This window comes from Telopea speciosissima, chromosome 7 (assembly GCF_018873765.1).
Source record: "Telopea speciosissima isolate NSW1024214 ecotype Mountain lineage chromosome 7, Tspe_v1, whole genome shotgun sequence".
NCBI lineage: Eukaryota > Viridiplantae > Streptophyta > Magnoliopsida > Proteales > Proteaceae > Telopea > Telopea speciosissima.
Window position 1 is genome coordinate 34,582,159 of NC_057922.1, and position 70,030 is coordinate 34,652,188.

Consider the following 70,030-nt stretch of genomic DNA (forward strand, 5'->3'; position numbering starts at 1 on the left):
AAAAGCAAAGTGGATGAGTGTTCTCTATGGGAGGAGTGTGGCCCCTGCATGTGCAGGACCAATGAGAGGGCACGCTGGAACATCATGGGGGCGGGGTGGTCATTTTGCCCCCACTGTGTTTAGGCATGAGTGGTACACTCCCCCACAGAAAACTGTTCTCCAATTATTTTTATTTAAACTCTTCAAATTCAGGAGGCCCAAACCTGGCCTGTTCAACAGATGGGCCATTGTCAAATGGGCTGGGTCCGTCGCCTAGCTGTGACTCTCTTTGTATGATTGATCCACTTGCTTATTAGATATGGGCCCAACTGTTCATCTTGATGCTTTAAATAGAAAAAACAAAAGGGGAAAAAAAACCAAGTATCAATAGTATTCAATCCATTGGTCGGATATCCAAGCCCAGACCAGTTACAAAATCCAATTAAAAATGTGTTGTGATTCCCTGCTCATCCAAAAAATAAGCAAAGTGGCACAGGACAAGGTTTGAGAGTGTTGAGAGTTGAGACGACCTTACCAAAAAAAAAAAAAAAGGTGTTGAGATGAAGCTAAACCTACTCAGTTGCTACCAGATTTAAATCTCCTCCAATTCCCTAGTGGTGCAGTACGGTGCAATTTGGGTAGAGAGTCAACACCTGGCATTTTCGCTACATCCAATGGTCTGAGCTCATTGACCCAGTTTTTTTATTTTCTTCTCAACCTCAACACTGTTGGATGTCGCATCAGCCAGGTGTCAACCTCTCCACTTCAAACTGCACTTTGTAAGGGAAAAAGGGAGGATATTATTCCACTCCTAGAACTGGGGGTAGTAATTTAGGTCTTATATATTGCAGGCCAGGGTTCACCAAAATAGTGGAATTACCCATGGAACCTGTGTTTTTTTTTTCCTTTCCAGTGTAACTCTTTTAAAATGAGACTTAGTTTCCCTCCACTCAGGGTGAAGAGAGAACCTATTCATCCACACCAATGACTCTTTCTTTGAACTGGAAAAGGGTATTTCAGACAATGAACAATAAGGGGTGGGAGTCACTTATTAAAAAATGGGAATTGGATAAGCCAAATTGACTAATTCAAACAGGAATTGGTTGATATTCAATCGGTCTATCCGTATCAAATATCTAGGGTTAAGGCAAATTATGACCGAAGATTCCAACCAATCCTATCTAGTCCATAAAGGAGTCAACTGCCCCTGTTAGAAAAACAACGCCCAGAAATGGGGATTTTGCAAAAGAAAATGAAAGTAAAGAGAAGAACAAACACACAACATCAATGATTTTACGTGGTTCACCCCAAGTAGGTAGGCTACATCCACGACTAACGATAGGAAATGGTTTCACTACTTTTGAAGCAAAAGTTACAAACCCTTAGATCTCTCTCACCCCCTCACAAAGAGATAAGAACACTTTATAAGAGAACCCTAACCCAGGAAAAGTACTAAAATGCCCCTAGAAGCCCAAAAGACCCATCCGGTCTGGTTCGGACCAGAACCCAACATATGTCGATATACATATCATTTCGAAGGTCTCGACAAGCTTTACAGGGGTCAATGCTTAAGGCACTGATGTATGCACTTTTAGGCCATTCTGACGCGTTTCAAAGGCAAAATGGCCTGCATAAGATTCGCCACAATACTTTCTGGACTGAGATCAGGCTTCACCAATAACAGACTCTATTTAGTTCCCCTTCTCCTTTTGGTTTTTTTATTTTTTATTTTTTTTTGGTCTTTTGTTTAAACTCTGATGAGAATTCTTAACCAAAAATTAAAAAACAAAAAAAAACCCGATGAGAATTGATAAATCAGAATCCAATCATAACGTCACATCACCAATTATGAAGAGAAAATATATTCTCTTCACATAGGGGATTGGAAAATTTCATCTTAAATTAAGGGCAGAGGTTTTCTGATTGGGAGCATAGCCCTGTGCCAACACAGGAACAATTGTGAGCGAGTGCGGAAACATCAACAGGGGTGGGATTTTTATCTTTCATGGGGGTGGGATGATCATTTCGCTGTATTATATGTCTAAATGTAGAAACCACGCTCCTAGACAGAGTCATTTTTCCCTAAATTAAATTTACTTGAAAAGTCTAAAGGACATGCTTTTCAAGTTCTCAACCTTGGTTTCAAGAGCAGTAAGTAAGATAATCAATAAACCAAGAACATGAATGTATTTTTATCTACTCCATTTCTTGCCTGCTCAATTTCCCCAAGTCCTTATAATAGAGGGGGGTGGACCCCACCCAGGTAGTGTGTTCGGGTAGGGGTAGGATGGTCATTTTTGCCTCCCTCTATTAGAGGAACTTGGGGAAATGGAGCAGATAAAGCTGAACAGGAATAGTCATGAGTGAAGAATCCATTCCTAAGGATTTTTTATGGTGTTTCAGGAACACCCAAACAACTGGTTGTAACTAAAAAGGAAGCCAAGGGAAAGAAAGTGAAATTGGTTTTAAGGAGAGAATGAAAATTTTTATAGTCATTACCCAACATGACCGTAATGTCTACTTAAATTTCTTATTATATTTAGTAATTATACTTTTTAGATGTAACTTCAATTTTTATTCTATTTTTAGATGAAAAATAAATAAAGTTTAATAATCAAATTTGAAATGATTTGGAGGTAGTGACACAATAATGTTAATTACGTAATAATGACAGTTTTTTTTTTTTTTGAGCTTGATTTAATTTCCCTGCACTTCCTTTTATTTCCCTTAGAGTATATTTACATTATTGAAGAATCATAGAAGGAAATTGACCTTGGACATCAATCCACCGAGTATATTTGCTTGCACAAAGGCCATGCGACCTGACAATCTTCTTTTTTCCTATAAAGTATTAGAGAAAAGGTTCTCTGAGCTGCCAGGGGTAAGGTACGCTAAAACCTTTGTGTCTATATCTTTCCTCCTCACATGAAATTATTTTGCTACCCTCCTATGTACGATTGTTTTATTGCATCGGTGCGCTTCCTTCTACTGCTTGCTCTGAGAATCCTCTTCCAAAATATTATTATGGAAATTAACTACCTTTAGCTGTAGAGATGCAATCACGTTCTAAACTCTCATTAATGCATATATGGTAAGTTGAAAAAATGAAAATCAAATCATTAATCCCAATTGATCAAAGGTTTAATTTACTAGCTTTCCAAGGATAAGTCTGTAGAATCTAAATAGGGGTTTTAACATAATCCCTAATGGTGTCCCATTCAAGAACTCGAATACGAATCAAAACAATTAACGGTGAATGGAAGCGTATCTTGCACCATAGTATATTGAAGAAGATTCGAAGCAGTTGCCAACGGATTTCTGCTCCCTGATCCTGGATCTTCCACAACACTTTAAGCCTCTTTGTTTGCTCTCTAACTTTAGTGGTAAGTGGAGAAGAACGAATGAGTGCTGTGGAGACCCAGAATTAAGTATATATAATAATACTGTCCTGACCCTAAACCCTAAACCACCATGGGTTGGGCCAGCATATCCCTAAACTTGAGAGTGAACCAAACCGGTTTGTGTAACTTCATTCCCACCAACTGATCAACCCAAATAAATAATTTAGCCCATATCTTACAATCTCCCACTTGGGCTACATTAATTATGAGGATGTCTTTCAATTGGTGTGGCCATGGAACCTCATTACTAAAACCACTCTTACTTTGATCTTGTTGAAAAATCCACTCATGTCGAACAACAGCAGAAAATACGCCTCAACATACGACATACAATTTTTTTCATTACAAACATAAATGACTTTATCAACGTGAATCATGTGAGATATTAACATGAAAATAGTGACATGCACTGTATTTTGACAAATGTCATTCCATGTAGGTCCTTAACTTTGATATTAACCTATACTTTGGCAACCGCCTACAATCTGGGGTTAATATCTAACTGTGATAAAACCGTCTATAAACTGTGATAAATACTGCTTATGAACTGTGGCAAATACTGCCTATAAACTGTTGCAAAATTGCCTATAAACTGTGGCAAATTAAACCATAAGCACCAACAAACAAATATATAATGGAATTACTTTGCATAAAATAAATGCAGATGTCAAATAATGAATACAACCAACATCCATCAAACTATGCTCAAATAAACGAGCTAACATATCAACCATAAAAGAATATCCAACAAGAAGTAAAACTCCCACTAACCAAGCATATCGAATGACTCAGTAATACCCATGTTCGAGACATGGCCTTTGAACACTCCCACTGGCAAGGCCTTAATAAGAGGATCTACCAACATGCTGTCAGTCTTCAAGTGCTCAACTAAAATTTGTTTTTCACTAATTTTCTCCCTCACCAGAAGATACTTGATCTCAATATGCTTGGAACTGCTAGACTTTTTGTTATTCTTTGAGTAAAAAATAGCAGAACTGTTATCATAATATATCATCAAAGGTCTTGATATGGAATCCATGATCTTCAACTCAGAGATGAAACTCCTCAACCACACAGCTTGTTTGGTAGCCTCATAAAGCGCTACAAACTCCGCCTGCATAGTGGATGAAGTTAAAATAGTTTGTTTTGCGCTCCTCCAAGAAATGACACCCCCTGCCCACATAAAAATGTAACCTGAAGTAGACTTTAGATCATCAGTACATCCACCATAGTTTGAATCTGAATACCCCACTACCTCAAGTTGATCACACCTGTGGTATACAAGCATAGAGTCTTTGGTCCTTTGCAAATACTGCATGACCTTCTTGGCAGCCGTCCAATGAGCCAAGCCGGCATTAGATTGGAATCTACCCAACACACCTACAACAAATGCTATGTCGGGATGAATACAAACTTGTGCATACATCAAACTCCCTACTGCTGAAGCATAGGATATGTTTGTCATGGAACATTTTTCAACTTCATTTTTGGGACATTGTCCCTTATTCAATTAGTCACCTTTGCTGTTAGGTAAATCTCCAGCTGAACACTTGGACATATTGAACCTGTTGAGAACTCGATCAATGTATGCTTTCTGAGATAATCCCAAAAGTCCTCGCTTTCTGTCACAAACAATATCAATGCCAAGGACAAATTTACTTTCACCCATGTCCTTCATCTCAAATTTCTCAGACAGACAAACACTTCGTTTTGAGACATATCACTGCTAGCTAGGAAAATATCATCAACATAGAGCACCAAAATATGAATCTTCTCCCACTGACCTTCTGATAAATACAGTGATCCATGGCATTCTCAGCAAAATCCAAAGATGTAACAACATCATCGAACTTTAGGTACCACTACTGCCTTGAAGCCTGCTTCAAACCATATATCGACTTCTTGAGCTTACAAACCATGTTCTCTTTCCCTTTACATTCAAAACCTTCTGGTTGAAGCATATAGACATCCTCATCCAAATTTCCATTTAGGAAAGCTATTTTAACGTCCATCTGATGTAGCTCCAAGTTATAATATACCACAAGTGCCATGATAATCCTAAAGGAATCTTTTGATGACACTAGTGAAAAGGTCTCCTTGAAATCAACTCCTTCCTTCTGTGTAAACCCTTTTGCCACCAGCCTTGCCTTGTAGCGATCAACATTGACCTTAGAATCTTTCTTGGTTTTGTAAACCCATTTGCAGCCTATGGTTTTATAGCCCTTTGGTATTTTAATTAACTCCCAGACACCATTGTTACTCATGGATAACAATTCATCCTCTATAGCTTCTATCCACTTAGAAGAATTCTTACTGCTAATGGCTTGCTTAAAACTAACTGGATCCTCTTCTTCTCCTATGTCAAAATCACATTCATTCAGATACAAAATATAGTCTGAAGGAATGGCTGGCCTTCGAGCCCTAACCGATCTTGTAGGTCTTTCTGTTGGTAATGCTGCCTCAACCTCAATTGCAGGTACATCTGGCAAAACTGTGTCAACAATCACATCATCACCATTAGCCTCAACAACAGGCTTTGGTAAATTATCTCCAGTCATCAAGGGTAGCTTAGTAGAACGAACTGTCTCAACTGGAATCTCAACCCTCTCTTCCTCAAACATAAGATTGCGTGTCTCAGAAGTTTCAACATCATCTTCAATGAATTTAGCAACATTAGTCTCAACTAGTCTAGTGCCTGAGTGAGGACAATAAAATCTGAAGCCTTTTGACCTCTCAGGGTATCCCACAAAATAACAACTGACAGTTTTAAGATCAAACACCTTTTCGTTTGGGTTGTATAATTTTGCTTCCGCCCTACAACCCCAAACATGTAAGTGTCTAAGGCTGGGCTTCCTGCCAGTCCAAAGCTCATAAGGGGTTTTGAAAACCGATTTGCTTGATACCCGATTAAGAATAAGTGGCAGTCTTAAGCGCCTCACCCCATAAAGATTCTTGTAGACCACTATTACTTATCATATTCTGTACCATATCTTTCAAGGTACGATTTCTCCTTTCTACAACACCATTTTGTTGTGGTGTCCCAGGCATAGAATATTGATGAGATATTCCATGCTCATATAGATATTTGGCAAATGGTCCTAGGTATTGATCTGTATCACCATGCTTCCCATAGTAGTACTCACCACCTCTATCAGACCTGACAACCTTAATTTTCTTAGAAAAAAAATTCTCCACTTCAGCTTTAAAGATTATGAAAACATCTAGAGCATTTGATTTTTCAGAAATAATATACACATACCCATAACTAGAAAAATCATCAATAAAGGTAATAAAGTATCGATGACCTCCAAGGGTAGGTGTAGGGAAAGGCCCACAAATGTCTATGTGAATGAGCTCCAACAATTCCTTACTTCGAACTGCCTTCTTTTTCTTAGACTTAATCATTTTTTCCTTTATGCAATCCACACATACATGCATGTCATGTGAATCAAGTTTAGTCAAGAAGCCATCCTTCACAAGTCTATCTATCCTCTCCTTGGAGATATACCCCAATAGTTTATGCCACAAGGTGTAAGATTTTTCATTAATAATAGGACGCTTGGTGCCGACATTCATCACCCACGAAGACTCATGATTCAATTTATAAAGACCATCAACTAAGCATCCATTACCAATAATACTAGAGCCATGAGATAATGTAAAGCCATCTTTATTGAAATTAAAAGAACAACCATCTCTAGTAAGAGTAGAAACCGAAATCAAATTTCTCCTCAAGGAGGGAACATAAACTGTATTGTTCAAATCAATAAAAAAGTCTGAACTCAAATAAATCCTAACTACTCTAATGGCTTCAACTTCTACTCGCTCTCCATTGCCAACGAACACGTGCACCTCATCCTTGCTTGGCACCCTCTTGCTTATTAGCCCCTGCAAAGAATGAGTGACATGTATTGAGGATGCAGAATCAATCCACCAAGAATTCATAGGGGCATCAATAGCAAAAGATTTAAAACAAACAAGTGACAAATCAATACCAGAATTCTTCTTCTTCTGTAACCATCCCTTATAAATGAAACAGTCCTTCTTGTAATGTCCCTTCTTGTGACACCAAAAACACTCTATATTGCATGTGTCCTTCTTATCTGTGGAACCCTGAGCATTCTGAGATGCCTTGAACTATTAAGTGCCCCTTGTCTTGCCATAAGGATTGAACCTTCCTCTCTTGGTAAACTTCTTGTCCCTCCTAATTGGTCCACCGCTAGATCCCCTATGAAAAGTTGCATTTGCACTCTCAACTTTGTTCTGTTTTAGCTTTCTCTCCTCTTAGGTATAAATAGAGATAAGCTCATCCAAGCTCCACTTGTCCCTCAGTGCAGTATAAGTAGATTGGAGAACCTTGTATGGACCAGGAAGGGTATGCAGTGCAATATGCACAACAAGATCATCACTTATTTTGATGTCAAGATCCCCCAGCTTGGCAGCAATAGTAGCTAAGCCCAAGATGTATTCCCTAACACTGTCTCCATCATAATGAGGATTCATCAGTTTACTCATCAAGTCACTTGATTCAGCTTTTGTGTTAAGTTCAAACCTACCCTTTATAGCATTCAGGAACTCTACAGCAATATCTTTGACTTCTACATTCCCACGTATAGTTTCAGGAGCTGCCTTTTTCACAATTAAAATGCACTTTCTGTTTGCATTATCCCATTTCTCAAACTTGGCATTTTTCTCAGTGGTATTACTATCAGTGAGAGGGCTAGGTTTAGGCTCCCTGAGTGCCAAGTCTAAGTCTAGGAGACCCAAATGCAGTTTCAAATCTTTCACCCATTTCTAATAGTTATCCTCAGTGAGAATTGGGATAGAGGACAAATAACTGGAAGGAATAGCCATCCTACAAGGACAATAATCAACACAGTGCATGCTAGTTTAAAACATGAATCAAAATTCAAAACAAGCAATAACAGCAATGTGTTTTTTTTTTATTTTATTTTATTGACTGTGAAGACAACGCCAACTTTTGAAAATTCAATTACCTTTGGGCAAAAGAACCGCTAAGTCATGTCCCTTCTTTTACAGGTCTTAAACACTACAAATTTGATGACATCATCTTTGGGAAAATGCCATCTTTACTGTGAAAAGAACACTAACTTTTGAAAATTCAATTACCTTTGGACAATAGAATCCCTAAGCCAGTGTCTCTTTTTATACATGTGCATATGCCTATACTTGATGACATTACCTTTGAAAAAATGACATCTTTACTGTTAGGGAAAGACACAATCGAATCAAATGTACCACTTTGGTGGATTCCACTCAATCCTATCATGTTTTTTCCCTATTGGAGATTTGTGTATACATGTGCATGTATGAGAACATACAATTCAATGTGTTTCTTAGATATTTGAAATCAAATGCGGCATAATATTGCACATTTACAAGATTAGAACATTTAACAATTTTTCCAGAACAGGTCAGAGCAAAAACAGAAACAAAAACCATACTAGAATAGTCTCAAAACAGTTCTGGAACACATATTCTGTTCTAAAACAGAAATCTGTCTTGAAATAGAAAAACAAGAACAGTAATATGTTTCATAACAGAAACAGAACCAGAGACAGAAACAGAAACAGAAACAGAAACAGCAATATGTTTCAAAACAGAAACAGTTCTAAATGTTTCATAACAGAAACAGAAATAGCAGAATCTGAAATAATAAATAAATCAAACCAAACCCCCCCCCTTTGGGTTTTTTTTTTTTTTTTTTAAAACATCGGTCATCACCGGAGTTCCTCCCACGGGCGACCAAATTCTAGTGGATCTCCGACCAGGTTACCGGCGGCCCGATGGGTCACTTTTTCGGGTCAGTTAGCGGGTTCTCGGGTCGATCCGAGTACGAACCGGATCGGGTAGGATTTGAACCGGTTTGACCCACCCGTTTTGGTTTCCTTTGGGTTTGGTTTGACCCGATTCAACTAAACCCTTTATATAACCGTTTGACCCATTTTAATGTATTTACTTTAAACATTTACTTTTTATCTTCTTTTTTTTATTTTTTTTTATTGGTTAGTGGATTAGGAAAGATGAGGGAAACACTAACCAGGGAAGATGAGGGAATATTTCCCTCATCTTTCCCAATTCACGCAAAACACATCCCCAATTCACGTAAACACAACAGAACCGTTGTACTGAAATTCAAAATCTTCTAGGTTTTGCTGCAAGGAAGTAGCCGCGAACTGCGGCCATAGTAACGTGATGGCGGTCGAAAATCCCAGCCAAGAGAGGTGATTCGCCGACGACCAACCACAAGGTCGAGTCCGGATAAAATCCGGCAAAAACCCTTGCAAGAACCATCTTTGGTTTTGGGTTTTTATTTTATTTATTTTTTTATTTTTATTAAAACAACATACAGCAGTGGCAACGGCAGCGACAACGGTGCCTGGACAGCAAACACCAACACAGCGGAAAGCTTCACGTGGGTGTGCACTTACACCCGATTGCCCAGAATTTTTTAATAATAAAACTCAAATCAATTTAATAAACATATTTTAATCGATTCCAGCTCTGAATGGGTTGCTCTGATGCCAAATGTAGAATTTAAATAGGGGTTTTAACATAATCCCTAATGGTGTCCCATTCAAGAACTCGAATACGAATCAAAATAATTAACGGTGAATGGAAGCGTACCTTGCACTGTGGTATATTGAAGAAGATTTGATGCAGTTGCCAACGGATTTCTGCTCCCTGATCCTGGATCTTCCACCGCACTTCAAGCCTCTTTGTTTGCTCTCTAACTTTTGTGGTAAGTGGAGAAGAACGAATGAGTGCTGTGGAGACCTAGAACTAAGTATATATAATAATACTGTCCTGACTCTAAACTCTAAACCATCATGAGTTGGGCCAGCATATCCCTAAACTTGAGAATGAACCGAACTAATCTGTGTAACTTAATTCCCACCAACTGATCAATCCAAATAATTAATTTAACCCATATCTTACAAAGTCATGAAGGGCATCGCAATCTAAGATTTTTATTTTTGCAGGGTGGGAAAGGATTCAAGTTCAGAGAATATATGGGTCCTACTTTTTGATAGTGTTAGCATTATTCTTCTTCATATCCCGATGACTCATTTCCTCTGCAAGGTGATTCCCAAAATCAAAATCCCAACTACTTTGGGTCGATACTATTCATTCTTTGATTCATTCCAACGGATAGGGTTTGATTATCACTAGGGTGATGGGGAGGAATGATATCCTTTTGCATTTCTGTGAGGGTTGTAAAAGAGTTGAATAAATGAATCGAGAGCTATCAAAACCTGCACTCCCTATAGACTCGAAAGGGTTCTAGGTTGTATGTAAAGAGACAATATACACACCAGCATCCCGATAAAGATTTGACAATGACAAACTTTATATAGTGTTAGCATTATTCCTTTTCATATTACCTCTTCCTTAAAATAATTTGCATTCTTTAAAAAGCAAGTCTACCAAATTGTTTGTGAAATAGCCCTTAAAAGCTTAACACCTATGTTTAACTGTTAGATTATGAGCTACATAAACTATATGTCTACCCATCTTAATACAACCATATTTCGAAGTTTTTTTTTTTTTAAAAAAAATTCAATATTGAAAAGAAGACTAAATTTCATCTTCATTTTCAAATTGGTTTCTATACCAAATTGGTATTCAATAAAGGGTTAGACTCTTTAAGAATTAGGAATCTTGCTGCAATTTTAATGGTAAAGGTTCTAGATTTAAATAGAGGTATAAATAGTTAATCCTCATGAGGTGTCACACTTGGCGGTAGTAAATTGTAAAAGATGATATTACCTCTTCTTTTTTTAATGCAACTTTAGAGTAATAAATGAATGGTCATGAATACACTCTAAAAAATAGGATGAAACACTTAAAAAAATCAAGGGCAAAAAAACGCTACTAGGTCACGTAGCCCTTGTGCTTGGACATAGGGGCACAGAATGACCGTACCATCCCCATGGAAGGGTAGAAATCCCGGCCCCCGTGATGTGTGCACGCGTGCTCCCATCAGCCTTTGCGTTAGCAAAGGAGCCATACGACCAGGTTGCTCTCTACTTGCCTATAAATCAGTAAAAGGAAATTATTTTGAGAAAAAAGATGACTTGGCTTTGTGACCATTAGACTTAGGGATGTAAATGAATAGCCGAAATCCGTTTCTATATCTGTATCTGTTTAGCACTATCTGAATCCATCCAAAAGTTAAAAGGATACGGATACGGATAGGCTATAGTTATCCGAAAAGCTATATTTACATATAAACGGATAAAATATCCAATCCGTATCCGTTTAGCACTATCCGAATCCATCCAAAAACTAACCGGATGCGGATGTGGATATAGCACTATCCGAGCCGAATCTGATCCATTTACATCCCTAATTAGACTACTATCTCTTGAATTGTTGTTTGAATGCTTTGAGAATTATTTAAAGGGAACGCCCCTCCCTTGGTCATTTCAACCAACCTTTTGCCTTGTTGTATGTGCGACCTACCCCAATCCGGTAGGAGTCCGGATCATCTCCTATGTCAAGGAGAATAGTTACTCTCCATGATGATCGTATATATAACATTTTGCTTTATTTGAAATAATAATTTATTTTTGAAAAAGAGAATGCTACCTGAGCGCGTGTGATGCATTATCCCTGCACCTACATACAGGGATGCACAGAATGACCACTGTACCCCCATGGAAAAGCAGAATTTCTCGGAGGCGTGACAGTTATTTTGTGTGTCCTTGAATCTGGGTGCAAGGGCAACACACTACATGCGCCAAGGTAGCATTCTTTATTTCTGTAATTTTTTTTATTTTTTTAATGGTCTAAACACAAGAAAAAAAACTCTCTCCCTCTTGGGCTCCCCCTCTCCTTTTTGTGGCCCTGGTTCTAGCTCCGGCTCTGACCTTATCTCCTACTAAGGGTGTCAATTGGTTCGGTTCGATTTAAGAAACAAAATATAGAAATCAAAACCGAATCGAACCAGGAATTGGAATACATTTTCAAAATCTTAACCAAATCAACTCGGTTTGATTTGGTTTCGATTTTGTATTCAACTTCTTAATGGGTTTTAATTTGATTTTATATTTTGTTTAGATTCTATTTTAAATGTTTGTGCCAACTTTTTTACATCTTCACTTTAAAAAATCCTTATTTGTTAGGATCATAGTCCACCAAACTTTTCCCAAACACTATGATGGAAAAGTAATTCGGTTCGAATTAACGGTTTTAGGCATGAAATCGAAACCGAAACTAAACGTAGAAAAGATTCCAGCTTTGAAAACCAAAACCAAATCGATTTACTTCGATTCGATTTACTTCGATTTTAAACGGCCATTTTCGGTTTCGATTCTAAATTAACACCCTTATCTCCAACTCCCCTTCTCCCTCTATGTCAATTCTTCCGGACCAACCCAAAACCGGTTCAGCCCAATCGATTGACACCACTATAAGGGATAATACTATCTCAATACCAATTTTGATGAACCAATTGTGCTGCCACCATGGTTTAAGTATGTTTAGGAATACAATTTCAATTCAAACTCTTATGAATTTTGAATGTTAATCGTTAAAATTCAAAATCTTTTGAATTCAATGTAAGTCTAGATCAAACCTCTTATCCCTTCCTTTAGGTAGGAGAATTTCTATGTACTTCAAACTCTTTCTCTTGTTGAGTTTGAAATTGGAACAACTCAATTATAAATACAGTCAAATTCAATCTTTACATGGTATCCGACGACCACCTGATCTCCAAGTGAAATATGTCTCCGTCTTCCACTGCATCTCTTTCCCACTTTCCTATTCCTAATTTCGGTACCAATATCGATCTCAGTCGACTCGATATTAATTCAATACCAATATAAATAAGTCCGGATCAATAAGTATTGGACCATTTTGCCCCCCATTTTCTTTAAAAAAAAATTGATTTTTGATGATTTTACCCTTTGGCCGTACCATTACACGGATACAATATCAGCTTCTGTCCGTTATCGATTACTTAACCCATGGCTACCATGGATCTTTATCACCTATGGGTTCCTTACCCGGTACAGGTTCCTTACCTGGTACAATTCTTGTGGTTATCTGACAAGGGGGCGAAATGACCATTCAACCCTTGATCAAACACTTTATCCGGGTGGAGTCCACTTCCCTCTTATTAGAAACATTAGGGAAATTATATCGGTCAGGAAATCGTAGGAAATATTTTTCCTGGCTACCACAGTCCACAGGGCAACTAAAGCTTGCCCATTGTGATAGGTTCAATGCACAAGGCTTAAGGTATCGGACTTCCCCAATCGGAAACCAGTCGGGAATCCACCAGAGTAGCGCCTGAACCCTAAAATTCTTGCCGAGGAATCGGTGGTATGAATCAGATGGAATTGAGAATAGTATCAGCCGATACCGATTCCGATTCGAATCAGCCGGGGAACAGCATATCATATGAACAGCCGGCGGACCCAAATAGGTGGGGGATGACATGGAGAATCATTGGCCTCTCTAAAAGCTATTCCTTTCTGTAGATTGCAATCTTTGTTGATAAAAAAATGTGGAGATGAAAAGAGTGTGAAAAGGTGTGAAAGAAACCAACCATTACTTGAGAATCTCAAACTTTTCTTATATATTCTATGAACTTTCTTTACGTTCTTCTTTCTTTCTTTCTTTCTTTCTTTCTTTCTTTCTTTCTTACATAGATACGTATTCGGTCTTCTATGGTGTCTATCTATCACTCTATCCATCTATCCATCACAAGCAACAATATTATTATTCGCTCCTCGCATATCCCATCCAACCAATTGTCTTCTTTTGGACGATTAAAACCCCACAAGAAGATGATTGGTCCAGGATGATAAGTCTATGCATCAGACGGTCATAATCAAACCTTATAAAAAAAACTGAATCTTTTTTTATCCTGCCAAATGTGGGACCCACAGAATCTGAGATTATATGAGCGTCGGGGTATGTTAAAACCATTTACAATCATATATTTCCCAATTCCCACCATGCATCTGATGGTCATAATCAAAACTGAATCTTTTCCTTTTTTTTGGAGGTGGGACTCACAGAATCTGAGATTAAGAACCTTATTTGTTTCAATTTATAAGCATTGATTATCTCTATTATCCATCTGATGGGCATAATAACCCTCATCAAAACTATACATTTTTTGGACATGAGATTGCTACTTGGTCGCATGGTCTCTACACTAGCATCTTGTCCAATGGGAGAGCACACCTTGGTATCCACCTAGAGGGCAATGGCATCATTTCAATATACCATGTAAGAGGGCGTAGATGACACCACCAAGTAAGGATCGTTTTCCCATATATTGTTTTTTAACTTAACATGGGACCCATAAAATCTACGATTAGAGGATCCTATAATTTTCAATCAATTGGTCGATGTTTAACATCTGTTCTTTTTGTTTTCAGAAATACCCCTTTTGTCTACTCTAAATGGCAATAGATGATATAAGTGTTGAACAATGTCTGTACGTCCAGTATAACCAATCACAGAATCTTCTATCTTTGTTATCAACCACCTGATCGGATGAGTATAAAAAATTCCAATCCAACGGTTCGTGAGGAGGGGATTACCAGCCTGCCTGTCCACCCGAGAACCAAAACCAAAAAAACAAAGAAGGTATAATTAATCTTGCAAGTTGGGCTGTTGGGGTTCCACACTTCCACTGAGTTCAGAAAAAGCAAGTCCCCCCTTCCTAGGAAAAGAAAGAAGAAAAAATGTCAGGGGCATTGTGGGCATCCATCAAAGTACATTTTCTTTTTGAAATAGTCTTTGGTTGAAGAAGAGAAGGTAGTGAAGTAGTAGTCCAGTCCACCTTCTTCCCTGTCCCTATAAATTGAGCTCTCCAGCTTCCTCTGATCAACTCAAGCTCCAATACAAATCCAAGAATCTCTCTACCATTGGATCGCAATTCAAACTTTGAATTCGATCCACTAGGTTTGCAGAGAAGCATTTCTCTATACCCTCAAAAGCTTAGAGACAATCAAAGTTGGAGAAATCAAAGAAGTATTAGAAATTAAGGAGCTTCTTTGTTGAGTCAAGATGGAGAAGGTGATGAGATTGGCTTCAGAGAAAGGAGTGGTGATGTTTAGTAAGAGCAGTTGTTGCATGTGTTATGCTGTTAAGATTCTATTCCATGAACTTGGGGTGAGTCCTATGGTTCATGAGCTCGATCAAGACCCCGAAGGAAGGGAAATGGAGAGGGCACTCATGAGGATGGGTTGTAGCACGCCTATACCAGTTGTGTTCATTGCTGGTGAGTTGGTGGGATCAACAAATGAAGTTATGTCACGTCACCTCAGTGGCACTCTTGTTCCATTGATCAAACCATATCAAGCTATGTCTTAAATGTTACGTTGCTCTGATACCATATTAGAATTATACGTTTGCGCTCTCACGTTAGAGTACTATTTTATGCGTAAAACCCTTTCTAGTACCAAGTAGTAGTAGTAGTAGTAGTTGTGTGTTCTTCATATATAGATAGCTCTTTAATAGCTTGCTAGCTATGTATGCATGTATCCTAATATCTTTCTTCTTATGGAATGGATTTGTCCTGAATTAATTATTATATATTTGATAAGGTCCATAAATTCTTTCCCTCCCCGCTGCACCCCTCACCTGAAGAATAAGAATAAAAGAAAAAATAATAATAAAGACAAAGAGAGAGCTCCACAACAACATCATCTGCCTATTCCTTTAGTCAAATCAAGCTGAAAGAGATATCCGAAGAGAATACAAACCCTAACACAAAACCCACTTGCAACAAAATTGCAATGCAGATGAAAGAAGGTAAACCCAAAAACCAAATGAGCTTGTACATGCCCTGGCCTGGGGAAGTTGCAGATCAAATGAGAGCCCATGAACCTGGCCGGTGTGGAGCTTGACCCCGCCGGCGATAACTTTGTGGAAGTTGATGGGGTGGTCTTTGAAGGGGAGCATCAGTATGTATAGAAACCTAATTCCATGCTTCATGAATAAAACACAAAAAGGGTATCAACATAAGCTTCAAGATCTACTAATAATTAATAGTATCACACTCCATGCAAATGTATAAAGCTTAATTTGGCATATGAACCGAAAGATGAAAAGATGAAGTTTAGGATTTGGGACCGCAGAGGGGTATATGTCCTAGACACACATATGGTTGTAAATTAAAGGGGTATATTTTGGTGGTCTCCATTTCAATATCAACTTTCAAATATGATGATTCTCTCCTGTCCCAGAATGGGAATGAGTTGAGTACATATCTTGCTTGGCCCAAGCTGTTTTCAACTTTACAGGCCAAGGGACTTGGGGCATTTGGCTAAGTGTCTCATGATAATTAAGAGTATCAATAACTCCACTGTTTGGTGGGTCTAATCCAATAAGATCAGATAAAGTTTTGGATTAAGCAATAAGATCAGATAAACTATTTGATTAATTAAGTTTCTTCAATGTGGAGGGGGAAGAATCCTGTCTTCACTTGTGATGTGATTTTGTAATTGAACTCTTATGGCATCATTAATTTTCATCGATCCTTTATTTCATACGTAAAAATACCTTTATTCATACTAATCAAAGGCTTCAGATTCCCGTAGTGAAGAGATTCTCTCATCACTATGGGGTGAAGAGAAAAATGCATCTTAAATTTTATGTCATCGATCTAAATCAACCAATAAACTTAACCTAATGGTTTAATTTAATCATATATTTTCTAGGATTAATTTTCCTTCACCCACTTCCACTTCAGTAATGATGATGTGACATTATAATTGGACTCTAGGTTCATCATTAACTCTCCCTTATTGTTTATGATCCAAAATACCCCTCATCAATCCGATTAAAGGATCAGAAGGGGTGGATAAAGATATTAAATAAATCCTATTTTCTATGTCATATCCTTTTCTTAGTGGCCAAGAAAGTGGCAAACTTTCGGTAGAACTCTAGAGAATAAAGCATGAATCATGTGGTTATATATTATGCCTGATAATATTTAGGAAATGATTTAAATTAGTCACTTGTCCAATTTCAAAACGAAATTCATTTTTCAATTATATATCTTCAAATCTATTGACATTAATTTTTGTATTTTCATCAGTCATCTATTTATTTTAATTATATATATATTTTGTAATAGTTTAGTTTTTTTTTTTATTTAATTTTTAAAATTTTTTATTTATCACTTGACCAATTATTTCTTTTTTTTAATAAACATGCAAGCATGGGACCTTGGGGCCCACTAATTCACAAAATTTCAATCCTCTCCAACTTGTCATGTTACAAATTTTATGGAAGAAGAACTTCTTGAGTGGACTATCCAAGAAAATCTTCCCATTAATTAATTTAGGGTCTTATGTTATGGGACTCTGATACGAGGATACTTACAAAACATAAAATGGCATCAAATATTGCATAGAGTTCGTCTCCAGGGAGTCCAGTGCCTAGGGGGAATCCAACCACTGGACTGTGCAGCACACATCCCGATACGCAAATATCTACCTTGTGGCACCTCGAATGGAGCCTACATTTTGTCGATAGGTTTACTCTTATTTCCTTGCTTAATGTCATGTTTCAGCCTCAAATTGGTCAGATGGTGAAATAAACTACTAAAAAATGCAGGACTACGAAGAGGGTTAATAGGACTATGAGGTACATGCATGTTATACAGTCCTTGAATTGGCTTGTATCCAACATGACTTCCACTCTCCCGCCCCTTCAATTCCTTTCTTTGTGAAACCATCTCATTGGTGTATTTCGTGTAAAAGTCTTTCCAAAAAAAGCAAGCCTACTAATTTTTAGTGACATCAATTGATTATTTGATGAGCTATATGCTGTTTATCTCAATCACATGGATCACCAAATATGTGTTTTCCCCTTGATTTCTCAATAGTTCTTGTTGAGTTTATTTGGTAGATTTTTCAAACTTTTGTTAATGCTCAAATTTTGTTGAGATGTTTGACATGATCATCTATTAGTTTTAGAAGTATCAACTAATTTACTTCTCCCACAAAAAGATATAAAGATTTGAAATTGATTGTCAATTAACTTTAGTACCTTTGGGTAACTTTGATTCCACCATTGAAAATGCCAAGGTAAAAGTTCCAACATTATTATGAGCCATATGTAGATGAACCTAAAACTAAACATGTTGTTCATTTCCATCCAACCATCAATTTGACCAAAGTGCCCTTAACATGCCTTGAAAAGGCTATAACTCTACCAATCCTCTCTCCCCCCCCCCCCCCTCCCCTTCCAAAAAAAAAAAAAAAACGCTGGAACATGTAGAGAAGCCTCTTTCATTGCTATGCTCTCACAATTAAAGAGCTAGCTAGCTACAAGAATCAAATGAACAAAATAAGAAAAGGCTTCCAGCTCAGTGGTATTCGAGAATTTTCAATGAGATATTAAAGAATATGAAACAAAGAAATATGAAGGAATCTTAACAAGAAGCCCTTCTGATAAAATTTCTGGCCAATCTTTTAAAAAGGGGGGAGGGGGGTTGCATATTCTGCCCCTTTCTTCAGTTTTTTCTTCTCTTTTTTTTTTTTTATTTTTTTTTTATTTTTTTTTTTATAATAATTTTTCAATTCTTTGGTCGAGAACTCATGCAAAAAGGCCAAAACAATTAAATATAGTATATGTTCTCACAATTAAAGAGCTGAAAGAATCAAATGAACAAAATAAGAAAAAGTTTTCAATTAAAACAGTTGCATTTGGAATCTTTTTATCATGCTTCCCTCTTTTAGTCACATCTAAAATCCATCACATGTCCACCATGTATGCATTTTAGGGGTGAAACAGCGCCGGGTTGGTCCAAGTTTTTAAAACTCTAGCTCAATCCAAGTCCAACCAGGCTCTAGGTTAGGCTGAGATATCTCAACCCAGGCCCAACCCTATCGGCTACCAAGTGCGCTAGACACTTGTTCACAAAATAATAGAATATGATGGAATTAGTTTCAGATTTGGGCTTGCTTTGGAACCTAGTTGGTCAGCAACTCCAAAAAAAATCAAAATTTTTAAGTCATTTGAGACAACTAAAACATGAAATATAGGGTTAACGATGAATAAACCACAAGTCAAATTTGGAGTCTCATCTCAACCAAAGTTTTTTTATGCACGCACCCCAACCAAATATGCAAGTCGGTATTTGACTCGATTCACTTGGGTAGAGTCATAAGAATCACAAAGTTCTTGATTGAGTCTTACGTACACACTAGAGTCAACATGTTAACTTGACTTTTGGTGCTAATAATTCGCAAATCTAGATCGGCTAATTGTTTTATGATAGCACCCGTTCTCATAGAGATTTCTCAATTTTGAAATGTCTGAAGTAGCAGCCTTGGTAGTTAAAAAAAATAGGATGCTATATTTTCAGGATTGGATTAATATTCGAATGAATCTCATAATCGAAAGAAAGTAGGGTTTTTAGCTATGAACCTAGCAAAAGAAATATTGAGATAGGTTCCTATAGGATCTTTCCCCTGCAAAATCAGACATGAAGGTTTCCTCTCATTCGGCTCAAGTAGTTACACCAAATAAAGATAAAGAAAGCCATTCTCGCTTTCAAATTTTGTTCTAGAAACCCCCAAAAGAACTACTCTTCATTCTCGAATGAGTTTAGCTTATCCGCCCTCTTGTTCCCATGTTTCGGAGTGCTAGCTTCAACAAGCTTTCAATCCAATCCGATACTCTTTTTCCTTCTTATCAATCCGAATGAATCGAATCAGTCATCCTTCCTCACCTTTGACAAACTGGCTTTCTTCCTCATTACCAACAGCTAGGAGTGCTGCTACGCTAGGACTACTAACTAGTATGTTAGTGCTAGCGGAGCAACTTCTTGATGTGCCCAATGTCCAAAGTCACTGAGTCAATTCTCAAGTTCGCAATCTATGCCAAACTCCCAAAAAATTAAACTTTTTTAAGGCATTTTAGACCATTAAAACACGACACATGAGATTAGTACTTGAATTAAACACAAATCAAGGATTCTCATCTCAACTATTTTTTATACACTCATCTTTACTATTTTTTTTTCTTTATTTTATATATTGCTTTTGAAAATGTGTACTTGGCCTGAAATTTAAGGAATGGACAGATGAAAAAAGATGGACATGTCTACAAAATTTTAGTTACAAGTACATTTCCCAGAGGCAGTTGTTTAAGGCCATCTAGAAATTCTTTCTTTAATGGATCAAAGGAAACACTAGCACCAAGGTTCAAGATCTCATGTTTTGACACGGTTTTGACCAGGCTGAAACCAAGATATGCTCAAAACCTACCGAAATCAGGTCGAAACCTGGTATTTTTTCACCGTCAACTCAAGAGAGTGGTTTCGAGTCCCAGAAAGGTTTTAGATAAATATCATCCCCCTTTCCAAGTATCCCTAATATCAAATCCTTTCCCCAAGTTTTGAATAATGATAATGCCCTCCTCTACTTTTGAAAGATTCTATCAACCGTATCCTAATCGTTAAAATACGTCATTAAATGATGACATGGGCATGTACAAATTTTCTAAAAGCTGATAATACCCTTAATGTAATTTTATTCCAATTTTCCACTCTTCAAACCCCAAACCCCCCTATGCGCCTTCTTCCCCCCAAACACCGAAATCGATAACCCTAGAATCCATTCTGTCTCTCTGCACAGTCAAAAATCGAATCTTTCTCCTCTTTTTTGTCTCATATCTTCAATGTTCCCCAAAGGGAAATTCGGTTTTGGACCTCCAAAACCATTCTTTCGAAGCCTTTTATACGATTGGATGGGCGAAACCCAGCAGATGAAAATGAGAAGAGCTGCCATGGTTAATCTCAGAATTTGCAGAAAATGAAAAAACCCCATTTCTCTACCCTTGGCGCTGGGCTCCCTGGGGACGATCCTGATCCGAGTTCAAGCCATGCTCCAGTGGTTGGTAGATATTAAAAAATTAATAATAATTTCGTGGGCAGCCATGGCCGCCATTAATGACAGACAAGGCTGCTTTTACCATGAATATATAAGAAAATGGGGAATTGCATTCGACATGAATCTTCAGATTCAAACATAAAGAAGAAGCTTTACTTTGTTTTGGTTTGTGGGTTTAGGTTTGCATCTCTGGGATTCCAGGTGTGTTAACTCTTGTAGATTCAAAATTGTTTTGCTGTTGTGGATTCAATAGCAACCCTGGTGGATTCGAAGATGGGTTATAGGAGGGTTCTAGCCCTAAGTATCAGGTGGATTCTTAATTTATATCTTCTGTTCCATTTTGTTTTCCTTTCTTCATCAAACAAGTCAGATCTGAACTTCTACTTTATCCTGCGATTACTTGTTTCTAACTTTCGAATTTGCTTTGCTGACTAGTTTCTGCTATGATTGGTTGCAAAATATTATCCTAGAGTCTTAGTTTCAGTTCTTGTTCTGAAATCCTAAATTTCCCATCGATTTCAGGTTTCCTATTGGAATTATACTGCTGCAAAATTGAGCTTTTCTGATTTGATTTTTAAGATGTGATTTCATACTACTGTTAAGGTTTTAGTATGCTATCTGTTCATTAAACTAGTTCATTAATTGGAATTTCACTGGAATTTGCCATCGATTTCAGATTTCCTACTGGAATTTGCTTTGCTTCTCTCCTCTGTTTACCGCCGGAGTGTTGGAACGAAGGAAGAAGTTTGGAAGTTCTCTTTTAATTTACTCACTTGTTATTTGGGGGATATTATTGGAATATCACATACATAAGGGTAATATCGTCTTATGTACTGTTGTTTTAACACCATTAATCTGTTAGCCACTTAGGGTACGGTTGATAGAATCTTTCAAAAATAGGGGAGGGCATTATCATTATTCAAAACTTGGAAGAGGGGTTTGATATTACGGATATTTAGAGGGGAGGGGGATGATATTTATCCAAATATTTTTTAGGTCTGATTTTTTGTATATAGTCTATTTTTGACATTTTAAAACATTTTAAACATAATGCATGAACTATTTTCAGACAAAAAAACACTCAAAATGGTACGTGTGGTTAATGACCCAAGTTTACTAATATACGCTGAAGAATACACTAAACTAGTATTATAAATACATTGTTCACATAAAGGTAAAGTACAAAAACACTGAATAATACATGTTATCCAAAGAGGAAAAAAATTTAAGGTGCTCCTTTCTTAATTCCATTCGGAGTTTCTTGATGGGTCTAATCCACGAGTTCGTACCACTGAAGATTTCAAAATCGTTCATCAGAATGCACTACATACGTATCTAATGATATGTTTTGGGCCCAATTGTTCTGATAGTCCATAAGTACCCATTGATAAGTTTCATCATCAACTTGTCTGAGATACTCCAAACGACGACAATATGCGAAGAATCAAGCTGTAGAAGCCAAAAATTTCGAAATCTCCCAAGTTCCCACATGCAGTGTCTAAACTAGAGCCTCTTGATCAAAACTTGCGAAATATCACAAGTTTCGATTGAGCTGTGTTACTTTAAGTGGTTGGGTTGGTTTGGTTCAGCTGGTTTCAGTCGAAACACCGAAACCAATCGAAGCAATGCACTTTTTAAAATACATATAGGTTTCGTCTCCATTTCTTATGAAACCGAGATATCTTGGAAATCTCGGTCGATTTTGACCGAAATCTTGTTCCATGTTAATAAGCACCTTTAAGAATAGTACTTATGTGAGAAACACTTTACATCTACTGAGCCACAAGATTGAGAGGGATTGAAATTTGATATGTGGCTACACTAAAAATCCTGGATTTGTCCAACCATCTCAATTGGGCACATTAATCCCCCCATACCAGGTTGGCAATTTCTAATGTGATTCCCCAAACCAATATGAAATTTTCTTTTTTGCAGAAAGGTTGTGTATATTAAGGAAAAAAAATGATAAGAACATACAAGTTGGAAAAGTCCAGAAAGGGCGAACAAAACCGACTAGATCGATCACCCACCTACAGTATTGCCATCAGCAGGGGATCAACCAATGGACAGACAAAAAAACTCAGAGATAAGAATCAAAGCTTAAAACAACCGAAATCTTGGTCCCCTTGTGCATCAATCCTGATATCATCTTCCACAGAAGCAAGCCAAGAAACTAGAAAAGTCAAATTTTCAGACTTTGTAGCCGACTTAGCAAGGAAGTCAGCAATCGGATATGAAGTTATACTTGATGCATATTGAAGGAAATTTTAACATGGTTAAAAGTAAACTAATGGGACATGCATTGCAATTGGTAAGGGGCCTATGTTTTTTTTTTCCCCCCATAGTTGACAGCATAATTGATTTGTTAGCTCAGTGTAAGGGTGTCAATCGGACGGTTCGGTTTTTTTTGGTTTTGGTGTGAGTTTCAAGGAAATCGAAACCGAACCAATAAGGACTTTTTGGTTTCAACTTGATTTTGATTTCGGTTCAATTTGGTTTGAAACCTGGGTATAAGCTGATTTTGGGTAGGGATTGGATAGAGTTTTTAGGGTTTGAGGGTTGGTTTTAGTGTTTGTTCGGTTCGGGTTCGGTCCTATCAGGCAGGCTAATCGGTGGTCCATCAATTTAGCCTAAACCGACCCAAAACCGAATTATGCTCTAACCTGTAAATGAAGCCAAACCGACAAGGCCCTGGTTCGGTTTGAATCAGGTTCTATCGGGTCGGTCAGAGCCAATTTTACCGGTTCAATTTAGATTTTGACACCCTTAGCTAAACTGGGTTTTGGGTTTAGGGGTTAAGGTTTACTGCCCTGAAATGAGTAAAAATCATCAAGTTTGACTTGAAGCTTTTATTGAGTCGAGTCGAGCTGACTAATCTCAGTTGGCTTAAAATATAGTGACGATTCAGATGATAATTAATCTGTGTCACCTCAGATAATAATTAGAACATGAAACCTTAGATGAGAGTTTCTCTATATTAGAGATTCGTGGCTGGGAGAGCCTCAGTAGTGGATGGATTCGCTCATTTTTAATTTAATAAGTAAACTATAAAAGGATCTATGTGAATCAAATCAAACAAAAAAGATTGAAAAGAACAAAAGAAAGGTAGAAGCAGCTGCAGTTGGGAGCTGAGTGCTGACACACAGAATCGTCCCAACATCAAGAACTTTATCTTCTATGGGAATCAATCTCTATCAGTAATAATGGGAAAGAATTTGGATTTTGGAGAAGGGAAGATAGGAAAGAATATTTACACATATTCATATCACCTTGTTCTCCCCCCTTTTCTCTTGCACCAACACTAATGGTTACAGGAATGGTATTGGTGGTATGAACCCTTACAGGGTTAGTTAGGTTCAGTTCTAGTTTATGAAAAGTTTCTAAGAACCTAGTCCGGACAAGATTTCTCTGTAAAGAAAGCTAATCAGAATCCTAATATAAGGAATCTGTAAGAACATACAGCAAAGAAACACGAACAGGAAACAAAAAACAGAGCAAGATGACACAGAGATTTAACGTGGTTCACACATCAATAATAACCAAAACGGCGCTACTTCTTTCTTCTCAAAACCTTAATATGAAAACCTGAAATCGACTTCTATATATACAACAATATAGGTAATGAATATAAATATTCGTCCATCGGGTCTGGTCAAACCTTACTGACATAGATCTCAGAAAAAAAATTTTCATGCAACTCACCACCAAAATATATCGGAATAGATCAATCTTCGAAACGGGTACATGAGTTCGAGACACACATCAAAGAAACTAATATTTACATCAAATATAAAAAATAAATACAATGAAAGAAAGAAAGATATATAAAAGGCAGGTCAGTATTCTGTACACGTGGAAGATCTGTTCAATAGTTATCTTGAAAATTGTTGAGCTCCCAGAAAATACTTCACATCTTTTCCTCTCTTCTTTTGGTTTTGAGGACCCCACCTCACCCATACCCAAAAAATAACCTTCACATCTTTATTTCTCTCTCTTCTTTTGGTTTTGCCTTTTTCATTGTCCTGAAATGGATGGGAGGAATCATTGGACAAAAGGTGGGTCTGTATTGGATAAACACCATCCTATTTTCCTCCTCAGGAGATGCCACCTTGTCAATTCAGTATTCCCTTTAAAGTGATAATTAATATAATGAAACCACTATGTAAAAATAGAATAGAACTGACCCAGTTCATACTTCATAATTTTGATGCATGAGATAGAGAGTTTACCCTTGTTGTGTTCATTCATTAAGTAGGTTTTAGCTCTTTATGATTTCCAAATTTATGTCAAGTTACCAAAATTCCAAAACAGTTGCTTCTGGTTGGAGTCTATGGCCTTAATATATGGACCATAGGTTGACCTTTTTTTTCATGGGTTAATGATAGGGATGTAAACAGATAGGATGTGATCAGATCCAGAAATTCCCTGCTCAGATACGGATATCCCTAAACGGATATTGATGCAAATCGAATTCCGGATTTTTGACTATCCGTTTACATCCCCGACTTGTGTAACCCAGTCCTTCCTCCCTCCCAACAGATATGGTTCACTCTCAATCCATGTTTTAGTCTCATAATTCCTCCTCATTCTCTAGAACCTGTTGAGTCTTCAAAAAACCTCTATATCATTAGTAGGATATTTATTCAGATGGAATAATTTTTTTTCCAAATTATTCAAATAAATATTCGGATACCCCTAAACGAATACGCATATAAATCGAATTCGAATTTTCGGATACCATTCACATCCCTAGTTAATGAATCCTTTATTCATAAAAATACATTTATTAATAATCTTCCTATATGAGTGTTAAGTGAAAAAGGAATTTCTCTTGTCATTCCATAGTTAAGGCCGTACAATACAAACCTTACCTTTTTCCTAGCTTTCATGAATGTTCAATATGTCAAGCAAATGATCAGTAGCTCAAGAGCAGTTAGGGAATCCAAACAGAAATATCTGATAAGGGGAACAATTCACTTTTCTTTTAAACAATTAATGCAAAAGTAGCATTCCTTGTGTCTCTCTATATAAATAAGTGATTCTAGAGACTAAATTCCACCAACCAAACCTTCACCACCTCTTCCTTAGCTAGCTATCATTGTTCTTTGCTCATCACTGCCCTTTTCATTTTCACAATCAACTTCTTCAAGAAAATTCCCATACAGAGATGGATAGGCTCACAACTCTGGCTTCTCAAAGGGCAGTTGTAATCTTCAGTAATAACTCATGTTGTATGTCCCATACTATCAAGACTTTGTTCAGGGAGCTTGGAGTGAACCCTGCGATTTTCGAGCTCGACGAAGACCCAAGAGGTAGAGAGATTGAGAGAGCTCTTCAAAGCCTTGGATGCAACCCTTCAATACCAGCTGTGTTCATAGGGGGTAGATTAATGATATCTTCCACCAATTCTTCATCCACTAAAGAAATAATGCAGCTTCATCTTGAAGGTTCTCTAGTACCATTGCTGAGAAGTGTAGGAGCCATTTGGCTTTGATGATAATATATGATCAAGCTCTGTTACCAGCTACAATAAGATCATATATTGTTCATATTGTGACCCTTAATTTCCTTCTTAATCTCTCATCTTTCTCAAGGAAAAAAGAAATAAAATAGACCTTCTTCCCTCTCCCCTTGCACTGTTTTTATGGTTTAATAACTATTCTCAATGGTCCATCTAGAAAATCAAGGATTAATACAATTTATCATGGCTTATAACATGAATTTTAGGCTTACAGTATTGCCTTTATTTATAGTGTTAAATAAATGATATTCTAGTTAGTGTAGTTACATCTCCAAATGCCATATTGGGCGCTTTATGCTTTTCAATTGTTGAATGACTTGGGGCAAGATTTAAGAGGGGACAAAATGAAGGTTCGGTCTTTCATGTTGCAGAGACATGTGGGGTATATGTATTGCCAAAGTCAATTTAATTACTATTGGCAATATTTGTGTTATAATAAACCATTAGAATATGGAATCTTCATCCCTAATTTTAAAAGCATCAATCAATACATGGCAGATAAGAAATAGGATCTCAGACAAGGTTAACTTTAGTGACCCAAACCTTCTGATATATCCTTCAATCCACACCTACCCCAATTCAAAAGTGATATATAGAGCACCTGCAACCCTTGAATTGAAGTGTGCTTGAAAGCAAAAACATTTTGGAAAGAAAAGTGAAGGTTAGGAGTATGCTTGAATGTAAGCTAATGTATATTTGATTTAAATGGATATCTATCGGCTCAAAAATCTCTATTGGGTCACCATGGGTTGCTTCCCTTGGTACCCATACTTCATCATCTTCAACTCAATTCAATGAAGTTTATATATACACAAATACACACAATGTATGGATGCCCTGAAGCTTAAAGTTACATTTCACTTTAGAACTCTCATGCTTTCACTTTTTAAGTAATCAACATGATGAGGCAACTCTTTGAGACCATTAGTGTTGAATGGCCTCTTCACACAACCCAAATATCGGCCATGAGATAGCTTCATTGACATTCAAATTTTGTAGATCTATTATTAGGGACTTGGGTACAACTCATCCTCAAAAAAGCTAGCCGTTAAGGAGAAGATGTCCAAATACCTATTAACCCACTCACATCCCTATTCATATCCAATGTGAGACTATTTTTCCACCCACCGCGTGGAACCCCAGCAAATATATTGTCCACATAATCAGCTATCAGTTTGAAACGTTTTTCCAGAATAATCCACTTCTTCCACATGAAGATATGGAAGTATAAAAAACCAGTTGGGAGAAAAGTTCTCAGTGCATGGGGACACAGAAGCCACGCCTAGACACAATGGAGGGCGAAATGACTGCCCCTCCCCCCCCATAAAAGGCAGAAATCCCGCCCCCAAGATGTCAGCGTGCTCTCACTGGCTGCTGCACGCGTTGCCCCTGCGCTCCCCAAAACAGTTGATATAGAGGAGGATAAATCCGTAATGGTAAACACAGCAAAAGAATATCAAATAGGTTGCTTAGATGATAACGCCATATGTCAAAAATAAATAAATAAACTGTTTTTTTGTAGCTTGTTCTCTTGAGTTGGATTGGAATATTTTCACAAGGGGAGGTGAAGATTATCCAAATTGGATAAATTCCTTTAGCTTTCTCCACCAACTCAACAGATTCCCCCATACTAGTTTCAATGTATTTCCTTGATTTGGTTTCTCTCAATGGAGAGTATATATACACAATACAAGGGATGAGATCCTAGCTGTCCTAAACTAGGAATGGATTACAATAGAATTACAATCAAATATTGTGTTACCCTATGCAGAGGGATTATGTTCCATAAGGTAAGATTTTATGATCACATGTGGATAACTAAGAAAGGAAGGGATATCAATCGATATCTCTCAATACCCCACAGCAGTTGCACCTTATCAACCTTCATCAGTCTATGAATGTACAACTCTCTCTCTCTCTCTCTCTCTCTCTCTCAATATAAATGAATAACTGAAAATGCCTTCTAAACAAGATAACCTATTTAATATTCCATGTTGTATTATTGTACAGCCAAACATGTGGGTTTCTTTAAAAAATCATTCAACAAAACTGTGATTAATTTCACATTTTAAATTGTATTATGGCAAAAGTTCTATTCTTGTCCATGCAAAGATCTTATTCTACCTTGAATTAGAATAATGTGACAAATAAGTAAAACTCTAACTAATTGGGCTAAAACTTCACATGTGAGAAAGGGAAGCTTGGGGTCTACCTAAATAGTTTATCAGCACCATCTGAATTGCTACATGCATGGCAGAAATTGGGCTAAAACTTCACATGTGAGAAAGGGAAGCTTGGGGTCTACCTAAATAGTTTATCAGCACCATCTGAATTGCTACATGCATGGCAGAAACAGGTGCTCATTCAGGGATTGCTTATCTTGTACTCTACTGTGTAGGAGATTATGTTACTTTATCCCAAGTTTTCCAATTTCAGAGAAAAGGTGAACTGTTATAATGTTATTCCAACAACATGGTTTATTGCAATTTAGTGATTACATACACAAGCAACAAAAAATGCCCAACACCAAATTCCTATTTTGTTTTCTATAATTGTAATGAGTATGTAGTGGCAGGTTTAGTAGCAACTAGTACTACTAAATACAGAAGTTTGTAGAGTTGCCTCAACCCCAACCCAGCATAAAACCTCCCTTGAGGTCAGCAACTTGCTGGGACACAGATTTGCCCAAACCATTTTACATCCTAACCAAAAATTGGGATATATTTCAGAAAATTAAATCTCATTCGGTTAGATACTCTAAATTAAGATGGGACGAGACAAGACACCAAAAGAATTGACTGTTGAGCCGTATGAAATAGGAAATTCTCGGAGTATGGTTCTAAGGAGTAAGGAAAGGAAATGATCCATCATTCCAACTGGGGAGAACAGGCCATTCGACATGGAAACTCTGAAATTGCAGAGGCTTGGTCTGATCAAACTGCTCAGTATTGGAAACAAGCTAGGTGATTGACTGCTCCAAAAGGTGAGAAGACTCCAAGATACGATCTTCCTTACTCAAAGGAGGGTTCGTAAAAGCTCAGTGTGAATGAGACACTTTATCCACACCAGCCATAGGTTGAAGGTGTTAATCTACCCCCCACTTTCTGGTAGTCTGTCTAACCAGAACCAAAAAAAACTATCTTGATTAGAGTAAAAAAAATACTAGCTTTTCCTTCGGTTCAGTCTCTCGTGAGCAATAATGTGCACCCATCTATCATGAAGCGCCTTAGCGCATCTGCTGGACGTGTGCCTGACTCTCCTAGGGTTGAAAGAACTTTTTTTGATACGTTATAGGTTTTATTCAAAGCTTTGCCTGCTTAATATGGGGGCTATGTTGGTGTGGTACCTGGTGAGAAGTGTTTTTTGGGCATATTTTCCCATAAAAAGAAGATTAGGGTTCTCTGAATGATGGTTTTTGGCCAGTGGCAAAGGATGATACCAGTAGAATAGTGGGACCTTGTGAATATGAGGAACAAAATTATGGGTTCCCACCACACCACCCAAAAAAAAAAAAAACTGTATATTTTGGACGATCCAAGCTGCTTCCAATAACTACCATCTTAATTTTATGATAATCATAATTATCCCTAAATTTTGTATAGTTTCGGATCTCCTTGATCTTTTATAAACAAGAGGAATCTGGATTTCAGACCTCTTAAGATAAAATGAATGTGTGTATATGACCCCAAACTAAAATTTTTAACTGTCATTCAAACCATACTAAGGACAAGATAAGAACGAAAATTATCGAGCATTAACTTAATTGAGCAAAAAGGCCAGACAGCTACGCAATCCATTAATTAAATGGCATTAAATTAAAAAAGATACATCGAGATTAGAACCCCCCCCCCCCCCCCAAAGGCCATATCCTCATGGTTGCATGCAATATTTCTCACCTATCAATAGGATCCACAATGCATGGCTATGCAATATATAGAATCCTCCCAAGTAACAAAACTTCAAACTTCCAGAGGCAGCATCTTCTGTACTATGAAGTAATTTTGGCTAATCAAGGGAGACAATGCGCTTAAGAACAGGAAGATACATTAGCTACTCGTTCTCATAGAAGCTCACCTTCCTCCTGTTCTCCATCAGCATCATCAACTTCATTTTCTTCATCTTCTTCAGGTGCGTCTGGATCCACACCCTAACATGAGGAAAGAATATTAGTCCTTGAAACATGGAATCAAACTAGCGTGAGCAAGGTACAAACCTTCATCTGTTTCTCCAAACGCTCTAAACCTTTTTTTGCTGCTTCATTTTGTGGGTTTATCCTGGAATTCCAAAAAAAAAAAGTGTTTTTCATGGTCGGTACTCGGTGGCAAAGAGAGGACTGCCTTGTCATAAACATTTGTATAAACAGCTCACAGTTGTGCACAAAATTCCTATTCAGATGAAAGAATCAAAAAGAATCTTGTATAAGGTAACCTCAGTGCAGCCTCATAATGTGACAAAGCTTCTTGCAGCAAATTCGTGGCCGCAAATACTTGTGCCAACTTGATGTGAAGGGAATCATCTGCCCAGTCTTTCAGATACCTCTCAAGAAGTGATACAGCATCTCCATTTCGACCCTCAGCAACATGAAGCTCAGCCAAGGCCAATGCAGCTCCAAGGTAACCAGGCTCTAAACGGAGGGCTGATTCATAGAACTTTTTGGCCTGTTACAAAATTAGGAAAAAACTCTACCACTTTAGACCAAGGAAACCAGTCCCTACAATTCAGATAGATGGACACAAAGACAGGAGTTCTCATAGGTAAGGGAGATGATAAAAAAGGTTACTTCATGGAACTAACAATTTTCACTACTTCTTAATGCTTTTACTATATATCTGCATATATTCGAGTATTATGCAAGTATTTAAAAAACAATAAATAATTTTCAGTTGCATATGCTATATGTTAGTGACTTATTGTCAGCACAATGTTTTCATTAGAAGATCATTACATTAAGATAGAAAATGAGAAGCCATTTCAATCGGACATCCTGATCATCATTTGAACCTTTGAAATTCTTCACTGACAAGTTCAGTGTTTGAAATCAATAAAGAGAACTGGTTCAAATATTCATTTACCGAAAAAAGAGAAACTGGTTCAAATAATAAATATCTGTTGAAATGCAATGAGTAAATTTTCAGTACTTAAAGAGCCAAGGCCAATGCAGTTTTCATGTAGCAACAAGGAGTTGTTGGCTTGTTGCCTAGCATGGACTTGACCCATACACTAGGGGGGAAGAACCAACTGACAAGTACGAGTTGAGGCACTGAGTATACCTCACCTTAGCAACTCAGTTTATTTAATTTCACCTTTAATTACCAAATTGTCAGTATCTCACAAACCGGCCTACCAGGGAAAGAGGGTCGGATTAACCCCGAAGCCAAGAGAACTGCTGCCCAAATTGAATAACCTTTGATGCTATTTTCTTCTATGGAGATAAATTTCTACTCATGAACTTTGATGCAGACATTATCTGTAACTAACCTTCTCTCTCCCACTAGAATTACTAGCATGCACATCACCAACTAATTTAAGTGCCTTTGCTGACTGAGGCATTGCCTTCATTGCCTCCCTCGCAGCATACAGGGCCTCCTTGACTTTAGAGAGCGCCAAATATGAACGAACTAGACCTGAAACCAACATGAGTTCCCAGTCAAAAAAGATTCTTTGTTACTATTTCCCCTTTCTCATGTATAAGCATTGAAATACAGAATGGTGGTAGGTGTAATATGTATGCAGGTGAAAGACAATCAATCACACTCATGAGTAATGGTTTTCTTCATAACCATACCTTGGTATGAACGAAGATCAGGCCGTAACTCTTGAGCTCCCCTGAATGCAGTCACAGCTGCATCTGGTCGATTTAGTGATAAAAACAGGTTACCCTGAAAGTGTATAAATGTCACGGTGTTCAAATGAGAATCAATGACAAATAATTTGTCAGAAATAAACTACAAGAAATTTGCAAGAGAAGTATATCATCCATTTTCTTAATGAATGGCACTTATTACCTTCATTATATAACCTGGTATGTGCCTCTCATCAACTCGGAGACTCTGGTTAAGAAAAAACATTATATTGCTGACATGATTTGTCAGAAAAAACAATATGAGTAAATTAATTCAAAACGAAAAACACTCACCTGCTCAGCATAAGCCAAAGCTCCTCGCTCGTCTTTCCTTTCCCACAATACAGATAGAGCTACAAAGATCTCTGGCCTTGTAGGGTCAATATTCAGCAAATCATGCACCAACCTGTTTAGCTTGGAGTAATCAGACTTCATCTTTAGAAGCATTGCATATTCATCCATGTAGGTCACAATGTACGGATCAACGGATCGAGCCTGCAGTGGTCCTTAATTTTCAGGAGTTCGATCTTTGCCATCTACACATGAGTAATATTTCTTCTCACCTTTTCAAAATTCAAAATGGCATCTTCATTTCTTCCAATAATGGCCTCGACCTTCACATACAATTTATACCCGAAGTCAGATAGAACAATACATGGAAATGCGTAGCTAGTTAGAACTCAAGCCTACCTAATAAAAAGCAAAAAGATTTTACTGTGCATTGTTTTCCACAGGAAGCCATTAAATGTATTGATCATGAGTGTAACTTAATCAGGTTCTTATTCAGTTGATGCATCCACAAATCTGCTTCAACACAAATTAGAACAGAAAAGCCACCCATGAAATTGAGTGCTTTTCATTTTCGAGCTCTTTTTCTTTTTCAGTTCTAATCCAGTAATCAACCTGAGAGGATTTGTTTTTTCCATTGAATGGCTAAAACTGTTGTCGCATCATAAACATAGTTATCAGAAAAGTAACCAGTCACCCCTCAAAGTCCAAATGTAACCAAGGCAAGTTTAAAAGGCATACCCAGCACACAAGGATCCTGCCACTGCAGGGTCTGGGGAGGGGAGATATGTACGCAGCCTTACCCCCACTTCGCAGAGAAGTAATTTCCCAATTGACACAACCACCAGGTCGCAATGGAAAAACCTTACCTCTGTGTCGAGAGCCGCCCTTATACTAACGCAAATTTTCAGCACTATTGATTCTTTGCTGAATCATGAAGTAGGTGTTATTCAGGTGGTGGTTCAAATTCAACCATAGTTATCAAGGCGTCGCCATGGCGTCCAGACTCCATGGTCACCTTGGACGCCTTGGGTGCCATGGTGGGCGCCATGGCAGATGCCTTGCCGCCATGGCGGTATCGCCTTGTTTTTTTACCCTCTAAAACGCCATGGTCGCCTTCCCGCCTTGATAACTATGAATTCAACTACTAATATCAACATTTTCTCATCATTTTGTACAATAAAGGCTGATCTCCCGACTGTAAAGATAGAATAAATGAATAAGGGATGATTGTTCTCTCATCCACCATTAGAGACATAAATATAAATATGCTAAATGTGCATGATATTTTCCCAAAGAAAAAAGTACATCAAGAAGGTAGGGCTGGTAAAAGGGTGGAAATACATCATAATGCATCTCCTGATTCCTAAATGTTAAACAATAATAACTTCTTGATACTACTTCCTGAAGAACAAAATCAAGAATACCAACTTAAAATCAGACCGATTTATATGTTTATGTGGAAGTGAGTAAACAATCAAAAAAGAGAATATAAAAATTGTGACCAGGATGCAAGATAGCCGCCTGGTTGGGAAATTGATCAATTTTGAACCAAATTGAACCTAAATCCAGTCTGGCCCGGCTCATTTTGGTCCAAAGTTGAGCCTAGATATGGCCGTTGCATCCCTGAATACAACAGATTTGAAAAATAAGCTTTCATTTATTGCAGTGTGACTAGAGCTAACCTTTGCAATCTCAAGTAAAATGTGTACATTATTAGGAAAACGTTGTAGCAGTTCAGTGAAAAGCTCCAAACCACCTGAGAATCAAGAAAAAGGATGTAAAGTAACACACTAAATAAAAGGTCAATGACAGTAGATTATGGCATGCGTGTAAGAAACAGTTGGTACAAGCAATTGTCAAGTGTCAAGACTCAAATTTATGCCTGCGATACCACGTTTATTGAGTTAAATTCAGTAATTCTAAAGCCTGGTCTGGTCTGGATGGTCAAATCATTTAAGCCTCCACCAAGCTTCAAAATGGTTGGGTCAACCCTTGGACAACATTTCCTTTAAAAAGTTTACTTATCCATGGACTAGCCAACCCGGATGGCTGGACCATAAAACCAGATTATTGGACCATCAATGATCACTAGCAAGGCCACCTTGTATACAATACAACAGTCACATTTCCTCTAAAATCTCTCCACAAAAAAAAACACTTCAGTTTTCACATTCTTTCTTTCAATAGCTTTCTTTAATCCCTGTAAGCCAACTAAGTTTCACATGGATAAGTGGCGAAGGCTGCACTTTATGCTACAGTAGCCACAGCCATACAACTGGGGTGTAGTTGCTGCAGTCATGATTCATCAATCAGCAATTAACACTTGCTTGGAAGCAAGGTTCTAAATCTCGGTTTAGAGGCCTGTTCAACCCTGGTCGAAACCGATAATTCCTAAGTTTCGACCGAAACCTGGTATTTTCTGGGCAAAACTCGACATGTCATGGGTTGGACAAAACTGGTCGAAATCAGGTTGAAACTTGGTACAAGTCAGTATCAACTCAAGGTTCGTCTCGGATTCTGTCGAAACTGAGATTAAGAACCATGCTTGGAAGCCTAAAAGCAACCGAAGTATTGAACCTTACTTTCTCTTTTTCTTCCTCATTAGGTTTTTTATACAAACAATGATAGAATATGGTCGATCTTCTGACATTTTCCTCTTCCCCCCCCCCCCCCCCCACCCACAGTCCCACACACACACCTCTTTTCTTTGGGTTATACTACTCTGAGCACCCGCTAGCCTGAGACAACTTCAGATTCTTCCCCTTGTTTTTCATAAGATCCCATATACCTCTCTTTAGCCATCAAAAAGAGACAGAACAAATGATTTAACTCAATTCACCAAATCACACTTGTTCTTTACCAAGAAGATTACAACTTGAAAACCAAGAATAGTTTACCAAAGAGAAGGCTGTTGAGAAGTTTACAAAGCCAGGCAGCAACCAAGGATCGAGATCTCAGTTTCAGACCTGAATTCGGTCAGGCCCGAAACCAAGACGTGTCAGATCTCATTTCAAGGTTTCGACTTTCGACCCAGAGCCTCCCTGGGTTGAAACCCAGGATAAAAACTTGGGTTTCAACCATGGGTTTTGTTTTGTCCAAGGCCCAAAACCGAGACAACTCAAAGATTCCGGTCAGTTTCGGCCGAGATTTAGTTCCATGGCAGCAACAACAAGATCATTGCTATCAAGGAGATGCTTCAACTACTCGATTAGAAATCCAAGTTGTGGGTTAAAGGTGACATCAGAATCTCCTTTGCTAGTGCAAGCTTATGTGGGCCACCCTAACTATAACCTCCTTGTTTACAATCAACTATTATAAAACCCTAAATAGTCCCTAAAACAGACCAGGTTTACAATATTATTCTCATGGACATGAATCCAATTGTCTTCCACCTTTTGACAGGTGAAAACTGAAAACAGTTCAAGAATAAGCTCAAAACAAGTAAATCCCTTGTTTGCCTGGTTCCACATTTGGTTCTGGTGTTTTACAGGAAGAGAAAGAGTCTCTCGTCCATTTCCTTAATTTAATATCTAAACAACCAAAGTAATAAGTCTTAATCTTGAAAGAAATTTATTCTCTAAACAAGAGGATAACTATTCTACCTTTGTAATCATTTGAAGCAATGCAACACTGGGCCTCAACATACCGCTGCATACAAGGGAGGAAAAAGAAAATGGTTAATGTTAAGCTGAAGTAGAAGACTCCAAATTTTATAAAGATGTGCCAAGCATTAAATGCTCTCTGGTTGACAAATGAATGACGGTAAGATTCGATTAATCCTTGTGAAACTTAGAACATATCCTCCCACCTCCCCCCCCCCCCCCCAAAAAAAAAAATAACAAGTCAATGATCAAGTCAGACAACTTTTTATTTATTGTATTTGAAGGAGGTTTTCTGCAATCATTGCTTGGCTTAAAAATAGAAAAAGTGATAGGCTGGGTACCAACTTTCAGACTACCTGGGACATGTTCCTACCTAAGGGCAGTTTATTCTCAAACAAACTACGAAAAAATTGCCACAAGGTGCATAGCTGATCTATTGTGATTCATAAACTCCAGAGCCAGGAATTAGACTTGATGTTTTCACTAATCACTAGTGCCAGCACTGCTAGAGTGAATGAGTGGGTAAGAAAGTAGATCAGATTGTTTTATAGATACTGATTGAAAACAAAATCCACTACCATGAGTTTCTTGCTCTAAACAAGGTGATCCAAAATGAGCATCCCAAAACACCGAAGGAAAAGTGTGGAGGCATCCTGACTGATTATTTACATGCTAAAAGCAATAAAAATAAACCAAATGTGGAACCTTGACCTCTGCTAGTATACCATTTAATCTCTCTGAAACCCTATTGAAATTGAATTATTATGAATCCTACAGTGGAAATTCAAGAGGGATGAATTGGGGGAAAGTTTAAACAAATATTTGCAGTATGAAGACATCAATGGAAGATAATAGAAAGAATTGGAATTAAATTTGTTTTATATTTACCTGCAACCAACGGCTAGAGTCAAAATGATCAAATGGAGGCCTACCGCTTCTATTTGGTGTCTGGGAATTATCAATAAAAAGCATGCCATCAATGGACACTCAAAACATTTCACACCTTTAGCAATAGACATCGCAATAAAACAGATTCATTCCCTACACTAGAGAAAGAATAATTGACTTTTCAAGCAAGCAATCATAAAGTCAAAGAAAAGAAAAATACGAGAACTATGAGGCTCAGGTTAGGTTGATGTTGCTGGTATATATAGGCATTATTTAGGCTAAACAAGTGTTAGAATAATGTACTCCAGAATACCGTGGGGGTATTCTGGTCCTTTTGGGGGTGTTTTATGTTATTAAGTGTTTAGTTGGTTGTGTGGGTTTAGTCTCACATTGCCTAGCTTATATAAGTTGTAACTTCCCCTCTATTATAAATAGAGGGGATCTTTCTCTCATTAAATCAATCAATTCTATTATTTTCTTCCCTCTCTCTAACCCACGATTCTGCCAACATGGTATCAGAGCCGGTCTGATCTAGGTTAGAGAGAAAAACCCAAATTTCTCCCTCCTTTCCTTCCAATCGATCTCTCCTCTTCTTCTCCCTTTTCTCGTTTTTTCCTGCTCCTGTTTTTCTCCTTTTCAGCCCAAAAACAGGGGCAGCACTAATGAGGTAAACACCATATCGATGATTTAGTGCTGCCCCCTTTCTCTCCTATCGTTTTTTATTAAAAAATAGCTGGAAGCCTCTTCTGCGATTTTGGGGTTCCTCCTTTGAGATCAGATCTCGATAAACCTGATCCTCTAATAGAGGAACACCTTATGCAGCCTTTTTCCAGCCCTATGTTACCCTATTCCTACACCTAACTTCCCTCTTTTCTTTCTGTCCATCAATTATTATTTTTTCCAGCCTAAATCCCCAAATTGATTTCACCTTGTCAGGGTTTTTCAAAACCTTGACTCCAATCGATTTTGGGGTTTTCCCTTGTCAGATGCAGCCAATATTTCAGGGATATTTCCCACCTAATCCAGCCCTAATTGACCTAAATTTGGACCCTTTCTGATGGTTGGATTTGTTTCTACAGCAAAAATTCCTTAACCTGCTAATTTGGTTACCTGCCAAAAACCCTGACTTTCAGGTTTCAGTTTTTGCTAGTTTTTTTAGGGCTGATTACTCCCAATTCAAGGACCAATCGACCTCAATATTGCACCTATCCAAGTTTTTTGAAGACCCCTACCCCAATCGATCTCTTCTTTTCAGGGTTTTCCAAAACCCTAATAAAATCGATTTGGGCTAGGGATGTTTGCTGCTGTTCGAGTGCTTTGGAAGTGGTTCTAACATTAAAAGAGAACTCTCCTTCATCAGTTCAAGGCTTGAAAAATGTCCTTTATGCTGGTGTAGTGCTGTAATGCTGCCCTACTCTACTTCTGCGATTTTTTGGAGTCTATCCCCTTTGACGATCAAGTCTCACTCTTACTGGAGATTGATTGTTCACCTTGGAGGTTCCATTCTAGCAGCCTTGGTCAGCATCTATCACATGTCTACATCAGCAATTACAGCCCCCTTTTCCCTAAATCGATCTCAATTTCAGGGTTTTCTAAAACCTTGACAACAATCGATTTTAGGGTTAGGGTTTTCCTATCAAGCTCATATTTTAAGGAGTCTTATACATATTAGAGGAGTATTCCACCCATATTTCAGCATCATTCAACAGTTATTTTTGGAAAAAAATACAGTTCATTCTGTTGGCTTGGTTTCTTCAATTTACAACCTATTTCACTTACTTATTACTCTATAGCTGGCTGCTTCAACTGCCTATGGATGTGTCTGGTTATTTATCTTATTTTGCTGGTTATTTTTGAGCTTCACTACCTACCTGGCTGGTGTTATTGATCGGCTTCTGTAAGCATGACTGATTGATTTGTTACTGCTGCCTTCATGTGGAATCCTGCTGCCTTATGATTATGACTGAGTTTCCTTTCATTGGAGATCGAATTTCTTTCATTATTGAAAACTCGAATCTGCTACCCTGGAGATTAGCCTATTTGGGATTACACCAGTGTTCCACGATTAAATGGTTGCACCTACGAACTTATTCAGTTATGTGAAGCTTCTCTGGTTCAAATCCAGCATACTTTGGAGCTTGAATACTAGCATTGTTACTGATTCAGATCTGATCCAGTTTTGTTGAGGCTACTTCCATTCATTGCTGTCCGGATATCTTCTTAGTACTGTCTAGCATGTGGGAGTTTCTACCATGGAATCTTTTGCACAATTGCTCCTCCCTGTTTGAAGATTGATCAAGCCTTGACAATTGGAGCATTTCCTTACTTCGAATCAGATCTGTATATTTTTCAGATCTGAATATTGGAGTTAGGAGTTTCTGCCCTACAGAGGTTTCCATTCAAAGTGTTTGGTTGATTGATGGAAGATGTTTGGAGCTTTCTATGTTACCCAAGTTAATACTACTCCATTATCCCACTGTTGTTTTTCTTTCACCACCTCCCAAAACATACCTTTGGCATTACCCATAACACCCTTGGAAGTTAATGGTATTCTCTTCTTTACCATTTCTTTTTTTTCCATTACACTTGGCAGCCATTGAACCATTCTGGAATGTTATGTTTGGCCCTATCTCTAACCTAATCCCTCTTATGTCCACGTGCACTACACGTGAGGGGGGGATTATATACAATATACCTGCAGCCATTGCAGAGAGCAGAACATGCAGGGACACTTGGTGCAAAACATAGAAGGTCAGAGGCTTCACCATTGCCAATAAGTATCTACCTTGTTATTGGGTTACGTTTGCCGTAAGGGGGAGGCTGGTGTTAAAAGTTTTGAAGATGTTTGGTTATTGCCTGCCCATATGAGATCCTACAGTTTGGTTGTTTCCGCTGCTTTATCTTTATTGCTGCCTAACTCATCGGCTTGCTGCCCTAGTTACTTACCTTCAAGATTATCAGTAAGAGATTCATCCCTGGACAATTGTTGAAGATTGGTGAAAATTGATCAAGACTGCCCAAGTTTGAAGGTCTATTTTTTTTTCAAGTTCTTGAAGGTCTATTTGGGAGCTGGATTCTGCTACAACTTATTTTTCCCATTTTTCATTCAAGTTGGGCATTAGTACCTTGTATGCGCCAACTTGAGGGGGAGTGTTAGCATTGTTATGGAGAGAGTTTTTTTTCTTTTAGTCCAAGCTGGATCTTCCTTCTTTCTTATTTGTACAGTCCAGCTTGAGGGGGAGTGTTAGAATAATGTACTCCAGAATACCGTGGGGGTATTCTGGTCCTTTTGGGGGTGTTTTATGTTATTAAGTGTTTAGTTGGTTGTGTGGGTTTAGTCCCACATTGCCTAGCTTATATAAGTTGTAACTTCCCCTCTATTTATAATAGAGGGGGTCTTTCTCTCATTAAATCAATCAATTCTATTATTTTCTTCCCTCTCTCTAACCCACGATTCTGCCAACAACAAGTAATAAAGCTCAAACAGTAGACTGATGCTAGTTGATTTACCGGACTAAAATAGCTTATAGCAAGCTAACACAACCCAGCCCAACTCAAGCATGGACTGTACTAGACTTTGAGAAGTGTAGAAGGGGATCAGCATGAGTTTGTAATTCTATACTGAGACTGGATACTTTCCAGTGTCAAGGGGACACAAGACAAGTCCATTACCAATGGACATGTGACATATCATGCAGGTAATGAGTACAGTAACAGATCAGGGTTCTTTAAGTACCCACGGAAGCTCCCAGAGGCCCGACAGTTTTGACATGTTTGAGGGTCATCTGTAACAAACATCTTTGTTGTTGAGTCCAAAGTGGACTGGATCATTAGCCTTCTACACTTCTATGAGCAGCCTCAACATAGCCAACCCCCCTACTTCAAGTTGGTTAATTTAGAAAGATAAATAGAGAGTTAAAATACATGCATTGAACATAAATCAACAGCTTATCTGTCTTTATATCGAAATCCTGTATATACCTATAGACCTGACATAATTATGAGATGCTATGGGTAAGGCTTTCAAATCATGAAATATTAATTAAAAAGAAATTAAATGTGAAAAGACAGCGGTAAAGATCCAAATGAAAATAATTTCACCACAAACCTGAGGAAATAATGAAATGATATCCTTGGCTGGAACACTCAATTCAGCTAAAGCTGTAATAGCCTCCAGTATGTAAGGGCAATGCCTGTCCCAAGGATGATCAATGTAAAAAGAATAATGTACAAAAGACAATCAACAAAAAAGTAAATAGCAAGAAAGCAGATACATATGTAGTCCATACAAGATACGAGTAACTGGCAATGTCGATCCAAGGATTCACAGCATGGGCATGCAAATCTTAATACACATATAACATGTCCAAAGACTAGAGTCATGTTGAATTTCCAAACCAGGAACAAAGATCAATAATGAGATTGAGTATTACGAAGAGCAAACGAATATAGTTTAAAGGAGACGAGGAGCAAGACAACATGCACAACACAAACACAAGAAAGAAAAAATTTTGGGGTGGAGTTCATTTAAGCACATGATTAAGGTAAGGCAGATGCAAGGCACACAAATGACTTTCCCAGGAATGAGCCTGGGCCAATGGGCCTAGATAAGACTTAAGAGGTGCACACTCCCAACACCTATGCAAAATTGGGAGGTCGGATTGAAATGAACTTCTGTTTTTGTTTCTGTTGTTGTTTTTATCTTTTTGCCTCGTTTTGCTTTTGTCCCTTATATTTTCAATGTATAAAGAAAATGTTAAATTATGTACACCAGAATACCATGGGGGTATTCTGGTCTTTTGGGTGTTTTATTTATTCTTTATTTATGTATTTATGAGCAAGGGTAGAAGTGTAATTAGGGCTGTGATACTGTTCACGTGAACAGTATCGTGAATAGTGTTTCCCCTTGTAATCTCTTTTATTATTATAAATAGAGAGCTTGACTGATCTCATTGATCATTCATGCATTATTTCACAAACTTGTTTTGTTAACATGGTATCAGAGCCCAAATTTCTCCTATCTAAGTTTTCAAAACCCACCCCCTTCCTATCGTTTTTTCTTTCCTCCCATTCTCTCGATTTTTTTTCTCTCCTTTTTTGTCCTTTGCTTCTCCTCCCTTCCTAAGGGCAGCACTACAGAGATGATCATATGATCTAGTTGCTGCCCTATTCCCACCTCTGTTTTTCCCCTTTATGAGATAATTTATTTGGTTCGATTGCTGCTGGTTCATGTCTGCAATTTTTGGAGTTTCCAGAATTTTGAAGCCCTAGCCACTACCATTGATCAAGGCTGGTTTTTTGGATATTGGACACTCATCTGTAATCTAGACCAGCTGCCCTCAAGCCTCTTTTGGTTGTTGAAGACCCCTTCTCCCAATCGATTCCTCTTTTTCAAGGTTTTCTAAAACCCTGATCATTATCGATTTTTGGGAATTGGGCTGTTTGCTGCTGTGTTTTTATTGGAGCTTCTTCTCTTCATCAAGGACATCCTCTACAGGTTCCTGGATAGATTCGATCAAGCTTCTTCATCAATTTTTTTTGGATCCCCATCACCACATCAATCTCCAATTTCGGATTCTCTTCCAAAACCCTAACATTGTCGATCTCTATGGAAGGGATCTCTGCTACTGCTGATTTTTTGGGAGCTGTTTTGCCCTTCATATTGGCCCACTCGACCTTGATTTCAGCTCTTGGTTCAATATAATTGCTGGTTTTTCATTCTCCACAGCCTTGTTGCAACTATGGATGACTCTGCTGATTCCACTGCAACTTCTAATCAACCTAGACATGAAAAATTAGATTATCATACTTTTCAGCCCAATCCCATCAAACTTGATGATTGTGGTCTCAGTCAGCCTCTTTTGCTATTGCTGGCCGTGGTCTCACTGGCCACATTGATGGCACTGTTCCCATGCCTGCTGCCCCAGGTGCTGCCCTGACTCGTTGGCTTGCCAACAATGGTGTTCTCATGTCTTATTTGATTGGATCTATGACTTCGGACATTGCACATGGGTTACTCTTTTTTGGTACAGCTTCTCAGGTTCGGTCAGCCTGTAAGGAAACGTACAGACAGCTTGGTAATGATGCACAGGTCTATGAACTCAGGAAGAAGGTTCTTCATACTACTCTGGGGGACTTAACAGTCTCTAAATATTATGCTACTCTACGCAACCTTTTGCAACAGTTGGACCACTTCTCTGATTATCAACCTGATAATACTACTAATCTGGATGCCTATAAGAAACATGTGGATAAAATCAGGGTCTATGACTTCTTGGCTGGGTTGAATGTTGAGTATGACCCAATTCGTGTTCAAGTGTTGGACCATTCCCCTTTTCCCACACTTGAGCAGTCTTATGCCTTGGTCTCCTCTGAAGAAAATCGTCGAGCTGCTATGTTGCACCCTACTGTCCCTGACAGATCAGCCCTCCAGACTACTGCACCAGCTCCTTCTACACCAGTTGGCACTCTCTCTATGAGTGGTACTACTATCGGCACCATTACTTGTGAGCATTGTCATAAGCCTTATCACACCAAGGACAAATGTTGGAAACTTCATGGGAAGCCTGTTGACTTTGAGGCTAAACGGGCTGCCAAGCGAAAACCAAAAACCAAGGCCAATCACTCTGAGTCTATCACTGCAGCCCCTACTACTGACACTGGCCTATCTCAAGAGGATTTACAGGCATTCCTACATGTGCTAAAGTCTTCCACTGCTGCTACCTCTACTACACCAGCTACTGCCACTTCGTCTACTCTCTCAGGTTCACACTTTGCTCGGTCAAGTATTTCGTTTGGTGGTCATTGTGCCTCTGTAGCTTCCCATCCCTGGATCATTGATTCTGGAGCTACAGATCACATGACCGGGTCCCCTAGCCTCTTCATCGTTATTCTCCTACCTCTGGGATAGACAAAGTCAAGGTGGCTGATGGTTCCCTTTCCTCCATTTCTGAAAAAGGAATCATTAATTGCACTCCTTCCCTTCCTTTGTCCAATGTTTTACATATTCCAAATTTTACTACTAACCTTCTTTCTATTAGTAGTATAACTCGTGACCTTAACTGCAAAATCACCTTTTTTCCTTCCCATTGTGTTTTCAGGATCTTGACTCTAGGAAGACAATTGGATTGGGTAAAGTGCATGGTGGCCTGTACCTGCTTGATGATGGACATCTCACTCCACCTCCATTACTACCACTACATCAGAATTTTCTGAAATTTATCAGTGGCACTCTAGATTAGGTCACCCCCCCCCCTTAGGCATCTTAGCATCTTTATTTCCTATTTTGTTCAAACATTGTGATAAGACCGATTTCTTTTGTGAGGCTTGTGTTCTAGCCATACAGACACGTTCAACTTATTCTATTTCTAATAAAAGGAGTTCTTCACTTTTTCAATTAGTACATTCTGATGTTTGGGGCCCCAGTCGTAAGACTTCGGTTTCTGGTCACCGTTGGTTTGTTACTTTTATTGATTGTCATTCTAGACACACATGGGTTTATCTTTTACACACCAAAAGTCAAGTTTTTTCTTATTTTCAGCATTTCCATAACATGGTCAAAACTCAGTACAATGCTACTCTCAAAGTCTTGAGAAGTGATAATGGGACTGAGTATACAGAGACTCAATTTCAGAAATACCTTGCTGCTAATGGGATTGTTCATCAAACAAGTTGTGTTGATACCCCAGCCCAAAATGGTGTGACTGAAAGGAAGAACCGGCACTTGTTAGAAGTGGCCAGGGCGCTGATGTTTTCGCTCCATTTTCCCTCCCAATATTGGGGGGATGCTATTCTTACTGCAACCTATCTTATTAATCGGTTGCCTTCCCATGTTCTTGACTCCCGAAGTCCGGCTTATATTTTACATGGGAATTCCACCTTTGTGGTTCCTCCCAAAGTTTTCGGTTGTGTGTGTTATGCCAGAGACACTAAACCTCATGGCAAATTTGATCCTCGTGAGTTAAGGTGTATTTTTTTGGGTTACTCTCCAACCCAGAAAGGTTATAAGTGTTACCACCCTCCTTCCCGTCGTACTTTGGTCAGTATGGATGTGGTCTTTCCTGAAAATCTTGCCTATTATAAGTCTACACATCTTCAGGGGGAGAATTCTGGTTCTAGTGAAGATGTGCTTGTGTTTCCTCCCCTTGAAATTCCTCCTTTGGCTGCTGCCCAGCCTCCTACCACTGCTGTTCAGTCTCCTTTGGCTGCTGCCTAGCCTCCTTTGGCTGTTGTCCCTTCATCTGTAGGGACTCCTTTACAGGGGGAGTATGTAGGAAATAATGGTGATAATGATCATTGTCAAGGGGAGTTGACTCCAGTCCAGAGAATCATCAGTAAATTTCATAAGAGAATTGACAACTTTAATATCATCACCTACAAGAGACACTCCAACAGAGGGCAGCATCAATCCACTGTGGCACCAATACCTATCCAATTGCCGACCCAGGAGTCAGATCCTCCTCCTTGTGGTGAGACCTCTCCTTCCGATCTACCTATTGCTCATCGAAAAGGTACTAGGACTTGCACCCTGCATCCCATTTCTCGCTTTGTTTCTTATAGTTCTCTTTCTCCATCTTTTCGTGCATTTGTGTCCTCTCTTTCTTTTATTTCTATTCCTAAAAACTGGCAGGAAGCATATACAGATGGAAAGTGGAAGGCAGCTATGTTGGAAGAAATGAGAGCTTTAGAAAAAAAACAACACTTGGGATCTTGTAACCCTCCCTCTAGGAAAAAAACCAGTAGGATGTAAGTGGGTGTTTGTGGTCAAACAAAAGATTGATGGATCTGTGGATCGGTATAAGGCACGTTTGGTTGCAAAGGGCTTCACCCAAACAAATGGGATTGACTATCAGGAGACTTTTGCCCCTGTTGCAAAATTGAATACAGTTCGGGTTTTACTATCGTGTGCAGTTAATCTTGGATGGGATCTCCAACAGTTGGATGTGAAGAATGCCTTCCTAAATAGGGAACTTTGTGAGGAGGTATACATGGATATTCCACCAAGTTTTTCTTCTGACAATAATAAAGGCAAGGTGTGCAAATTGAAGCGAGCACTGTATGGGCTGAAGCAGTCACCTCGAGCATGGTTTGGTTGGTTCCACAAGGCAATGACATTTGTTGGCTACAAACAAAGTAATGCTGATCATACTCTCTTTATGAAGAGGGTTGGTGAGAAGCTCACTGTTCTTATAGTGTATGTGGATGACATTGTGGTTACAGGCAATGATGGGGATGAGATCAACCAGTTGAAGAGGTTTCTTGGGCAGGAATTCGAGATTAAAGATCTAGGGCCGCTACGGTGCTTTCTTGGGATTGAGGTTGCCAGATCTTCTAAAGGCATCTTTCTCTCCCAAAGGAAGTATGTCCTAGACTTATTGGCTGAAACTGGTTTGTTAGGATGTCACCCTTCAGATACTCCTATGGAGGCTACTGTTCGTCTCAAAGAAAAGGAGGGTGAACCTGTTGATAAAGGCCGGTACCAACGCCTAGTGGGAAAGCTGATTTATCTCTCACATACTCGTCCAGCTATTGCTGTTGTTGTGAGTACTGTGAGTCAGTTCATGCATGATCCCTATTCTTCTCACATGGAGGCTGTTCTTCGGATTCTCAACTACTTGAAGTCAGCTCCTGGAAAAGGCATTCTTCTATCTCCTAATGGTAACCTACGGGTAGAGGCATATACCGATGCTGACGGGGCTGGTTTTGCAGATTGGAAGTCTATCTCTGGGTACTATTCTTTTATAGGAGGCAATTTGGTCACTTAGCATAGCAAGAAGTAGAATGTGGTGGCTCGTTCTAGTGCTGAAGCCGAGTTTCGGGCTATGGCACAGGGCATTTGTGAGTTACTTTGGTGGAAACGCTTGCTACAAGATCTTAGTGTTCCTGTTCATCTTTCCATGATGTTGTACTGTGATAACAAAGCTGCAATCAGCATTGCATACAACCCGGTACAGCATTATCACACTAAACAAGTTGAAGTGGACAGACATTTCATCAAGGAAAAGCTGGAAGAAGGGTTGATTTGTGTTCCCTTTGTGAAGTCTGCTAATCAGGTTGCTGATATCTTCACTAACGGATTATCTGGGAAATTGTTCCATCCCATTCTAGCCAAGTTGAGCATGATTGATATATTTGCACCAACTTGAGGGGAAGTGTTAAATTATGTACACTAGAATACCATGGGGGTATTCTGGTCTTTTGGGTGTTTTATTTATTCTTTATTTATGTATTTATGAGCAAGGGTAGAAGTGTAATTAGGGCTGTGACACTGTTCACGTGAACAGTATCGTGAACAGTGTTTCCCCTTATAATCTCTTTTATTATTATAAATAGAGAGCTTGACTGATCTCATTGATCATTCAAGCATTATTCCACAAACTTGTTTTGTTTACAGAAAATGACTAAATTCTCTTAGTTCTTGGATTCTTACTGTAGCTGCTCTACATAGATCACAGCTGGTATTTCTGTGCATGAGCTGTGGGTTATTCTTCCTGGTGAAGTTGTACAACTCTCACAGAATACAAGGAAGGCACGTTCTTGATGATCTGGTATAAATTGCAGAAAGAAGAAATGCAATTTTTCCCTTCAAATCCAATCATCAGCTGATTCTTTTGTAATTTCTTTTTGGGAGGGGTAGACGGGTTCCTATAGAACTGACAAGGATGCATCATGCACCAAAAATGAACTAGGTAGAATAGGAGTAGAGACCAAAAGGTCACTATCAGTTTCTCTCTCTCTCTCTCTCTCTCTCTATACAGTTAGCTAGAAGAGAAAGAATCAGTCTGAATCAAGATTTAGCTAATGTTATGCACAGGAGAACTAGATTAAATTCTTTAGAGCCTATTCATACACCAACTCCAAGTATAAAAGGTCTTTACCTGGTGTAGTGAAATCTGAAAAGCCATCAATGATCCTCCATAGGCCTACTGATCTTGTTGATAAAGTTAAACATAACCAATCAGGATCTAGATAAAAGGTCTTTACCTCTTGTAGTGAATTCTGAACAGCCATCAATGATCCCCCATAGGCCTAGTGATCTTGTTGATAAAGTTAAACATAACCAATCAGGATCTAGATAATGTAATGCTCTAAATAAAATTAAATTCCACTACTCAGCCTGCACAGACAGCAAGTATATGGTTCTCTGTGTGGTGTAGTGAGATGCCATAATCAGATCTGGTGACTTGTTTGAATCAAGATGTAAATAATGTTATGCTGTAAAGAAAACTGAACTCTGTTCTTCACAGCTCCATGTATACCAAGTAATAGGATCACTGCATGGAAATATTAGTCCTTGGACCTTTTCTGATTTTACTTCACTTAATGCAGCTCCTAGTTCATGATGTTAAAGGGCACAAAGCATTCATAGGAAATACCATAATGGATACGTTTACAGAAACAGGCTGGCATAGAAACTTTCTACGTGTAATCGATTAACAGCTTCAGAAAACCATAATTAATGCATCTAAAAGAGTTTGACCACACCTAAAGTGCAGCAAAGCATTGACCATACCAAGTAAGAGCAAAGATGACATTACACATTCTTCACTGAGTGTTTTGAGATTCAGTACGAAGAACACATTCAGAGAACAATTAGAAGTTCATTCCCAGGAAAACAAATAAAAAAATCAGAGAGAAAATCATACAAACAAGGAAGACTAAGATACAAAATTTATTACTATTCAGGTAACAAAATGGATCATCAGGTAATGCAACTTGGCAGACCTCAAACACTCTTTGTAACAAGCAACTGCAGCACGATTATGTCTAGAATGCCGATAAAGCTTGCCCATGGTCAGGTTCATCCGCAAAGTCCTTGATTTGCTTGGAATTCCCTCCATCTGCGTAAGAAAGCAACACCAGTATACATTTTAAACCAGTGAAACTAGAAACATCAGAACAAGGTTAATCATGTCTTAAGCATCCTGTAACAGAAGCAAAAGAATGAAATTTCTGTTTCCCTTTTTTGATACATAGGATGTATACTTTTCCAGCTCCAAAGTAGAGGAATATGTTGTCTTTCTACCATTGAGGACTTTATCAATGTAATTGTTTTGTACTTCTTATAGTCGTTGGTTGACATAAGCGAGTAAGAGATGCATATTGCACATGACAAAGGAAAATGTCGGAATAAGAATTGTTAAGTCAATAACTAAGAAAATTTTATGAGTAAAATCAATGGGAAAAAGGGTGGGTTCCTATCTGCCTGTTGTAGGAACCCATTCTCACATGCCCACCACTTTTTTAACACATGGACAAGATACTTTGGCATTTTCACTGTTGGATAGATGAGGATCAACCTAGATAGGCCACATGTCAAATTAGTCACCTGTCTCAACCAAAAGATGGGTTTTTTCACGTTTTTGTATGGTCCCTGCTGTATAAACAGTTCCACAAAGAATCTCACCTTTTTAAACAAATTTTGCAACCACTATAATGGCATATAGAGAAATCAAACAGGTCTGAAACTTAGCATATGACTAGTTGATTTGGTGGAAAATATATCAACTGAGTTTGGGCACTTCTAGAGCAGCCACATGGCGGTTATTGGCAGTGAAAGTAGGTGTTTGGGGAAGGTTTCCTACATCGGGCATGTAGGAACCCTGCCCCTAATTAATAACCATGAGAAGAAAAAGATAGTTGATAAGTCTCTTTAGACAGCAAAAATAATATATTAATATGGTAAAGTCAACAATGACAAAATCCATTAGTCATACACTTCAAAACAAAGTTGTCACAGCGTCTAGGCGACTCAAGGCGTTGGAGGAGGCCTAGAAGGCAGACGCAAGGCGGACAAGGTGCCTGGACACCTTGGTCGCCTTGGACGCCTTGACAACTCTGCTTCAAAATTGATGAAGAGACGACTCCTACTTGATCACATTAAGGAGATCTCTTAAGTAAAAGTAACCAATAAAAAATGAAAAATATAAGCCATTTTGTAGTTCAATTAGAAGTAACCAATACCAAAGGAAAATAAGAACCATTTTGTAGTTCAACTGTCACGGTACAATTTTAGTAACGGATTTCCGAAAGGAAATTTACTGCTTTGTGTGCTCTTTCGGAGGTTTTCTTCCATAAGGTTCGCTTTTATTAATAATAGGTAAGGCAAAGCACAACTTAGAGGTACAAAATGTATATGTTAATTGGCTATGAACACTGAACAGGAAGCTATACAGCTTGTACATCATAAGAGAGCTATCAAAAGAATCCTCACCAATCCCAAACAAGAATTTGGTAAGACAACCCTTTGAAGTCCTTGAGGATCAACAACCAAGGTTCGAGATTTCAATTTCGAGTCGAAACCAAAATATTTTGGGTTTCAACCAAAACACTGCCTGTTTCGGCTGGCCATATTTCGTTTGGCCATTTCGATTGTCAAATGGTCTTATTTTTACCCGAAACTTCAAGAAAACCCTAATTAAGCATTTCTAAACATATTGGAACCTTTAGATCTTAAAAAAAACACCCAAAGTAGTTTGGTTTCGTACCCTAGGTTGGTAATGTACGTCGTTCCCTGTTATATGCTTTCTCAAATAAAGCCTATTCTACACATTTTAGTATTAGAACAGACAAAATTCAATGAAAACAACTAAAATATGCATTAATGAAGAAAAATCATTTAATATTACACAATGTCAAAGTGTTACAAGTAATCAAGTACAAGTTACAAACAAGGTTAACCCCCCCTATAAAACCGTTCCCCCAACTCCATGTCAATACCACATGGAGTTCCGGAAAGGCTTGAAACCTTTGGTAAAAAGGGGTATACCTCTAAGTTTGAATCTTACACAAATCTTGCTCAAATGCAGCAAATCATTGTTGAAGATGCATTGTAATAGTCCCCAGTAATTTGATCCACCAAGAAATGTAGGTGATTGGCCAAAAATACCAAATCTAGTGTTTTTTAGAGTTTTTCCCATCTAACAGGTGAAACCATTCACCCAAAAAAAACAGGTGAAACCACTCAAAACTCACGAAATGGGTCAGAATTTCGACTCATCTCGATCGAAACAGTGCTTTTATATGCACTGTCTTGTACCAAAACCAAGAGTAGAAACCGAAATTTTTGTATTTTTAGATCGTAACCTTGCATTCCTATTTAGTTGCACCCAATTTCGTTTCGACCAAGATTTTGAACTATGTCAACAACCAAAAGTTGCGAGGACAAAGAATCTACTAGATTATTGATGAGAACAGAGCTCAAAGATTTAGGACATATCAGGGGAGATACAGACATACATGGCCATGCATCACTTCATTGTAGCTAGATGTTCCATATTAACTTGTGTGGATGCATATTTATGTTTACTTAGTGTACTTTTTTTTATTTTGTTGTATTTTATTTTATTTAGTGTCAAACTGTTATGTACTAATGTTGTAATGCTATGTGGATATGTTGGAACTTCTGAGATTTTCTTCCATTCTCTGTACCATGAGTGATTCCTTGCAAACTTTGCAGTGAATCCAAGTTGGTGTGATTCCAACCCCCCCCCCCCCTGTCTCTTCCCTAATTCTTCTTTCATAAGCTACCACCCTCTCTCTCCCCCCTATTCTTTTTCTCTTTGGGCTAGAATAAGACTGCTTTGTGGTTTGATGTGGATTCCCAGATCTGTTTCACCATCTTTGGACTTACAAACTTCAAGAAATTCAACTTTCCCCACTAGCCTAAACTTGATTTACACCAGTTTTCATACCAATCCCAGTTTTTCCAACTTATGGCTTAAATTACTTTTCCAAACATTATAGGAATTCATCAATTAACAGCAAAGAGGCACTGAGGACACATTTTTTGGAGTTCGGTAATGACTTAGCACTTGATCACAGCACTCCCAACTCACAGGACAGCAAAGGAAGGTAATAACCTATCATGTGTCATATTAAATTTTCATGAATCCTTAGAATGAATTTTTGCACTTGTATTTGGATTTTTTCATCATTTATGGCTGTTGTTAGACCTGGTTTTCTCCATGTATGTTGTGAATTTTGTATTAGTTGACCTTCCCAAACCCAAATTCTCTCAATCCTTGGACTTGTACTAGATTTACCAAACCTGTCCAGCAATAACAACAACAAACTAATCATGGCAATAAGAGCTATACACTGATTCCACCCTTTCAAAGAGACCAACACACAGCAAAGAGTAGCACTTTCAACGATATTGTCCATTTATCCTCCTGGTAAGACCTTCAACCATAATCCCCTTATAATGGCTTTTCTGTTTACAGGACTCACAGAAAACGATTTCAGAATATTGAGATATAGGCACAATGAGGATCAATATCATATTAGTAAGGACAGTTCCAGCCAATAATGCCCGCTATCACTAACCTCCCCGATTATCCCCCTCATGAATCTGGCAAATATCGACTGTTTAAACTTGTGATCGGACAGGTCTGATATGATCCTGAGTTCATCCATAAATCCTTGCAATGAAGTAGAAGATGGCTCAATGTCTCTATGTTTCTTTGCATAAGCACATATGGGCCACCATCCTTTTCCTAGAACAAGGCTACTGATGCTATTGATCTTATCTGAAACTATTCCCCACCAACGAGGTGCTGCATCAGTTTAATGAATTTTCAGCTCTTGGAAGGCTATTTATCTTTCTTGAGAATAAGGCCAAACTGCAATCAATGTTCAGTCTTTAATATCTTCTAAGTCTGTTTGTGTGTGAATGTTGAGGGCTTTGGAGGCATGTGGTAAGAGTGAGAGCAAGAGAGGGGGCATTGATGGTATAAATAACAAGAAAGATGGCTATTGGAATTTTGTAATTGGATCACGAGAGTGTCACTGAGTGGTTTAACTATTTAGGGTAGCACCGGAACAAAAAACAACCCACCATGCTTCATAACTAAATAAGCGATGGAACCCTGCTTCTTACTATCTAGTACAATAACTTATCAAATTATTAAGAAAAGAAAGAAATAATATTTGTACATTGGAGTTTACTGCATGCTTTACTGCAAATAAAGAAACTCAGTAATTGGGTTACGAGTTTTTCCTGTGTGTGTCTGCACATACGCATGTGGTTACAGATTTATTCCCAGATTTAACATGAAATGCACTAACAAGGGACTGCCTCATAGCTCCAGGAAAAAGTTTGATCAATTAGGTTCACTGGGCATCGCTTGGGAGACCAGCCAGGCCTTTAGCTATGGTAGCCAAATAATTTCAACAGCATAGCACCTTAGCTTACTTATCAAAAAAGGCAAAGGGAAAAAATAAAGAATAAAATAAACATTTGTTAATCAAGCAGAAAAATTATTGAAAACTATGGAGCACAATGAGAAATGGAGATTGTAGACACTAAAATTTTGCCACCACACTTGCCGATGATGACTACGGGACACAGACGGAAGGAATCTCAACCAAACCCAAGAGAACCTATGAAAAACCCAAGAGAACCCATAAAAAGCCCATAAAGGCCCACAAAGACCCATGGAAATTCCAAATCTAGAAGGCTGGGGGCACCCCTCCAGCGCGGCGCCGCGGGCCTCTACCCCCTTGTGCCGCGACACGTAACATGACGCTGCGATGATGACTTCATCCGCGGCGCCACAGATCTCGCAGCGTACAATGGGAAAGGAATGCGACGCCACAGAGAGAAGGGGGCCACATGATCACCTCAGCCAGATGACCTCATATGTGGTGCCACGATGTGTAGGCCACCCCTATCAATAGGGGGACCTCCCACCCTCAAGGAAGGAGAAGAAGAGGAGAGAGAGTAGGGCCCAATCCCACGTTTTGAGAGTTTTTGGGTGATTTCTTCCCCCCTTTCCGATTTTCGAGGGGTCTCTACAAAGGCCATACTCTTAATGGTAGATCCGTTGATTACCCCACGTAAGGAGTGGTCCTATCAATCGATTCTCTTTCAAAATCAGATAATCTTTATTCTGTCCGCATACAAATAACAAAATCCATTCAATATAGTCTTTACTCTGTCTGCATACAGATAATGAAATCCCTTCAAGATAGTCATTACTCTGTCTACATACAAATAACAAAGCCTTTGTTATAACGGATATTTTGTCTGAATAATCGTCTTTTCGATTACAATATGGGTTGAACAAGCGGGTTGATGATCCGACCGTCCGTCTTCACCTGAGCCGAGGAACGACTAAGATTGTTCATTGCATTTCCCACTCAAAGGTATAATCTCCATCTCTCTCACAATGTAGTCCCTTAAGTATCGTTGTGGTAGTGTATATAATAGTCAAGTATTCTTTCGTAAAGGATTTTGAATATAATACATGTCATATTATGCAGTTTTGGTAATTCTTAGTTACACATAATGGTATAAGTATATCATAAGAGAGAGAATATCCGACATCGAGCATCTAAACTAGAAAGAACGGTCTAACCAGACGAGATGGGGTGCTGATACCTTCCCACTCTCGTAACTTGACCCCTTATCCATTCTCTGACCAGACCATATGGAATCTCGTAGCCCTTTCTAATGGATAGGGCTACACCCATTGGGTCATAGGCCCGGATCCTAGGTGGCGACTCCATTTATTTTATATGAAGCATGATCCCAATCCTCATGCCAGAGGAACAAAAACAGAATTCCCTTTCAGTCGCCAATAGGGACCAGATCGGATGTATCCCGATGAATCGACCCCGGTACATACAGAGATCATTAAAGACATTAATTGATTTTCTTTTCACAAAGTTCACTTATGAAGTTGACTTATCGGTCTTTCCGATCTGGTCTAAGACAGACTGCAGGAGGTGCATTGCTAGTTGCTCCCAAGTCAAAGAAAGTTGCAACAGGGACTACAGTAATTATGTCCACAACAGCCCCTCTCCCCACCCTGTGGCTGCAGGCAGCCTCTTGGATCAAGTGGGAAACCAATAAATTTAACAGAAAAATGCATATACTAAACAAAAAAGTTGAGCAGAACCTCAGCAAGTGCCGCACGGTTCTCACTTAGTGCACAATGGCAAAGAGTAATTTTGAATTTCACCTGTCATGAAGATATGAGGAGGCGAATATTAGTTAGAAGTTGTCAGATTATAAAGATCTCAAAAATCGAAAAGATTCTGCAGGAAATGAAACCAAAAAAAAAAAAGGAAAAAAGCAACCGAAAAATGAAAACCACCTCATTTTCATTAATTGCTGAAATGTTCATCGAATTTGGAGAAGATGACCTGTTCGATGTGGACAACGAGCTTCTAGAAGATGAATTTTGTTTTGGAATAATCTTGCAAAGCTGCAAAGCTTGTTTGTATGCATACTGTAAACAGAAAAAAGAGAGGCTACATGGATATCTCTCCTGGAAAGACTTCAAATCTAAAACAAATTTGTAATCCAAAACCACTTTGGTACAGGAGACTAAAATTTTAGATAAGAATATAGAATTGGAATACTAAAGTAGACAGATAACATTAAACTAGCATCGGCAAGATCTTCCTTGTTTCACTGGACTACAGTATTTGAACACTACTACAGAAAAAGGGGGGGGGGGGGCAGAAGGTTGTGCATTGAAATACTTCATCAACAAGATACTGTACAAGGCATCACATATCCAAGCAAGAAGTTCTGTCCATATCTAGCCAAAAAAGTCACAAGAAATTATCAACCATTCAATAATATTCAAAGTTTCAGGTATAAACCACATTGGCTTGCTTAACCACTAGTTGACCTTGACAGTTCAAGAACTCAACTCCACAAGGACCAGATTTAGAGAGTTTTCATATGCTTTGCCTTAGAGAATATCCTACTTTTAGCTTCTCAGGTCCAACTCCTGAGATATGTAATATTAGTTTTTTTTAGGCAAGTAGGAGAAATAGTAATCAGTGGGTGACCCTTGGCGCAACCGTTAAGTTGCGCTATTGCAACTTGTTGGTGCTCTGGGACGCTCTTTTCTTTTTTTAGGAGAAATAGTCATCCTTTAAAGTTTGACATACTATTATTATAAATAATAAAAAAGTAGATATGAACTCATCAGATGGTTGGAATATTAACAAAATTAGCCATCGAATTGAATTTTGCAATAGACCTTTTATTTTCTTCTATTTTTCAACTGTTGTCAGTAAGAACTTCAATATTTTCAAATACATTTCCAAGAAGGCCTACCACCATTCCTAGAAATGCTCGTTTCTACAAGTTTAGAAATCATTCATGAGCTAAAATGAATTATAAACCCTTACCAATGCCCGCCGATACTCCTTTTCCCCATACAATGAATCACCAAGAAGCACCTGTAACAGTAAGGCGATTCATTTTCTACACTAATCTTCCATGAAAAAGAGAGAGGCATCACTTAGCAAACTCGAAAAAATTAAGCTCTTTTGAGCATTAAACCTTAAATAAGAACCGAAGAAAAAAATAGTTCAAAAGCTTCTTAATTACCAAGTTCTCAGCCTTGATATAAGGACTGGTTTCAGCATTTGTAGCAGAAGATGAAGATACAAGGAAGCAACCCTGTCCGATACAAGCTCCATTAGATTAACAATGATACAACGTACCAAATGGAAAGGAAAGGGGAAAGAAAAAAGATTGAAGTACTAAATTAGTACTTCCTCGAAATCATCAAATACACAAACCAACGAAATATATGTTCAGGATTCAAAAGAGAGAAAGAGATTACGAGCATCTGAGCAGAGTCGTAGAGACCGTGATCAAGAAGGGTAGTGATTTGATCCTTCGGAACGTCCATTATCGAGGCGCGTCGACGAATCCACCCCCAATCTCTCTCTCTCTCTCTCTCTCTCTCTAAACACTTTAAAATTTCATTACCACAAAAAAAACTTTCAAATTTCCAAAACGCTCTCACAGTCTCAGTAGTGTTTCATTCACCTGCATAACATTTCAAAGATAAATGAATTTCGAAGTGCTACTGAGTCGCGACTTTGAGGCACGGCTTCATTATAAAAGGAAACGCTTGCATCAGCTACCGGTGACTCACCCGATCAGCTTAATGCGTCTAAGCTTTCCTTTACAACCATAGTACTATATCTCGCGATATATCGGTATCTCGGGCCTACCGAGATATCCGAAATATCCGAGATATCATGAAATATTCCCAAATATTACATTTTTCGCAATATTTAGGGGTCCATCTCGGGGGTATTTGGCCATATTTAGGCCTGAAACTTCATGACAAATTTTATTTAAGCTTAATAAACACATTTAAACCATAAAATTGTAAAAATGTGAATTCAAATTGGTGTTTTGGGCTTGCACTTGATTGACATACGTCGCCGACCTTAATGTATAAATAGTTAAATACACATAGATTAATGAAATCACAACTTAAGTTACAAATTACAAGTGCTAAATCGCTAATAGTAGTTGTTGTGCCTCCTGGATCAATCCCACTCATGCCTCGCCGAGTCGACGTCCATTGCTCTCTGTTTGAATGACATATGTGGACCACGGTATAGAATCGGAGAAGAAACGAGTGTAGTCATCCACAAGTGTCACGTAAATGGAATCATCAACGATCGTAGGTAACCTATCCTAGGATATAAACTAGGGTTACCAATCGATCCAAATTCGTGAAGAAGATGATCCATGTGATATGATGTTGGCGCCGGCGCAAGAGGCGATGGCATTGGCTGCATGTATGGCTGGTGAGGTTGGTAGCTAGGTCCGCTAGGGTATGCAAAGATGTTATCTACAAAAGATGATCCAAGATGTCCCGGGACGGGACGGTAGTCATAGTCCCCTACCCCACTAAACCGCCCATATGATGATGATCCATATCCATATCCACCGTAAGGTTGTGATGCACCATAATCCGATGCCAATGGAGTGGCATGTGCGTCAAAAGATGGGGCACGCCAATGTCCAGTCGGTCCTCCCTCCCTATCACCCATACTCAAGCCTATTTTCGAAAATTAAAAGAATTATTTAAGAGCAGAAAAATAAATCCGACACCGTGAAGCCGTAGATCGGCCATTGGTGTCTAACATATATTTAATTCATTACCATCTAAGTCATATTACCCCTAATTATTTCCTATTTTAGTTGTAGGAAAATGAATTTTTAAAACCAAAAAAATTAAAAAAATACATATGGGAAAAAATTTCGACACCGTGAGGTTAGATCGGCCTCCTGTCTAACATATATTAATATCATCAACATCCAACAACATTTGTACAAAGTTTTTAAAAAAAATAGTTTTAGAGAAATATAATTTACCTTAAATAATGAAAATAGGCTTGGATGATGAGCTTAGATGACCCTCCGACGCGTCTTCCCGCGACAAGGAGCTTCAATGAGGCTTGGAAGGGAGGAAGAAGAGAGAAAATTTCATTTTCAGCAGCTCTCGGTCGAAATATCGACCAAGAGCTGCGAAATATGAAATTTATAAGGATTTTGAATGTGACACTATTGTCACTTTACAATATCTCGCGATATATCGAGATATTTCACGATATATCGTGGAACTCACGATATATCGTCGAAATATCTCGATATATCGACGAGTTATTGTACTTTTTTATTTCGACATTGTTTCGTATCTCGGTCATGTCAAGATTCACGAAATATCGCGATATATCGCCGATATTTCGCGAGATTTTATACCATGTTTACAACAATACTCTTAACCCTAAGGGTGTCAATCAATTCAGTTCCGGTTCCGATTGTTTGGCTCAATTTTGATTTGAGTCAAGATACAATATGTACAAATTGAAGTCGAATAATTTTTACAGACTTGAACCAGAATCAAATCGAATTGATTCGATTTTATTCGAATCTTATTCATTTTTTTGTATTATGTTTTCTATATTCGGTTCATATATGATGTTGTAGCTAAAAAGCAAAAGCTTGCCCAGGGATGGCTAAGATAATCCCATATCGGTGAGTTAAGAGAAGATCATGGTTTTTATAAGGATGGGAGTCCTCATTCCCTTATAAGGCCTTTTAAAATTGTGAGGGTAACATTATGCGCCTAAAACGAACAATATCATGAAATGTATTCCTTAACTTCATTTCATCATTGGCGAACTGACTTTAACATCGGAGAATCCCCCCCCTCGAATCCGCTTCAGTGCTCTCTAATGTCCTTTGCTTCCTACCTTTGCAGGAGTGTTTGTCCACATCAGCTCAATCAGTTTTCTACCGCAACATATGGTATCAGTAATTCAGTTTTTAATTTATTTAATTTTATTTAGTTCACTTCTTTGGTTTGTTAAATTAGACATACAGTGATAAATCCTATCACTATCATGCCCATATGAAATATTAGAACACAACGATAATAGAAATAGAAGGGGAGAGATTGTACCTTTCACCTTTGTATGCTGACGAAAAATAATATTAGAATACCCAAGAAATCTCCTCTTTAATCTGCAGCCTTAGACCAATAAACTTGAAGGGATCTTCTGCAGTCTCCCGTTCTTACTATGAACACCCTTTTCTTGTGGGAGAAATAGGGAAGTCAAGTAACGTGACTACAGGGACCCTCCTTATTAGTATTTATAAAATACTGTCCCAAAACCCTAACCCACTTCCACAATGGGCTAGGGCTGGCCCATCCCAATTAAAACCGGGTGACATGCTTGAACCAGCTGCAGTAGTAGGATCCCCATCAATTGACCGGTCCAAATAATTAATTCAGCCCACAATGAGTTAGAAATTTCTTACAATCTCCCACTTGGGCTAGATTAATTACTGAGACCATATCAATAGATGTGGCCATGGAATCCCTCTACCTTTATATGTCACAATGTTGATTTACTTAACAACATACCATGTTGAATAACAGCAGAAGATATACCTCAATATATGGTATACAACTTTCTGTCATCACGAACATGGCATATTTGTCAAATAAATCGCTTTGAGATGTGTAACCATGAAGGTGAAACTTCATTTAGGTCCTATATCTGATTACAAAATCAGAGTGCCTTGAACAACCTTGTAGGCACATACTTTGATATTAACCAATACTTGGGCAAACCGCCATGACCTTGGGTTAATATCGAACTTTGGCAAACCACTTGTAACTTTGGCAAACCGCCTATAACTTTGGCAAACCACCTATAACTGATATATCAGATTAATGAATCAAAATAAGTCACACATGTGCAAATGAGCATGATAACACATTTATAAAATAAATAACCATGCTCATATAGACGTCTAAAAGACAAAAGTAAAGACAAACCAATACAGGACTCCCACTAGATAACCATGTCAAAAGACTCAACAACACCCATACAAGAAATATGTTTCCTGAACACTCCCACTGGCAACGCCTTTGTCAAAGGATCTGCCAACATGTTGTCAGTCACAATGTGCTCTACAATAATCTGCCTCTCATTGATTTTTTCTCTCACCATAAGATATTTTATCTCAATGTGCTTGGAACCTGCAGACTTCTTGTTGTTCTTGGAGAAGCAAACTGCTGAGGTGTTGTCACAATACAATATCGTGGGTCTAGCTATGGAATCTACGACCCTCAACTCTGAGATGAAGCCCCTGAGCCAGATAACTTGCTTTGTAGCTTCGAAAAGAGCAATGAACTCTGTCTGCATAGTAGAGGATGCCAAGATGGACTGCTTGGCACTCTTCCAAGAGATGGCACCGCCCGCCATCTTGAAGATGTAACCAGAAGTAGATTTCAAGTCATCAGTGCAACCTCCATAGTCAGCATCAGAAAACCCCACAACCTCTAGAGTGTCACCCCTGCTGTAGACTAGCATATGATCCTTGGTCTTCTGCAAGTACCTCATGACCTTCTTTGCTGCCGTCCAATGTGCTAAACCAGGACCAGACTGGAATCACCCTAAAACACTAACTGCAAAGGCTATATCCGGGCGAGTACAAACCTACGCATACATCAGACTCCCTACTGCAGAAGCGTAGGGTTTGTCAGTCATGGAACTCCTCTCAATGTCATTTCTAGGGCACTACTGCTTATTCAGTCTGTCTCCCTTGCTGATTGGCACATCACCAGCTGAACAAGTAGACATATTAAACCTTTTAAGAACCCTCTCAATATAAGCCTTTTGAGATAGCCCTAAAAAACCCCGCTTCCTGTCACGCTTGATCTCAACACCAAGGACAAAACTGGCCTCACCCATGTCCTTCATTTCAAAACTTGCCGACAGAAAACTCTTCGTCTCAAGTAACAACGTAATGTCACTACATGCCAGTAAGATATCATCAACATACAACACCAGAATGATGAACTTACTCCCACTGACCTTCAGGTAGATACAATGATCTGCAGGGTTTTCAGAAAACCCAAAAGAGACTACCACCTCATGAAATTTGAGGTACCACTGTCTTGAGGCTTGTTTCAAACCATATAGAGACTTCTTCAGCTTGCAAACTTTCCTCTCATTCCCTGTAATCTCAAAACCTTCTGGCTGAACCATGTAAACATCCTCTGCAAGATCTCCATTCAAGAATGCCGTTTTAACATCCATCTGGTGTAACTCTAGGTCATAATGAGCTACAAGTGCCATGATAATTCTAAAAGAATCTTTTGTTGACACTGGGGAAAAGGTCTCATGGAAGTCTACACCTTCCTTCTGTGTGAATCCTTTTGCTACCAACCTGGCCTTGTAGCGCTTAACTCTACCACGAGAATCAGTCTTAGTTTTGTACACCCATTTGGAGCCTATAGGTGCACAACCTTCTGGAAGATCAACTAATTCCCAAACCTTATTATTATCCATAGATAATAACTCATCCTGTATAGCCTCTAACCACTTCTGAGAATTTGCACTACTGACAGCTTGCTTATAACTGGTCGGATCCTCTTCTTGTCCAATGTCAAAATCACCCTCTGTCAAGTACAACATGTAATCGGATCCGATAGCAGATCTACGAGGTCTAGCAGACCTTCTCAAAACCTCCTCTGGCTGAATGGGATCAATGGGATCAGCTGCTACCACTGGTTCAACAGGTGTCATTGGCTCAACCATCACCTCTCCAGCAGGTTCAGGTGCAGCCTGATCAACAATAATAGGAAGTTGGAGACTAGTACTAGGTACAACATCAAAAGCAACAGTGTCCTCTTCATAAAAAATAAGATTCCTTGGCATAGGAAATCCACCACCATCCTCAATGAACTTGGCATGACTGGTTTCCACAATCCTGCTAACCGAATTAGGCCAGTAGAATCTGTAACCTTTGGACCTCTCAGGATATCCCACAAAGAAGCAGCTGACCGTCCTAGAGTCCAATACCCTTTCATGTGGATTAAATAACCTCGCTTCAGCTCTACAACCCCAGACATGCAAGTGATTGAGACTAGGCTTTCTTCCAGTCCAAAGTTCAAAAGGCGTCTTTGGAACTGATTTACTAGGCACTCTGTTTAGAATATATACAGCTGTCTTGATTGCTTCTCCCCAAAGGGACTCTAGAAGACTGGTGTTACTAAGCATGCTTCTCATCATGTCTTTCAGTGTACGGTTCCTTCTTTCTGCCACTCCATTCTGCTGCGGTGTGCCTGGCATAGAATACTGGGCAATAATGCCTTGCTCCTGTAAGTACTTGGCAAAGGGACCAAGTAGTTGGGTAGAATCTCCATGCCTGCCGTAATACTCTCCTCCTCTGTCAGACCTCACTGTCTTAATTCTCCTTGAATGGAAATTTTCCACTTCAGCTTTGTAGATCATGAAGGCATCCAAAGAACTTGACTTCTTAGAAATGAGATAGAGGTACCCATAACGTGAGAAATCATCAATAAAGGTAATGAAGTATCGTTGACCACCCAGTGAAGGAATAGGAAACGGGCCATTAATATCTGTATGTATTAGCTCTAGTAAACCATTACTACGAGCTGCCTTCATCTTCCTTGTTTTAGTCATCTTCCCCTTCATACAATCCACACAATCATGTAGATCATGGAAGTCTAAAGGTCTAAGAATCTTATCTCTGACTAGTCTCTCCATCCTCTGCACAGATATATGACCCAGGCGCCTATGCCACAACATGGACGACCGCTCATCTAACATAGAGCGCTTGGAACCAACATTTAGAACTATTGGAGAATCACAGTTTAATTTGTAAAGCCCATCAACAAGACTACCATTGCCAACCACAACAGAGTTATGTAATAAATTGAAGGCATCTTTATTAAAATTGAAAAAAATATCCCATTCTTGAAAGTTTTGAAACAGAAATCAAATTCCTCCTCATGGAGGGAACATATACAATGTCTTCTAAATCCAAAAATAAACCACCAGATAATAAAATTCTAACTACTCCAATGGCTTCAACAGCAACCTCTACTCCATTTTCGACGAACACCGCCACTTCATCCTTGCTTGGTGTCCTCCTTCTGATGAACCCCTGCAAGGAATGAGTGACATGAATAGAGGATCCAGAATCAATCCACCATGAATCCATAGAGGCATTAACATTAAAGGATTCAAAGCAAACAAGGGACAAGTGAGTACCAGAATCCTTCTTCTTTGCCCACCAGGACTGCCTAGCCCTGCAGTACTTCTTCATATGCCCCTTCTTATGACACCAGAAACACTCCAGACCGCCCATATCTTTCTTGCCTGCTTGAGACTGATCCCGCTGAGGTGCTCTGTCCCTGTTAGACCTGTCATATGGCCTAAACCTGCCTTTCTTGCTAAACCTCTTCTTGTTCCTGTAAGGTCCAACACCACCCTTAAAAGTGGTGACTTTTGCACTCTCAATTTTCTTCTTACTTTTCTTGTTCTGCTCTTCTTGTGTGCAAATAGAGATCAATTCTTTCATGGTCCATTTTACCCTTAAGGCCGCATAGGTGGTCTTCAAAGTCTCATACTGCTCTGGGAGAGATTTCAGTGTAAGAGAAACTAGAAAATCATCATCCAGGTTGGTATCTAGATCTTTCAACTTTTGTGCCATGGAAGATATCTCCAGAATATGCTCCCTGACACTTCCATTACCATCAAACTTGGCTGAGAGGATTTGATTCATCAATTTCGCTTTCTCAGCACTTTGGGAAACCTCAAAAACTTCTTTGATGGCAGCCAGATATTCAGTTGCAGTGTCCATCTTTTCCACACTAGCCTTCATATTTTCAGGGATTGATCTTTTCATCAAGGTGACACACTTTCTGTTAGCAGTTTTCCATTTTTCTAATTTCTGTTTCTCCTCAGTCGTGCTAGTGGCTATAACTATGGGCTTAGGTTCTCTAAGAGCTAAGTCCAACTCCATCAGACACAGTGCTACATCCAGGTCTTCTTTCCATTTCTTATAATTATCTCCAGATAAGATAGGAACAGTAGAAAATAGACTACCCGAATAGACATCCCCGGACACAAGCAGCGGATAAATATACACACTAAATCTTTGGAGCATAACTAAGGTATGTTATAAACACATCAAAATAATCAAATCAACTAGTATGAGAGACAATATCAAAAACTAGCAATATCATCCAAATGAGAGTCACAACCGCCCTACATCTTTTTCCTTTGGGGCATAAGATGTACTGGTCCTCTCATAATACCACATTTACCGTGAAAGAAATGTTAATTTAGGAATTCCATCACCTTTGGGCATATAGTGTTATACCCGTACCCCGGGATATAATTAAATATCATTTCTTCTCGTGACGTGTAGATACCGCTGCCATGTATGCTGGTGACCTGTTCTCCATGATGGTCAAACCTAGCTACAAAATCGTTGACCACAGCACGGGTTTGCCTGTGGAGGAAAGATTCCTCAACCGCCGGTGGGGAAAGTTCGTGGACGGCGACTTCGTCGACTACCCTCCAAGTACCAGCCCGGGAAGCGAGGAGTTTAGGAGAGAGCATCCTGGACCGTCACCTCAGCTGGATATTTCGTTCGGTGATGAGCTTAGCATTGCCGTGGCGAAGCTGTTCGGGGTCATGGGTAATAAACCATGACAGGGGGAAAAGTAAGTTCTAGCCTCAAGACTTATTAATTATTCTTCCCTTGGTAACCTCGAGTGCGGGTCCGGGCTTGAACCGCTCGAGCTATTTCATGAGAGAAGGGAATAATTTAAGTTCGGGTCCCGCGTACCTTTAGGAAGTACATTGGGGACTTAAACCCATCTCATATGAACCCATCTAAGAATGGGCTTTTCCCTAATTGAGGTTGTGGGCAGGCCCATATAACCTATTGACCCAATGATGGGTTATTCCATCCACTTACCCACATAGGACTAATGGGTTGACCCATTAGGCCTCATGACCCATTTGACTAAGGGTACCCATAGACCCATTTATTATAAATGAGTCCATGAGGGAGAGAGAGAACATCACTTCTTCTTCAACATCCTCTTCTACCCTAAATCGTGGAGGAGAGAAAGAGGAGAGAAAGAGAAAGAGGAAGGAGAGAGAGGCTTGGAGGAAGGTGGAGACCCCATCTCTTGGGCTAGAAATCGTGGAGCTCTCATCTTGGGGGAAGGTAAGCTATTGAACCTTCTTCTTTCTTCTATTTTGGATTTCAAAAAGGGGTTGGGTAATGGGAGAGATTGACCTAGATCTCTCTTGGAACCTAGGGAGTAGATGGAGCTTTAAAGCCAAGCTATGGTGGAGTTAGTTCACTCCATTATGAGCTCTAATGTGAGGGTTCTCATTGCCATTTGAGAGATTTAAGGTTGGACCCTAATGAGCTTAGGATGGAGTTTTCTTGAAGTCCTTGTGCTTTAAAACCACTTGAAATGGGGTCCTCGAGGGGAATCCTTCGGATTTTGGACCGAAGGTGTGAAGGTTTACATGTGGGTTCGACTGCAAGAAACCACCCGAAATTACCTTCCCGAGATGGATTCTCGTGAAGGTCGGATTTACACTGGATTCAGCTTTTTCGAAACCACATCTCGCATCCGACCTTGACAAAAATTGTCCCGAGCCCCCGTGAAGCCGGATTTACACTCGGATTCAGTTTTTCAAACCACATCCGCATCCGACCTTGACTAAAACGTCCCGAACCCCGGCTTCCTAGGATTTACATGTGGTTGCGAATTTGGGCATGAAACCACTCCCGCAACCACTTCGTCTCTCGAAACCTTATACTTAAGTGTTTATGGGAGACCTTTTGGGGATCCGTTCCTTTCGCTCGCTTAACCTTATTCCACTCTTTGTATAGGTTAAAATATTCACTTTGTGGCTTATTGCTTGATCGAGGCGACAACCGATAATCGTGGTGCTTGGCGTATACGTTGTGAGTGGGTTTGGTTGTTTGGGCTTGTTATTACTATTGCACTATATATTATGTACTCATTATAATTAATAAGCATGTTTGCGCATATTGCATAATTTTATATCTATTTGTTATAATGTTGATTGGTAATGTTGTATCTTGATGGGTCTCGGTGCGGTGGGTACGTGTTTAACCCGAACTCTATAAACATTTATGAAGAAATTATGTTGAATGTCATGTTGAATCAGATGCGCCGTGCCGTCGGTAACCGGGCACTAAACCGATGAAAAGTTGATGCGCCCGGATTACCTCTCGGGACGATAGGACTTGCATGTAGTATATTGTGGCTAGGATTTCACACCCTTATGCTACGACCCTTACCAACAGGGGTTTAGGTGTTGGGTAATCGCACACCGGATTCGTGGAGGTGGGAGAGGCCACCATGGTAGTATTGGTTATCGTGGGTCCGCCACCTGAGTGGTCTTGGAGGCTTCGATCGGCGTAGGTCCCACGTGACAATTGAGGTTTCATTGTGGCGATAAGTTAAGTGACCCACGTTGTCTCCCGAGTTGTCACAAGAGCATATGCCATTGACTTAGTTTGTTTGTTAGGTGGAAAATGGACTTAACATGTGCATGCATCATTGGACTATGTGAATTGCGTGTTTGTGCATCCCCATCCCCTCACCGCCTGTGGAGCTAACCCCTCGTGCGCACACTTTTTAGATTATGGTGCAGTGACGGATATCTCGCGGGACTTGGAGTTCAGCCCTCGGGATACGATGAGATCGGTGAGGAGGAACCGGAGGCCGTGTTTGAGGAACATGGCGATGGGTGTCCTTGCGATGATTGTGCCTACGGGCCGTGAGGATATTCGGGACTCGATCCCTTTTGATTACTTTTGAGGCTAAGGCCTATGGTGAAATACTTAATGTAATACCATTTTTGATAGTTATTAGATGATCATTGGAAATGTAACCACCATTCGTATTTATCATCTAGCTTTGAACATCTTGTAACTATTCGATTTATACGCTCCGCAATACTACTGATCATTGGAATGTAATATTCCTCTTTTCTGCATTCTAATATTATATTATGTTAATATTGGATATGATCTGCGCTGGGACACCGTGTCGTTGATCCGGGCGGTTTAGTAGGATGACACGCGTCGCCCTAGTCACCCTTTATATGATAGTATATTCCTTGTCGGAATAGGGGCGTGACATATAGAACCCTTAAATTATCATTCCTTCCCAAGAGTTTATGTGCATATATGTTTTCTTTAAATTTGGGTAGCATCACCTTTGGGCATATACTACCAACTTTGCTGCCATGACAGAATTGCAGAGAAACTCGATGTGCCACTTTGGTGGTCAACATCTTATTTCCCTACAATTCCCATAAAATAAAATAAAAAATGCAGCCAAAAGGTGGAAGAATGTGCATTTACATCTTTCTAACAACATAATTAGTGTAAATGTATAATGTTGTCACGCACAAATAGAAATTTTGACAAGTTTAGGTAAGCATAATGCCAAAATTGAAAAACTTTAATTCAAATATATCCCCACAAAGGGAGGGACACAAAACCTCAAAAACCATGTCCTTAAAGTTACTATTTTGACCAATAGCGGATACCACGACGTAGGCCTCAAAAAAAAGAAGCCACAGAGTCCGAAAATAGCCAAAACGGAGTTGGCATGAGTTCACATGAGCCGGTCAAAGCTGGAGAGTGATTGCACTCTCTTTAGTTAAACTGTGGTTCAATTTTGGTTCGGTCTGGTTCAAACCAAAGCAGGTCAGGATAATAGAACCAACCCGGTTCCAAGCCAAACAGGTCCGGGTCAAATCATCGGGTTAACAGATCACAAATTCGGGCCAACCTTCTGGTTCAGGATCGGGTCATCTATCCGGGTCGGGTCCAGTTGACCGGGTTGGTGGTGGGTCAGCAATTCGGGTCGGATTAGTTTTGACCAAAAAAGTTAAAAGGTACATTCCTTTTTTTTTTTTTTTTTTTCCTTAATAAACTTATCCTTTTACCTTTTAACTTTTAACCTCTTTAACTTTTCAAATTTTAAAAACTTTGGGAATCTGACATATTCCCAAAGAATATGCCATCATCCCTTCCACTTATCTTTTACTTTAACGTTTTGTATTCTTTAAACGTCTTTTTTTTTTTTTTTTTTTGCAGAACTTTAGCCGCAAGCCACGGAGGTAGTGGCAACGTGCAACGGCCACTGCTAGCCTTGCAATCTTCCCCGGTGAAGGAACGTTATACACTGACCATCTCCGGCTATTCAATAGCTAGAAAACCTCTCGAACTAGTTGAAAACATGGAGAACCAGTTGCAGATTTTTTTTTTTTTTTTTAGTAGGAACTTCGAACAGAAACCATTCGAACCCAAGATCTGCAGGCCTCTGCAGCAGCGACGACTAGGATATGACCATACATGCCTGGTTTTCCTGGCCAAAACCACCGTACCAGACCCTGATTTTGTACTTTTAATTTTTCAAAAAACCCTTCTACTACCGGCCAAAAGAAATCAAAATGATTTAACTTTTTAATCCTTTTAATTATTAAAACAAACGACAAATCTGGTTTGTACTGGCTTCCATTCTTTCCTTATTTTCAAAGGAACAAACAAATTCCAATTGAGCAGCGGAAACATACGGTTTAAAAGAAAAAAAAAAAAAAAAACTTATTGATATAAAACTCCATTGTTGATTCTAAAACATATGGGAAGGCTCTGATGCCACATGTTAAATTAGACATACAGTGATAAATCCTATCACTATCATGCCCATATGAAATCTTAGAACACAACGATAATGGAAATAGAAGGGGAGAGATTGTACCTTTCACCTTTGTATGCTGATGAAGAATAATATTAGAATACCCAAGAAATCTCCTCTTTAATCTGCAGCCTTAGACCAATAAACTTGAAGGGATCTTTTGCAGTCTCCCGTTCTTACTATGAACACCATTTTCTTGTGGGAGAAATAGGGAAGTCAAGTAACGTGACTACAGGGACCCTCCTTATTAGTATTTATAAAATACTGTCCCAAAACCCTAACCCACTTCCACAATGGGCTAGGGCTGGCCCATCCCAATTAAAACCGGGTGGCATGCTTGAACCAGCTGCAGTAGTAGGATCCCCATCAATTGATCAGTCCAAATAATTAATTAAGCCCACAATGAGTTAGAAATTTCTTACATGATTCATATGAGACGTTTGAGATTTGGGAATGTCTTTTACTCACCTTGAAGAAGCAAGACTCAAAAGAAAAAAACATATAGAAGTGCAAAACTACAGAAGAGAAGTGAGGAGAATCAATAATTAAAGACCAAGGCAAAAAAGATGATGTAAAAAACTGAAATCTTAGAACTCGTTTGTTAGCCTTATAGAGTTTAGTATGGTTTAGGTTCGGTTTTTATTTTATGGGGAAAGAAAAAGTATAAACATTAAATATTAAGTATATCAACAATATTCTCCGCTTTAACAAATTTAAGGCGGCATCTCATAGCTCTATAAGCTAAAT

General features: G+C 38.8%; 3 protein-coding genes across 4 annotated transcripts; 2 read left to right on the plus strand and 1 right to left on the minus strand.

Moving 5' to 3' along the window:
- Nucleotides 1-15,387: 15,387 nt before the first annotated feature.
- LOC122669087 (monothiol glutaredoxin-S9-like) lies at nucleotides 15,388-15,764 on the plus strand. The gene has a single exon (XM_043865739.1). The coding sequence runs from the start codon at nucleotides 15,432-15,434 to the stop codon at nucleotides 15,735-15,737; it is 306 nt and encodes a 101-aa protein (XP_043721674.1). The 5' UTR covers nucleotides 15,388-15,431; the 3' UTR covers nucleotides 15,738-15,764.
- A 10,660-nt stretch (nucleotides 15,765-26,424) lies between these two features.
- LOC122669451 (monothiol glutaredoxin-S4-like) lies at nucleotides 26,425-26,887 on the plus strand. The gene has a single exon (XM_043866218.1). It carries the CDS (start codon nucleotides 26,439-26,441, stop codon nucleotides 26,763-26,765), a length of 327 nt encoding a protein of 108 aa, XP_043722153.1. The 5' UTR covers nucleotides 26,425-26,438; the 3' UTR covers nucleotides 26,766-26,887.
- A 3,757-nt stretch (nucleotides 26,888-30,644) lies between these two features.
- Nucleotides 30,645-57,145, minus strand: LOC122669996 (anaphase-promoting complex subunit 7). 2 transcript variants are annotated; one of them, XM_043866922.1, is made up of 18 exons: nucleotides 57,008-57,145; nucleotides 56,770-56,841; nucleotides 56,568-56,618; nucleotides 55,517-55,651; nucleotides 55,319-55,381; nucleotides 49,140-49,255; nucleotides 41,524-41,608; nucleotides 37,416-37,475; nucleotides 36,528-36,573; nucleotides 34,608-34,681; nucleotides 33,198-33,248; nucleotides 32,929-33,129; nucleotides 32,798-32,842; nucleotides 32,578-32,671; nucleotides 32,271-32,416; nucleotides 31,221-31,450; nucleotides 31,006-31,066; nucleotides 30,645-30,939 (listed from the first exon to the last, which is right to left on the minus strand). In XM_043866922.1, the coding sequence occupies exons 1-18, from the start codon at nucleotides 57,074-57,076 to the stop codon at nucleotides 30,853-30,855; spliced, it is 1,686 nt and encodes a 561-aa protein (XP_043722857.1). In that variant the 5' UTR covers nucleotides 57,077-57,145; the 3' UTR covers nucleotides 30,645-30,852. The 2 variants fall into 2 exon arrangements, with proteins under 2 accessions (XP_043722857.1, XP_043722858.1); XM_043866923.1 differs by lacking the exons at nucleotides 55,319-55,381; nucleotides 55,517-55,651.
- Nucleotides 57,146-70,030: the final 12,885 nt, after the last annotated feature.

Bases quoted from the DNA above. Each gene is read 5' to 3' on its own strand.
- LOC122669087 (XM_043865739.1), top strand. From the start codon at position 15,432: ATGGAGAAGGTGATGAGATTGGCTTCAGAGAAAGGAGTGGTGATGTTT.
- LOC122669451 (XM_043866218.1), top strand. From the start codon at position 26,439: ATGGATAGGCTCACAACTCTGGCTTCTCAAAGGGCAGTTGTAATCTTC.
- LOC122669996 (XM_043866922.1), bottom strand. From the start codon at position 57,076: ATGGACGTTCCGAAGGATCAAATCACTACCCTTCTTGATCACGGTCTC. The intron at 55,382-55,516 runs GTGGTTTTCATT...TCTTCATGACAG, and splicing joins CAGCAATTAATGAAAATGAG to GTGAAATTCAAAATTACTCT. The intron at 37,476-41,523 runs GTTTGTGGTGAA...GATAATTCCCAG, and splicing joins TCATTTCATTATTTCCTCAG to ACACCAAATAGAAGCGGTAG.